Source organism: Stigmatopora nigra, chromosome 4 (assembly GCF_051989575.1).
Source record: "Stigmatopora nigra isolate UIUO_SnigA chromosome 4, RoL_Snig_1.1, whole genome shotgun sequence".
In the NCBI taxonomy this organism is placed as follows: domain Eukaryota; kingdom Metazoa; phylum Chordata; class Actinopteri; order Syngnathiformes; family Syngnathidae; genus Stigmatopora; species Stigmatopora nigra.
Genome location: NC_135511.1, coordinates 11,419,673 through 11,476,190, shown reverse-complemented (window position 1 = coordinate 11,476,190; position 56,518 = coordinate 11,419,673). Strand labels below are relative to the sequence as shown.

General features: G+C 40.2%; 1 protein-coding gene across 1 annotated transcript; it reads left to right on the top strand.

Annotated features, from left to right (window-relative positions):
• The first annotated feature begins 37,201 nt into the window (after positions 1–37,201).
• LOC144195387 (sialate:O-sulfotransferase 2-like) lies at positions 37,202–52,350 on the top strand. Its single transcript, XM_077714986.1, has 8 exons — positions 37,202–37,717; positions 41,068–41,182; positions 42,752–42,936; positions 44,648–44,769; positions 44,829–45,003; positions 46,628–46,792; positions 46,894–47,094; positions 51,543–52,350. Exons 1-8 carry the CDS (start codon positions 37,345–37,347, stop codon positions 51,893–51,895), a joined length of 1,689 nt encoding a protein of 562 aa, XP_077571112.1. The 5' UTR covers positions 37,202–37,344; the 3' UTR covers positions 51,896–52,350.
• Positions 52,351–56,518: the final 4,168 nt, after the last annotated feature.

The window sequence follows — 56,518 nt, the reverse complement described above, 5'->3', positions numbered from 1 at the left end:
AATTGATTTTGGGGACTACAATGTAGTAGATCAATATTGGTTGGTATGCGTCCCCAGCGTTCTTACCCAATTTTACACCCCTAGTCTGAAAAGTTTCTGAAATTGTGCTTTGTGCCTCAGTAAAATAATTGTGTGGTAATGATGAGTGTAGAAGTAACATTTGGTGTTATGCTGGATGACATTGAATGTGGCCCATCTGTAATATGACATTGATCATTGGGGGAAATTTGAATGCCCCAGGCAACAGAAACCCAATAAGCAGGTGGAGTGTGAGAGATAGACAAACCCTCTGCATTGTATTTACAAGTGACGATTTAAAGAAGTGGCTAAGAAAGCCTATTAATGGCCAAAAAGGAGGGGAAAAAAGTCTGGACAAGAACCTGCCCTAAACAGAAGATCAATAGAGATCCTCTCTTCTAAATTGCGATTTGTTAAGAGACTTAAATTATTACAGTTCAGTCTGCTGATTAAAAATACATGGAATACCCATTGTAATCCTCGACACAATCTTCAAATAATTACCGTTTTAATGCAATAGTCTTAAAATGAAGCCCAAGACTTCTTTTCTATCTTGTTTTGTGGTTCATGGTTTAGTTTTTGTTTTTTACACAATGGCAGAATGATAGATTTATAATCAGTTTTCTTGGCGTCAAAGGAAAGTGGTTTCAGATTTAGTAAGGAAAAAAAATGTGGCACATTGAATCAATGTTTAATTTTCTGCAGTTGCTCAGCGGTAGAATGGGATTATGGTTCTCTTTAGTGATGGCAATGCAAATTTGTTTGTCATCTGCATATTAATTAATGTATCATATTTTGTTGTTTTCCATAATCTGAGCGTAGGGGATATCTGCATGACATTTTTGTTCCCTAAAATGAGAGGAAGACAATTTGGACAGAAGACCAAGGATGATATCGCGTCTTCTGCCGAATCTTGACAAATTCCTAAATGATCCTACACTGTGGGCCTGGGTGACTTTGGTCCATGGGACAGTTCTAGTAGTGTTTTCAAAACAAACGCTATCATCTTTTGGAAAAAGCCACACTCACAAACAGCCACAGCACAATCTTGCTTTGTCTCTGTTGTCAGTCATCATTCACACTGCAGGCATTAATAATACAAAAGCAGGCAGAAGAGAAGAGGAGGCGCACTCAGACAGTTTGGCAGCTATAAGGGATTGGGATGAAAGCCACTTGAAAGAATGTGTCTCTTGTCTGTAATTCTTTTAGCCATTTTTAATGCCTCTGGCCTTCACAGCGAGGACAGCTTCATTGTGCTGCGCTGGACAAAGAGGCTACGACTGGACTGCGGGAGAAATATGGATTGAGTCCAGACATCCTAACTTTTCCACTTGTCCCACAACTGCAACTATATGAAACAAGAGTGCAGACCAAAGCATTCCAGAAATGCGCAGGATCAGTCTAATGAGAAACAACATTCAGCAGAGTCAAAAGGATCAAATGAACGCCTCTGAACCAATCATTATTTTTTCATAGTGACCGAAAGGTGTAGGTCTCCGGTAATACTAGCCATGGCAGCAGCAGTGACACTGAGACACTTCCGGAATAACAATTACAGCCTATCTTGAATTCCCTTGTCTCGGTCAGCCAGCGTATACCGCCAAATCCACAAAAGAATGTTTGTCAATCGATTACTAGCGTACAACACGAGGATCTAAGTCCAATGCTTAGGATAATCTCATTAATTATTGATATTTCGAATTAACGCGTTGCACCCGTTAAATTATTGAGGATCTATTTTGTGGTACTTTTCAAAGAGTCTGCTGAATTATTAATACCCGCAGCCATGACGGGATGAGGATTGCTGCTACCTTCTTCAATTCTCTTCCACCTGCTCTTTCCTCATGCTGTCGCTTGGCCTTTACTAGAAGCAGACCCCTCCCCTCACTCTCTTGACCACCGCCGTAAGAGTATCTGAACACATTTCATTACTATTCGTTACACCAGAACCCCATATGTCACGCTGCTGCCATGTGTTGCCTGAAAGAGAACTAATCAGGTTTCACAGTGAAGGCCAGTATTGAAAAGAAGGCCTTTCACATTTAACACGAGGACAAAGCAGAGCTCTGACGCGATGATTTACCTCAGGGGTGTCCAACTCAATTTGGTTCGCGGGCCAAATCCATGCTAACTAGATCTTATGTGGGCCGGACCAGTTTATTATTGGCCATAAAAAGGTAGTAAGTTAATTGCCGTTATTGATGGCGCTAGATGTCCTATCCATTTTAAGTGGGAGGGGCCAATGAACGTTCCTTCGCCTTTTGCCGTCAAATGCTCTGAAAGATGAGCATCCACAGCCAGTTTAGGTGAATTGGACCTCTATCTATGTCAGTGGAAGGCAGTGAGTTAATTTTCTGTCACTTCCTTGTCATTCGAGGGTAGTTGCAGGTTGGTTTCTGTAAATTTTGGATCATTTCTTACTGTTTTGGGGAACTTTCCACATTGGCTGCCATTGATGGCACAGCAGGCGGGTGAAAGAACAAATATAAGAAATTTAGCAAAGTGCAATAGTGCATACATTCAATCACAGAAGTCATAAAGTACTAGTTTTACATCACACACATAAAAAAACATTTAATTCTATAGGTACAGTACAAATTAGCTACAAGTCAGGCGGAACACCACCACGGGCCGGATCGGTCACTCTAGTAGGGCAACGCTGGCCCCTAGGCCGTATGTTTGACACCACTGATTTTGAACATTAACGCAGAACACTGTGTGTGTGCGCTAATGGAGACGAGGGAATCTTATCAGTCCAATACTGGTCCGTCCGCAAAGCTTCTCGGAAGGTCACTGTGAAAATAAGTCAGGGTCACCGGCTGTCACTGGATCTTGATGTACAACACCTTTTAACTCACAGTATTTCCATTTAGCCAGACGGTCCTTATCACCTCTGAAATAAGAATGATGCCACAGTGAATAATAAACTCAATAAATCAGCTCCTAATGTTATTTTTGAGACCATATCTTTAAAAAAAAGACATGACAAATATTCACTACTTTTGGTGACCTGGCGAATGTCTTGTTACATGATAAAGATGAATGAGATGAATGAATACTACCATGATGATGAAATTGCAACTCTAAAGATAACTTTTAGCCGACAGACTGTCTGTAAAGCCTGTGTTTTGAGTAAGTATGACCCGAGCAGATGCATGATTGGAATAATAAATCGACGAGAACTATTGTAATATTTTGCGTGATTATTCCCTGCATAAGTATATGGCCCATATGTATGCTCTTTACATATTTGTGGCAATCAGCTCTGCCAGTGAGCAGATTTGAAGTGGGAGTGATATGATGTCAGAATATCACCTTATTATGCAAGTACCTGCCCACTTCCTGCTTAATACATGCCCACTCACCTCAGAAGTGGTGGTGAGTTTCTAAATGGCTTGAACTCATTTTGACAGAAATCCCTTGGAATTTTGAAACTAGGATTAGACTGTATTCCAACCTATGTTTTGAATATTCTCTTTTGTAAACAGAAACCTCACAAATGGCCTGTGCAGAAACTTCAGCTGTTGGTTAGGTCTTTGGAAAAAAAAAAGGGGGGGTTATCGCAAAACCCTGAAAATCTAATTCAAGTCTCTATAATGGTCTGACTTTTATAATGGCACATTTTCAAACCAACAGAAACCATTCTGCAATAGTTGCAGACTTTTGTCCCGACTAATGAGGTTCCTCCTGAAACGAGCAGCATCTGACTGCAATCAAACGATTGCACCGTTAAAAAAATGGATTGGTGAAAATGTATCCTCTTTATCATTTGGATCGAAAACCTTCACCCACTGCAGTCGTTGAGGACCAGTTTGGACACCCTTAGATCAAACCTTAACCCTGTCCTTGCTGAAACTGAATGTGAGTATCTCTACTGATTTAGATGTATTAATTCACATGTATTAATTCACACAAATATGCCATCCATTTGTTTCTCGCCCAATCCCTCAATCGAATTTTGGCCCTTGGGACAAAATGTTTCTCCGCCTCTAATCAACTCTACCAACGGTAGAAACCAAACTGGTGCAATCTGCAAACGCAACTGTAAGACCGACCTATTAAAGCTTCTCCACAGGCTTATTGATTAACAATCAGTGTTGTTGCCGCAAAGTGCAGTGATGCAACCATCCATGTAAACTACAGTTTCTTCAGGGGGAATAGAAGCCAAGGTTGTATTTTTTCCCCCAGCTGCTAAGTTATTTGTTAAAGCCTTAGCGCATGTGAGCTGTTTTTTTTTTTTTTTGCCTTTTATCCTTGATCTTAAATTGCTCATCACGATTCCATTTTGTTTTGTCACGAAGTAAATATGTGATGATTGGAGAGCATTTCATGGATTTTTTATTTATGTGTTTATGTTTTCAGGAGAGAAAAAATTAAACCCGCAGCAATGCATTTTCCGTCACTGTCGAATAGAGGGTGAAAAAAAGAAAAAGTAGGCAGTACTGGCAGTCAGATTCTATGGCGATAATTGCAAAGCGACATTTGAGTCAAAATACAGGTTGTATCAGTTTGTAGAAAATGAGTTGACATCATAATTAGAAATGGCCTTGATTTCCTTGAGTTGCACAACAGAGAAAAACAAACACTCCAGAGTAAGGGGTATTTTCATCTGCCATTGCTCAATTGATTCCACCTTTTATAGGACCATTACATACCCACCCAAATTGAATAATTCATCTTCGGTGAGAAAAATGAGAATGGTGATTTTTATTGGTCTGGTCTCACATGCATACTGTGATTGCGATACTAAGGATGGGGACTGTGGAGCGGGCAGTTTGAAAAAATAGATCAATACAGAGGTCAATGAACATGACACATGATTATCAACTGTTTGACATGAGAAAGTAACTTGTTGGCAATATCTCAGGAGTTAATGAGAAAGTGAGTTTCAAATTAATTTTGACAGTCGCTTTTGAAAACAGGCCAGTTGTATTGATGCAAATCTACATTGTGCTGATCTGCATGGGAATAGAGTAAGAATAGCACTCCAAAGTGACAATTACGAATGCACATGTTGATCTGTATGTTGGCACATGACATTGGCAGCAGCCTGTAAACTGAAAGTGTCCTTTATTTGGCCATTTTTAATGCAACTACATACAAAATATATCCAGTATACCTTCCCAATTGAGTCTACATAAACAGATATACTGATGCTCAGTTTTCTGCAATGCATACTATAATTTGAAGTAGTGTTTCTAATATTTTGGTTATTATCTAATTTAATAGGAATTGCAGTTAAATTGTACAGTAATACACATCTTGTTAAATAGATGTGTCTCTGCTTCAGGGCAATCATTGATGGGCATTTGCATTTTTACTTGGAAAAGATGTTTTTAATAGTTCTCTTGGTGACTCCCATTATATTGTATGTACTCATGTGAATGTGGGAAATGTTTTGGGTGGATTGTCTGGACCTGATATTTATTTAGCTGACATAGCTCTTCAATTTAGGGTTTTAATAATGAAATGGTAGGAAAAAAATACATGAGATAGTTACCCAGGTGTTGTAGAGTGTGATCCTTGTGCTGCTGATAATCTACACTCCACCATTGACAAAAGATGTTTATGTGTTTAGGTTTTTCTGTTTTCCTGGCTCTTTACTTTAAATTGGTCACATTACAGTTCTGATGTTTCTTCAGTGGTACGCTGTTGGCAAGGTTTTTCTAGTAGCACTTTATTGATTTCAAGTGACAATTAATGCTGGCTTACTACTTCAAACCATGTCTTCAACAGAGACACAAAAGATCCCTGTCACAAGTGTTTTTTAAAAACATAAAATAAAAGCTGGTGGCTGATTGATTTCATGCGCGTTACCTTCAAGAGACCTTAAACCAAACAACAGTCTGCGGCAATATAAAAGTCTGACATCCCTGCAATGTCTTTGTAATTTTACCCTTCAACCGCATCCATTAAGTTGGCATATTGTGTAAAATTGTAAAAAGATTACAACAATTTGCCTCCAAACAAAGAAACTGAATAGACAACAAGAATAAAATAATTTATTTTCAATCTAATCTACTACTTTTGCCCAAAAACTATTTACTCAAATTGAACTTTAATGCCAGCACTGCTTTTCAAAAAATGAAAACTCTGACATGTTTCATTCTTTAAAAAATAAATCATTGGGATCTAGTATACAAAAGCTCTTAAAGTGCTGAATTAGATCTAACTTGCCACATTGTTGTTTCTGACCAACGGAACTTTTCGGCCAAGTTCCTCTCATGCCAATTCATTAGATTGACTTGTTTCCCAATGAGAATGTTCACCCATGGAATGTTCCAGATAACAAAGAAAGTGTTTTGTGCATTTCTTATCATTTCCCAGCCTTTTATTGACCCTTTTTGGGAACTCCTAGCAGGCACCCATTCCAAAAAGACGGACAAAAACAATATAATCTTTAGTATCCTGCTTTTGATTTGAAAGAATGCGAGGCAACCTAATTTCTCAAGAAAAATTGTGCTGTAGAGCATCTCCCCAGATATTGTCCTCGCTGGATTTCTCGAGAGGTTTTTATTTTTTTTCAGCACAGACGCAGAATAAATCCCTTGGGTGGAACAACCTTCAAGAATACAAACAGATGATCTATGGCATTGTGCATACTATTTCCACTGATAGAATGGCTTAATGTATACGTTTAGCAGCATGAATGTTTTACACCAGGTGAGTCCAGTTTTTTTTTTTATGAACGTAGCTTTCATTTAAAAACCAAAGAATCCAGGGGTTAACTTGGAATCCTTGAACTTTTACTTGTTAAATAGATCATGGCAATCAGGTAAAAAAAATATTTAAAACTGTATTTAAGTAGCATTAACTCATTGGCTTGTCTGTATTTTTGTGCCCTGCTATTGTCCCCAACCTGAGCTCCAGCACCCTCCGTATGGGAAAGGAATGAATGAACCCATTGGCTGCCATTGATGGTGGTAAACGTCCAATCCAATTTGTCTCGGGGGATTCGTTTGACGCCCATCGCCATCAATGATAGTTAGACGTAATGAATCAATTGCAGTTTAAATGGATTTAATGGAAGTGAATGGATTAAGGCAGGGTTTTGTTCTAGTAAATGACAGCAAGAGAAAAATACCATGAGACGTGTAGCAGGTCTAATTGTTAGAGATTGTGCACAAAACACAGATATCGACGTGAAACAGACCCATCAGAGGGCTGATTTTACTGGTGGTCACATTCTCAAAGTCACACGCCACCTCCCACCCGTTTCATGCCTCCGCCAACGTGTTCCTCTGAGAGATGAGATTTTGCACAATGAGTCCATTATCATCTATTTACTTGTCTTTGTAGCTGAGTGGTGAATAAACCAGCAGCGATCTCTCAAAGGCCAACACATAATCAAGCTAACTTGTGACGGTGACACACGAGAGGGCGGCAATCGTGGGTCGGCCTACAATTGTATCCCCTATCTGATTGGCATCCTCCACTTTTGCCCTCTCTTAATACACCCGTTTGTCTTGGAGCCAGGCGGAACAAGCGAGGGGATGCTTTGCATTTATTTGCAAATGCTGGTATGCGAGGCTTTCCCGTGTGCTGTCTGTACAAATAAAGCAACAAATCCTTTTGCCCCCCATAAACATATACATTTTAGGATGCTGTTGTTTGGCTGCGGTCCCGTCCTGTCTGCTTTATTCAGTGTGAGTAATATCGCCACTTGCGCACTGGCGATTTTTAAAGTGCCTCTCTAAGTTGGAGACCATCTCTGAGTCACCATGCGGGGAAGAGTAATTGTAGATGACAGCACTACGAGCGACAGCACAGACAACAACCAAACCATGAATTAATGCCGCCGGAATATGCACAGTCATCTCTGTTGTGTCAGCACGAGATCCCTTAAGGACAGGCCAACATTTAATAGCCTACTCAATCTGCTGATGATCCATGAGACATCTACTAACCTCACGGGTAGGGCGACATTTTTTCATTAACTCCCCTTTTGCGTAAAATTGATCGACGAGTATCCTCTTGGAGATCCTGGCGTGCATATCTTGTGTGTGTCCTGCCTGTGCTTGCATGTGAATCACCTCTGCGTGTAAATGCTCTTTAAAGATCTACCCAATACGGTTGCTCGAGGACATTGATTTAATTGCAGCAACTGTCAGGGATGAGAGTGACGGGCCTGATTGAAGAGACGCAGTTTACTCACAAGGAGATTTGTGCTCGCACAGAATGGATGATCACCCCAATCTGACTGTAGAAATCCCTCGCGCAGCAGCAATCGCACAGCGGCCGAACATCTGGAGGTGGGTTTGAGTAGGGTGAAACAGCTGTGGATGTCAGGATTAAAATCGAAATTCACAGCAGGCAAAAAGAAAACTCATCTTAATGTCATTATTTGCACTAAAAGCGTCAGGATTCCTACATGCATTTTTCAAACCCTGCTCGTTTGTTACTTCTATTTCGAGGCTCGACACCAACTATGTTACACTTGGCCGCCATCTGGCCAAGCAAACACGCTTGTTTGTCACTTGGCCTTCACTGAATCTAACTCCAATTCATTAGCATGCACAAACAGACGTACAGAAAAAATGTCTTGACTGAAAAAAAATGCTTGTTATTGAGAAGAATGAAATACTATTTTCCATTGTAATCCAGTTACGCTAAGCACCAGAGCAAACACAATCAAACCAACAAAAAAAAAACACTGAATCAGCTACATTGGATCTCATTAGATTGTGCAAATATACTAAAAGAATCATTACCGAGATAAAATATGTTCTGTAAATATATTAGCATGTATATAAAGACACTCAAATCTCTTATTTTTTTTAGGTTTCAGCATTTTAAAGAAAAACTAGTGCTCAATGCCACTGGTTCTGATGTTATCGCTTCCATTGCTATGTTCCATTTTTACAGTAACGCAGTCATCATCTCCCAAAAGACATTGTCATGTGCGCTGCTGGCAGGGGAGCTTTTTCTTATCACGCTATAATTTCCTTTTCAAATTGGTGAACTCTTAATGTAGAATAATGCTCTATAAACTGCAACTGATTACTCTCGAGCACATATGTATAAACCCCACTTGAGCCCAATTTCTTCTAAATTTCTAGGCTTGGAAACCTTTTTTTAAAATACTAACAATACTTGGAGTGGAATCAAAATGTGAAATTGGTAACCATATAAGCTGATATTTGCCTCATTCCATAATAACCGAAGCTTGCAAGCAAAACAACTCATCCTGATTTGATGTACAAATTCCACCTTGACAACCTCCAAGGCATCGTCCAATCAGCAGCCGTATATATATTTTTGAAGGTTCCTCTCAATTGTGGCAACTTTTGTACTGAGCCCAGTGCTACTTGACAAGGAATTTTATCTTTTTAATTTTTATTATGCGTCCTTTATCCAAAAGCTTCTTTCTAACCTTCAATGTGAAAGTGTTCACCATATTTTGTAAATAAAAGATAAGCTGGTATGCGACCTCAAAAGCAGTATGAAAATAAAAAAAGAAAGCATGTGTACACCAGCAGACTACAAGTGTGATAAATAGACTTGAACCTTTTGTCAGGATAAGCGCATTATTCTGAAATAGAAATAACAAGCATTACTTAGCATATACTTTCCAAGCTGTCATCACTGTGAGCTTGTTTGCAACTTCCTGGTTTGTGTGCAGGATGATGTAATACACACAAAGTTTTGTGACTGCATGGTGTCACCGAAATGTGTGGCGACAGGCTAAAAATGTGGCAATAAATAGTTGGAAGAAGCTCAAAAAACAATTAAAACTTTGCTTCCGTCTCCAACTTTGGGAAGTATTTTTTCTCTAAGGTGACCAAAACTAAATTGACTTTGTATATGTAAACATACACTTTAAATCTGATTGTTTCCCCTTTTATAAAGATGGACATTTTAATAAGCTTGATTTAGTCCTGCCCATAATAGCCTCAATGTCAGTCACAATTTCAGAAACCATCAATACTGTTCAAAAATGCAACAGCATTGCATACAACTGTGCCATATAATTAATCGTTAGAAAATTTGATACCCGTCCATCCGTGATAACACGCAAATTCCGAACAGGAAGCAGTTCTATTACTGGAATGAGTGACATTGGAAATTTTGTGTGCGATACACGAATTGAATCATTAAGTGCAGTTCTTTATTTTGCTCAACTCATAAATCATAGCTAGTCACCTCATACTTTTTTACTGAAGGCTGTCAAACACATTTTTATAGTTTTGTTTTTTCACACTGATTTGATCTGACAGCGTAATTGTGTCGAGTTATCATGTTCTTCTATCAATGAAACAAATTAATAGGCTATTAATTTTTCAATGCAAAAGTCAAGAAAATTTGTTTTGAACTGCTGATGAATTCATGTTATTATTATACAAGGACAATTAGTCAAAAGTTGTCATTTAAGACCTTCAAGCTGCTATAAGGCAAGTGTCAACAATTAAAATCTATATTCTATTTTTACATCATTTAAATAAATATATAACTTCATGTATCACTAATAAATCAATACAATGTTAACAAAAGCTACATGAATTAAATCACAATGAATAAAACTGAAATACAATATGCTGAGGGTTTGAAGTAGCAATCAATGTTTTTTCTTATCAAGTCATTGCATGCCATTGACGGTAGTAGACGTCCAATTTTGATTGATAACATTTGAGAATGTCTTCTATGGTATACTGCATTGTTGGATTTGTAGTTATTTGAACAGAATGGTTGATGGCCCGCGTCAAGTGGTTAGTGCGTCAGTCTCACAGTTGTGGGGTCGAGGGTTCAATCCCATCTCTATTGCAGGGGTCAGCAAACCGGTCCATGAGAGTTGCCGTGGTTGCAGGTTTTTGTTCCAACCGATAGAGCACAGACATTTTGACCAATGAGATTTCTGCAGAAAACAAGAAGCACCTGAATGCAATCCACTGATTGCACTTGCGGGACGCCTAATTGGTGAAAAGGTGTACTCTTTATGGGTTGGAATGAAAACCAGAACCTGTATTGTGGAATAGTTTGCCCACTCCACAATAAGATTTAAAGCTTCACCATAAAGTGTGCATGCAAATAAGTAAAAAAAATGATTCATATTAAATAAAGTAAATTAGTTGAGTTTCATGGTGATCTCCAGATGGAATGGAGTTTATAGAACACTTTTATGTTTTTTGCACATGCTCCCTCTCCCAAAAATTCCAAGAAAGACAGGGAATGGAGTGAAATCAGCAAGAAGTGAGTGTTCCACTGGAGACGCCGTCGTCGCCGCGTGTGTTCTGCAAAATCAGGGAGACTCGGAAAAAGAGTCAGTCCACACTTTGCCCCGGCCCGGCCCGGCACCGGCTTTCTGCCGTTCTGCCGTGTCTCTTTAAGTGCACCAGGCAGTGCTGTCGGTCCGCGGTTGGAGCGATCTGTGCCGCGCTCACGCTGCCTCTTCCAGCAGCGTTCGAGCGCCGTCCTTCAAGCTCCGGACTGCTAAGAAAGCTCATCCCCCGCCTGACGGACTGCACGCCGCCGAGGTGGCCGGAGCAGATGCCAGGGCTCGGACAAGCCGAGGAGGAGGGTGGCTGGGTGGCCTTTGCCAGGAGGAGCGGACGGGTGAACCTGCGGGGTCCCCGTTAGTTAGTGTCGCCCTCTCGGGGGTGCTGGAAGCAAGCGTGTCGCGGCACATCTGCGGCGTTGTAGATTATTGAAGAGCACTCAGACGGACGCACTGGAGAAACTCCGCACAGGCGTTGCGGGCTGCCTTCGCCTGCTTCTCCGAGAACATGCTGACTTCAAGCCCCAGTTGGCGTGGAGATAAAACATTTTGTCACAACAAATCGTCTTCCCAAGACCTTTCCCGGCGGAGGTAAGTAAGAGCTTTTCTAATCTTTATTTCTTTTCTTTTTTGAAGCCGGATCTTAGTGGACAGGACCCGAGTGAGCACTTTTAGAGAGGTTACGGGAGTGTTCTAGTGTTTTAGATTACTGCTGTTTAACAGACCAGAATAATAAATAACCCAGGCGTATTTTATTCTATTTCTCCCCTTCTGTGCTGAAACTTGTGAAACTAGGAATCGCTTTAATTTGGATGATTTCCAGAAAAAAAGAAATTACCTGATCTGTTTTAAAAATATTTATATATACCTTGTTTTGTTTTATCTGTTAGTTTGGGTCATTTTATTCAATTGTTTTATTTTTGTCTATCCCACTGAAAGAACTGTGTGACAGATGTTTGTCTTGTCCTGTCATACGACTGATGGGATAAAACATTTATTCCCAACCAGTTTGTTAGATTACTATGCAGGGGTGCCATTATTATAATTAATACATCTATTTCATCGGTGAATTCATAAAATGTGTGAAATATTATGCTTCCAATAAGGCAGAAGGTAGAATAAACCTGAACATCCACCTGTTGCAAGTCATACAGCAGAATAAGATGACTTCTTTGTTGTATATCAGAATAGTCTTGAATTAAACCAGCCCTGATTCCACACAATTTCCCTTTTGTGAATGGAGAAAGAATTGCCGTTATTATTTCCGTGGTCATTCCTTTTGTTGGATTTCTGTCTGGTAGTGTGCTGTGCAATTTCTCAAATGTAAAATGGGTGCCTCGACTCAATAAGAGTTGGAGAAAAAAATGGATTGAGATGCACACAGGAACTCGGGCTACACTCATTTACAGCCAAGTGAGAAGGAGCTGGACTTTCATTTGAGCCTCCCTGCTAATTTTTAACCAGTGCCAATTATGATGCAGAACACATCCCCCCCCCTCCCCCCCGAATAAACCCACAGCCCTGTCACTTATTCATTTATGTAGGTTTAAAAGATTAGTAAACCCATTAAATATTGGTGTCGCTTGTGTGTGTGTGTACGCGGTCAGATCAGAGATATTCAAATGAGACCCTTTGTAAGAGCCTATTTAAAGATGATGACTGTCATGATAAGTGACATAAATTTCATAATATTTCTGTAAAATTTTCACAACATTAGATTCCTTTAATTCTGCTCTTGGCATTTCATTGATGATGTGATAAACTATCAGAAATTTATCACGCATTGGAATTCGCCATCACCACTGCAAGGTACAACCACAGTTAGAATATAATATAATGTACTACATCTCTGACAACGGAATAGTTCATCTGTTCTAGGCCCGCTTGAGATAAAATCTCCCCCTCAAAAATGATGGCTCGTTATTGGATAGATTCAGTCTGTTTGCTGGCTACTACAGTCGTGCCCTTAAGCAAGGCGCCCATCTATTCCACCCACAGTGGATGGGATACCGCATTTTTTTTTACTCTGAATCTCTCCCTACATGTGTATTTGTCTGTGATCTTTCCACGTTGTTCGCAACACAAACGGCATGTGTATTAAAAAAAGAAATAGGACATATAATATTGAATACGTCTAAAAGTGTATATTCCACCCATTGAACCATTGAAAATAACCTGATGTCAAAATTGCTTATATTTCATGCTTAATTGATGAAGTTATTTTCCAATTATCACCATCTTTTCCAAATGTTGACATGACTTGAAAATCACCTTGGCGTTTAGCAACACCCTTTCATTAAAGTCATGAACAAGATTCCACACAGTCTTGTTAATGATTTTAATGAGTGAACGTCTGCATGCTCAGCATTGTGCCCCCAACCACCACCCCAACCACTGACCCTCCCCCTCCATTGTTTCAAATGGCCTCGGTACACCGTAGATCACCGTATCGAACTATGCACTCAGCGCTTTGCGCAAAATGCAAGAAACAAGAGGTTTACGGTGACTTGAAGAATAATTGCGCCGGTCACAGCTCTGTTGAAATCAGTTGATGAATGCCAACTAATTGGTCACGCGGCTGCTCTCTTAGCATCGGGATGGCAGTAAATAAGAAACGTAGTGCACGACAGAGCCCGAGTTACACCGGCGGCGACACAGCACTCAGTTCATCACTTCAGCGTCCGTCCAGCCCCAGTCGAATTGATCAATAGCAGGAGTGTCACTGTTTAACAGAAATTATAGCTCCCCTCCCTATTGCTCAGTGCGGTTACACCCGCTAATGGAATTTTGAATCCCATTACAGCATTATTAAAGGTGGACAAATGTGTGAGCGCTCATTAGGAGAAAATAAAAATCATGTGATTTGCATTGCTGGCAGTGTCAGTGTACCCCCGCTGACTGCGTCCAGCCCGAGGCAGAGGTGAACAAGCGTCAGAGAAATATGCCAAGTCAATGCAATTCATATTTGTGCACTGAAGAATGAGAGCCTGCTGTTGCCTCTGCCGCTGTGAATAATCGCGGTCAATGTCGCAGCCTTTCACGCCACCAGAAGCGTCCCCTCTTTGCCATGACGGCAAAAAAAGAGCTTCAGCCTCAACAATTATACGCCACATTTGCTGGTCAATTCGAGGGGAGTTCAAGTTGGGCTCCCGCCGCAATGGAGACGCGCTCTTTGCAAGGACTGAAGTCTTGTGTGGTGACGGGGCGGCTGGCAGCAGAGTGTGAAGGCTTTGAATTCCTCCAGAGCTTATCTTTTCATCCTCCCGGCGACCTCTCGGGGACGTGCTGTGGATCATATCCAATGGCCGTGGGCTTTGAAGATGGCCGCGGGGGCTGACAAGAATTAGACTTTGCTCTCTCGTCCTTGCCATTACTGAGACACGACAAAGGTGTCATTCGAGTCGCACCTGTGTGTACACTCGCTCCTGATAGGGTCTATCGGAATTCGCCATCAAGAAAAGAATGTCGAGATCCTCATTAGAGGAAGGACTGAAATAGCCTGGCATTAAATGCTCTACTTTAACAGCTCGTGACGCATGGAACCTCTCAGACTCTTGATAATGTCAAATGTGCAAAAGGCAGAATATCGCATTAGTCGGCCAAATTAGGCATTCTTACATGCTGTTACTTGTTTTCCTCAAAAACACACTGGAGCTTTTTGGAAAGAGGATAATCTTTCAAACACAGTTATCTCTGTACCGATCCAAGGAGAGGGTCAACCTTGCTGAATGCACATCTCAGACAGATTTTCAGCTTATGGAAGGATTATTCTCAACACCAGACATTATTTTCTCTTGGCAAAACACTTCCTTATAATCACTACCTTCAGATGTACTATGAGAATACCAGTGTCTTTTGGTCAGATAATATCTCTTGGTATGTACTTTATGAATCTTTATTGGCTGCTACTGTGCTACTTTAAATGAGTCAATTAGCTACTTTAACAAGGTAAGGTAACATTTAATTCACTCTTTTCAGTTCATTGGCATCCAGCAGGAGACTATTGGTACAGTTTTGCAAACGTTAGGTTTTGAAACAGGCACCGGTGTGATGTTGGTTGGAACTTTTTATGTGTCTGATGATGCAAGACTTGCCCTCGCCGTTCTTTATCCACCCCCACTAATATCCAGAGTACAGCCTGAGCACTGAAAAAAGCCGTCTGGAGGTTTCCACGGGTTCTAAAATATGCCATCTACATCCTATATCCTATCATCGTCACTTCTTTCCCACGACCCGCACCTCCTACCTCTATTCGTCAGCTTCCCAGCCAAGAGGATCTTTTCTCAGCTCGCAACAGCCGGCCGGCCTACTCCCCTGGTTCTATTTTCTTCCCATCTACTGTGCGTTGCCTCGGAACATCTGCAACCTCCAGCCTTGAGGCATCATGTGATTAGCATCAAGCCACTGAATGTTTTATTTGACTTGAAATAAGATTTTGGAGCCTGAAAGTCCCGGCAAATGCTTGACTCTTGACTAAAATACGCTTCTTGAAGTGGAAGTAAGAGAATCATTTAGTTTTGTAAAAAACAAAAACAAAAAAAAGAGCAAATCTTATTTTCCTTGAGGAATAATTGTAGTCCACATACGTGCAAAGTGTCAAATATTAATGAGAAAACTTTGGCAGAAACCCAAGGCAAGAAGACCAAATGAATACCCTGAAAAATGAAATTATGGGTACTGTCAGCTCAATTTGTTGTGCAGTAAAATGACATCCAAGGATATGAAAAATAATGTAAAAAAATTAATAAAACTTTAATCTCATTCCGCACACCTGCAGCAAGTCCATCTGAGAAAAATTAAATTAAAAAAAACATTCTTGGAGTGAGCAGTTAGGTTTTAATAGGCTTAAAATTACATCCTTAGTAGTTAATGAGTTTTTAGCAATAAAACCTATTTAGGGGATGAACATCGATATACCAATGAACTTTAATGATCCAATTGGGGATGAATTAATAGGTAAGGATAGTGGTCAATATGGAATTGATCGTTGATTGTGACATGAGGAAACGGTAAAAAGGAATACAATAACTGACAGATGCTTGTTTGTTGTGTGAATAGGTACCAGATGCGCTATGGGAAGTTGAACTGCGATCTTCACTATAACAGAAAACCTTCAGACAGCAGTATTTTTGCTCAAAATGATATTCGAAGTGAAATAGGAGTTCAAAATAACTATAAAAGCTATTTTACCACTGTGTTCAAAATTATAGTACGGAAAAAATAAAAGAATCCTTTAACTCCTTTAAGTATAGAGTATTAAAAGTACATTTTTAAATGAGAAACAGCAGTGGACACGATAATTAAATGAAACTCCTTGTTCTGTATTTGCATTTTACTTTGGAAATGTTATTGCCGATCTAATTATAAAAGAAAACAACCTTATGTTTTATCTGCATTGTGTTTGTGTAAAAAGGGCCTTAGTCAAATGGCCCAATTTCTGATGGCCTGATATAAACATATAGATTTTTCTTCTCTTGCAATAATCAAGTATAATTTACTTCAAATTTTTGAAACAAATTATATTCCTTGCCGTAAATTGGCACTTGCCTATAAGCTGATTTACGTAAAGTGGGTTAGTATTGAATATGGAGGGGAAAAAAAGCAATTTAAAATCTTATTTTTAATTCGAATAGCTACTTTTGATGACGGGAGAAACTCGAAGGGAGCCAATTTCAAGCGCTGTGTGGGTTTTTACTATTTTGGATCCTTATGTAGATTGGGTTCATATTTAGTTAGCGATAATGGCGGAATGTCTAAATGGCTACCAAAGGTGAAGCTCTCAGGCGTAGAATTGCTTCCTACTGAGGGCACAGATGTTGTCTTATTCTGTCAGGTATGATATGAAGAGAGGATAATGTGATGTGTGTGTAGGACTGAAACGGCATTTTGTTCATCTGCTAGTGCACTGTCTTTGCAAGACATCAAGGGCACAAATATTTCAACAACAGTGCAACGTAATTGCCTTCGGTCTATCAGGAGCCAAAAAGGGAATTCATTGACCTTGCATTTCGCTTTTTATTTCCACTTACCTTTTTGGATAAGAGTCTGGCCCATTTTAAGGCATTCATTTTAACTACAGCATATTGCATCACAGTGAGAGATGTTTTTTTTTTTTACCTCTATTGTCCTGAAAGAGGCCAAATACTAAGAATACTCCTAAGTATGATGGATTGCAGTTATATAATATAGCAATCTACAAGTGCAGTAATGAGCACATTGTTAAATGAATACCCATTTGCAAATCTTGACCCATACTGCAGAGTAGCAAATGTGATATGAAGCATTAACAAATGCAAAAACACACTATGAGGAGATTGCTCTAATGTCTAATCTACTGAAAATATATAAATATATATATAATACAAGCCAAGCAGCTGGTTAAATTTGGACTGTGTTGTCATTGTTATCTTCGTGGAGAGAAAGCGCCTTGTACTGAAATGATTTAATATTACAGGCGTGGGCTTATTGTTGTGTCGGTTGTGTATATAAAAGAAATCTAACATGCTCAAAAGGAAGTCGCTTTCTTAAGTTCCTCTAAAGGTCATTTTAAACCTCAGTCATCAACTCCGTCATGCTCCCATTCTCATTCAGGCAGCAGTCCAGTCCAGCTGAATTTGTCTGTGTTTGTATGAAAGCAAGGTGACAGGAAGAGGTGCGATAGTAATTGAGCAAATGGAAAAATGTGCCAAAGAAAAGCAGGCACCCTGTGCATGTAAAGTGACACAGACGCCGTGTTCAGCAGATGACCTTGAGACCATGCCAGTTGCTCAGATTAGCACATCAGACTGTAATTGCTCACCTCGAGAAGCGGACCCCTCGTCCTTACTTCAATGGGATCCCCCCGCCTCACAAAAAGGCCCTTTGTCGGCGTGAAACAGCTGGGCTCTGCTTTGTGTACCTGCCGCTCCACCGTGGGGAGCCACAAATTCCTTTAATAAAGATTTGGCTAAGCTACTTCCCTGTCGGAATTTTGGGCTCCCGAACGTTGCCGGTTCAAGCCTTGTTTGTTTTTGACTAATGGCTTTCTTGGAAGAACAGTCAAGATGCTAAACAATGTAACACTCCAAATTACAGTTCTGAGTCAGAATGCCAAAGGCAAAGAGGGAGGGAGGAAAATTAAGATGCATAATTTATATGTACTATAATACATCACATTCAATGGCAGTCCCTAGACATCATGTAAACATGCCCCCTATGGGGCTTGTGTAGTGAAAAAATCTACTATTCGAACTGATTATTTACTCCATTCAATGATAACAACGCTTTTCTCAACTTAAAGCATTTACAGAAAAAAAAGTGATACCTAACTTGCTCTGAATCAGCCGCAGACTTGCTTTCATGATTACATTTGAATCCATTGAGAAAGGCTGGTGTTAAGCGTGATGAAAACAGGCAGATGAATTAAGGAAGAATGTTTTTTTTCCAGTCACATTAGAGGAAATGCACATCTGAATATTCATTCAACTGGATGACAGGACAGAAAGATGATATCCAAACTAAATTTGTGCAGAATTTTAAGTGCTTCCAGAGTAGTGTTTGGCAAACATTGTACAGCAAGTACCCTCTCAAAGAATACTTGGCTCTCCATCCAGGAGCATCATTAAAACATGTTAGTGTATTGGGCTAAAATGTTCAGGAAGGGGATTTTAGTTAGTATTTTTTTTTATAAGCCACAGTTTTAGCATTAACACTGCACTTAGATGAAATGGTAATGTACTTACTTAAGGGTTCTATAAATATGAATAAATTGTTGTTAACAACCCTGACACATTTAAATGAATAAAAAATGAGTACATGGATAAAGTTTTTTTAAAGAAAGGAAAATGGTTTGCCCTTTTTAGTACTAGGATTCTGTAGATGTGTCCATGCTGACGTTCAACCACACTTGCCAGAGTTGGTGCTTTTCCTGTTATGTTTTCTTTCAACACAATCGTGCTTGTTTGAACGGTGTTAAAAACAATTTTGTATTGGTCCTAGTTAAAATGGAAAAACGACTGAATCAGTGGTGACAACAACAATTTACCTTTTAAATCAAACAAACCACTAATGATAGCCCTGTGTAAAAAAAAAAAAACATGACAAGTAAATGAAAAATAAATGTATTTCTTGGATCTGGCAGACCCACAGAGTAGATGTGAGGAGCCAAGTGGGGCTTCCTGAGCTTTGAGACCACCACTTGCCCAGGGTGGCGTCAGTTGATCTATAAAAACCACATCCATACTTAAGTTAGACAGCACTGTGAATGAAAAGCCAAGTTTTGCTGTAAAGTGGATGGCAGGCGATGTTGACAAGGCATGTCTTAACAGTGCAGCAAAAGGAGCCCCAGTGTGACAAAGAATCAGACGGCGCAAATCACCCTTCGTCCCTCCCACCCCCCATCCGACAGACCACCACTAACCACCCACCTCTGCGTCTGTCAGTGGCAGCTTCAGATCTCCCTTCAGTCTTCTCGGTCCTAATTGGGCTGTCACAAGCTGGAGAAATTTGTCAGGATGCTGTGAAATGGACAACTTGGCTAAATCAAGATGTGTATATCTGTGCCTTGGATGCCCCACACCACCCACACTGTCAAACAGGAAAAGGAGATTATCATTTTGGCACTTTTTAGTCCTCTATCTGGGGAAGGAACCACTTTTGGGGTGCAAAATGGACTCCTATCTCTGAATATAAGAAGCACATTGCAGTATTTCTCTTTTTAAATTAGAATAGCAAACAAACTGATGGAACATAAAAAGGTTGTCATGGAATGTAATGTCATTTGCTCTTTAAGAGTTAAATCTAAATTGTTCCAGGATCTTGTTGACCTTTTAATTTGTTTAGTTTGAAACACATTATTATCAGTAGACTACAGGGACTATAATTAATCTTTTTTTCTATTTTAGAATTGGAGTTACTATGGCGAACCTTTTCATCATTTATCATTTTTGGAATCAGCAATGAAAAAGTGTTGATTCCGCAGAGGACATTCCTAAATTCTTGGGGAGAGCAATTCTCGATTCAACGGATTAAAAGTAGTTTTTCCACGGGCATTTAAAAGCAAGCTAAAATGACCAGCGTTAAGGCGAATTGCTGCAATAATGATGTAAGAATTTTCCTATGAAATATTTGCAATACCAAAACAATGGAAACATGAGTATAAAATGAATAGACAGCAATATTTTCTTTGTGATATATGGCCAGACTTATTTACATTAAGTATAAATTGGAAAAAGTTGCAATTGAAGGAAAGCTATAAACTGTGCCAACTATCCATTTGATATTTATATTGTAAACATACAGCAGCCCTAAATCATGCATTAGGAAAAATAAAAAAGTACAGAACATAATCGATAAATCTACAACTGAATACAAATTATATAAGCATTTAAAAATCTGCCATTATTTGTTCACTAATAAATAAACAGCAACACACTAATGTACTTAAAGGGAAAAAGAATCACATTTGCATTGCTGATGACAAATTTAGAGGTTGAAATACAAAAAAAATCATCAGTTAAATCAAGCAGCCATTATTAAAACAAGTCTATTCGAACAATGTTTGACTGGAATAGAAACAAGTCTAGGGGAATACTCCACTATAATGCTGATATACTATTGTTTGCAAACCACTCTGTTAACCTTGACAATCTTTTCACCCTCCTAATCCTCACAATGATCACTCATCCCTTTAGCCCTGGCAGGAGTGCTACTGAAATACAAGAGAACACTGGTCACTCTGTGGAGTCGGGCAGGAGTCAGTGGCCCCCTCCGAACAGTCATGGAAAAAAATGCCAGTGAACATTGGACACAAATTGTTTGATAACTCTTAACCGAAGTGACTTGTGAGCAAGGCTGCCACAATCGATTATATGGACAGGCGACTAATTACCAATTATTTTTGTTATTATTCTTTTCATCGGATTGAATATAAAACATGATATTCTACCAGCAAGCAGCTGCTCTTATATAACCGCCATTAGCTTCCAGCTGGAAGTGTTTAAGGTATGCAAACTCTATAAATAGCCGATTATGAGAAAGGTATATTTGACTTTTATCAGTATTTCTTATAGATGCAAAGTGAACAAAGATTGAAGGACATTTTAGCCGTATGTGGCCAAGTTCTTAACTCTTGCAATGGAAGAATCCAAGCTATTTATATCAGTCGAAGAGACAAATTGCAGTCTGGGTGCTAATTTTAACACTGTAGTCGTTTGGAAGCGGAGTGTTAAGTTGAGGGTGGCGCTGCAGTTTTGCCTCTACATGGCCACTGAGAACTTGAGCAGTGAAGTTTCGCATGGATTTCATGCAGTTTTTCGCCAACTGAATGAATTGGAGGTTGATGCTATTCTTGTCTTTTCATTAATTGTCTTTTCTGAAGAATCAGTTTCTCCAAATCTTTTTCTTCTTCTTCCTTACCACTCAAAAATGTAGTTTCATGTCTGCTTCTGCTTTGATATATAGTGAAGGGTGCCCCTTGTACTATTGAAATATGTTTTTTGTTTCAACTTTGATGCAGATTTGTCCTGAAATCTTAATTGGGACATTCTCATTTTTAGACACAACTGCTGTTCATCATTTCCTCCTTTTTTCAGCTCTTGTCTTGAATTTATTATTCCCTTTTTAGTTCATGATCACTCGTTTTTTTTCGTTCAAGTTTGGATTCTTTTGCTACCTTGGCTTCATCAGAAAAAATGTTCTGACATTTTATTATGAATAATATTACTCATTATAAATCATTGTAATGGATGGCAGCGGCTCAATGTTTATATTGCTTGAGGAATTGAGAGTGACATGTTCACAACTCGCATCGGCATAGACAACGGCTCTTGTTGGTGGAGAAGAGCTGATTTACTACCTTCACTAGGCATTTGTCCCCTGATGCGACATGACACCGAGAAGCATCATCTCGAGGATCAGAAAAGTCTTGAAAATGCAATTGAAAGAGGAAATAAAGACGGCATGATTTTGTCGGTCATCGGTGTCGAGTGTTTAAAAGGTATGATGCGATAGTCCGCTGGGATTTCCTGTCCAGAGATGCAACGGTAATCAAGGCAGTTAATATGCACTCAAAGTAAGGGCCCGTTAGCCTCCGTTTTCACATTTGCTCTGATCATTTCCTTTACTAGCAGCATCAAGCAGGCTGAGCGCCTAAAGTCTATCCCTTTATCAGCTACTTTGGTGGATCTGCTTGTAAGCACAGCACACGCATGAGCTCCTCCACCGCCTTAACATTCTCCATCTGTCAGTTAAACTGCTCGGGCTGGTGCTGATGTTTGGAACAAGTGGTAAATGAAGCACACCTGGTCAGCCAAGAGCACATTGCCACATTGTCAGCTCCCATCGCCTCGGCTGTCTGGGTGAGCGAGCACATGTCTTCCCCAGGCTGCCGCCGGAGTGGGCTCGGCTGGGCTCGAGCCGGGCGCTCATCACTTCGCTGACCCCCAACTCAACCTTTTTCCCTCCGTCTGCTGGCGCTTCCACCGAGGCCAAAACGCACTCTGCTATTTGGCCTTAATGTAACGCTTCAGTAGGTGGGCGTTGCGCTTCTTTTGCTGATACATTAACACCGTGGCTCTATGCTGCCGTGGTCCTTTTTCACTCTTTGTTTTCTTTCCATGTCCATCGCCGACGTGAGAGTTATTTCTTGATTCATTTTAGCTCTGGATTTGAGTGTTTTATCTTGGATGCTGCCTGTGATTTCAGCAAGGCCGGCTGGCCTCAAAAAGCAGCCTGCCTCTCACCGATAACAAGCACACTCAAGAACACAGACTTCAGCCAAAGCTTAACCACTAGTCACCCACATGTACATTTTTTGAACTGCTTCAACTCTGGAATTTTTTTTTTAGGTTGCGATGAAAAATATCCAACATGTGGTTGTCTTCTGGCTCTTCACATGAGTTGTCACAAGTGCAACAAATTGCAGTTTGACAGGATGGCATTTCAGAGCATGAGAAATTCCAAATATGTAACTCGGTTTGAAATGAAATCATATAGTAACAGAGTTTAATATCAGCTATAATATAGAAACATAATCTATAAAAATGGGGGTGATTTCAGTGGCATTCACGCTTAATTCTGGTAAAAAAAAAAATCACTGTTATAAAAGACCTGGCAGATACTACATGTTGATCATTTGATGACACAGTGACAGTATCAATGATCAGTAGTGACAACAATCTTCAAGCATAATTGGATTTGATTACGATTTGGAGGGCCGCCTTGGCAAAGTCGATTCCATCCAGGTCTAAGTAAATCCGCAAAGGTTGAGTCAAGGTAACTGGGCTATCAATTAAGTACTTGCTCTTGTTTGTTGCAACAGAAACATCCGGTCTTTGACCCCTGCCAAGTTTGGGACAAAAGGTGGAACATTACCAATTCAATTCAGGCATGGCGGTGACTCTACAAGTCAATATTTGACCGATTACAAATACGAAATGTCCATCTCACAATTCAGTTTGACAACAAGTTGAATTATACTGTAATTAAGAGTCAACTTGCAGACTACATATAAAAATAGACTGTTATCCTTTGTTGATGCAACTTTTTATACACCTCGCAGAATGGTTCCCTGGCTAGCAATAGAATTTTCCAAGCAGATTTTCCTTGGTCATGTCATATTATTGGGATTCAAACATATTGCACGCTCAGGCAGGTTCTGGTTAGCTCGAGCGAGACCCAAAATCTTTATTTGCCAACCTCCCGTCTTTTATAGGCCGCTATCTTGAAAGAACTACCCTTTACCGTCATTGTTTTGGCAGGACCATACCATTCTAGAATGTTGTCTTTGCAGGTCAAACTGACTCTGGTGAGTGTGCACAGGCCTATGCATACTTGATTAATTAGCTCTCATTCCATAATAATACCTCATTTAATCCCCAAATAGCGTAAAATTAATTTCATGCACTTGTTACTTAAATTGTGATTGAATAATGTTCATTGCGTGTATTTAGTTTATATAGATTTAAAATGGCACCATCTTGCTTTTATTTAATTGTGAGAATATACATTGGAAATATTTTCATAAAAATGAATGTAGTGTCTAAGTTTTCAGGAAACTTGGTGAAATATTATAATGATGAGCTATTTGGGGTCAGGGCTACAGTATGGCTGCTTACTGGCACTTTTTCATTGGAGTTTGTTTTCCCGCAGCGAGCTGGTGGTAGTGTAAAAATTGACGAGTCTTACTGGCTTGGAAAAAGAAGCACCTCCAAGTCTGAGGGCACGAATTGGCAGTAGCGAGCTGCATTCTATTTTCAGAGCTTTTATCTTCTTCCCCTTTATAAATATATATAAAATATACATATTTGGAAAAATTCAGCTCTCGCTCAGTCTTCCTGGAAAATTGCACTGAGAAAATCATTTATGGATGTTTTGCTTGAACAACTCAAGTTTTCATTCTTTTGTCATCATCTTTAACAGCTTCTCGATCTGGCAAACACACTCACGTGTTCTCTTTTTGGTGTTTACTTTCGAGATGTTGTTCCATGTTGCATCAGAGCAACGGTGAGCTGCCACTCTGTGTTCTCGTCATATTTTATTCATCATAGCCGGGGCTGCGGCACCGAGACTTGCTCCTTCCTGCCAGCTCAAAGTAGGCAGCTGTCAGAGAGCCCAAATCCCCCGATGCTCTGCCCATTTTACCTCGACATCATACAAAGGCACATTTCATCGCATGTAACTGAGCGCTTTCCGTCATTGCAGAAGTCACCCTTTCTCAATTTCCTTTGGCTCTTTAGCGTCATGTGGTAACACCTTCAGGTCACATTCCACATTCATGGTTCAAAATAGAATTTAATTATTGGAGAATGTCGGAAAATATTACAATGGGGGGGGGATCTTTGATGCCGTATAATTTTATTTTATTATTATCACTAGTTTTTGGCTACCCGTCTTACAAATTGCTCCTTTTAAGAATAACAGATGAAACCAGTTAGCCTCAACCTATGAGGAAAAAGGTACCGTAAATACATATTTGCAACTCTGTTACCTTTGCCAATTATTGCAAAACCAAATGAATCATGCCAGAAAAACATTGAACATTGATTCTAACCTGAATTAATCAAGCTGATATACATTGCCTATTATTGATGAATAGTACGTAACAGTAAATGACAAGCACCTTTTTTTGAAGTCCTCCAACTCTGGCATGAACCAAAGAACATTTCCAGTCCCCCCGCAAAAGCGCTGCCCACTTAGTCATTTCTTATTGCGATGATGGCTACTGATGTGAATGACAGCAACAACTTTGGAACAACAAGTACATCATCAGATGACTAAAAATAGGATGAACATGCAACTGGGGCTTTTAATGATAATCATTTTTAATTGGAGAAGATAAGTTGACAACTGGCCTGTGGTGCTGCTCGACCTTCACAAGCAGATTTGCGTGAGGCTGATGAAGCCACACGCTTCAGTACGCATTTTGCGCCCAATGTGAGCTGCCGTGTGTATGCATATACACGTGCACGCGCACACAGACGTTCCTCAGACAAACACATCCAGACTTTTGCAACGTTCCATGCGCCATCGCGCACAGCGAGCCTCCCAACACTGAGTTGTGCACAGAGCTGAGTGACAGACAAGCTGGCAGCTCTCATGTTCTGTTGTCTTTCTGCTTATTAAAACCAAATCATATCAGTGTGTTTGGTACGCAGATGGTATTTGAGGCTTAGTACTGCTAAACCTTTCCTTCTGTTCCATGTTTTTCAGTTATGGTTATAGTTTTAATGCAGATACCAATCTGCAGGAAGTATGTTTTTTATTTACTTGGGGAAAAAAACCCTTTCTGATAAGAGCTATTTTAAAGCACAATAATAATAGTATGTCACCATTTCTTTATGTATTTATTTATTAGATTTTAAAAGTTCTTATGACAAAAAATATTATTGATGTCGTCTTTGTCATTGTTGGTGGAGGATTGGACATCTATTGGTGTCTAAAGCCCTGAAATTTGAAAAAATTCTGCCAGAATTTACAGTTCAAGTAGATTGATTGATCATCTATCAACGTCTTTGGTTGGCAATGAATTAACTGTTTTATTTTTGCACCATATGTTTGTATTGTGTTGTGATTTATCTAGTTTGGTGGACTCATTTCTATAGAGAATATCAGGACTGTTGCATTGAGTACAGTAGGTTTTCTTATATTATAGATACTCATTGGCTGCTATTGATGGGACTAGATATCTAATTCATTTTTATCTTGAGGCCTGGCAGCGATTAATTTGATCACTGCCCGTCCCAGGGTCTAAAAAGAAGGGTCAATGGTCCATAAAATTGACAATAGTGACGTTAAAAGCTTGTGTTGATGCATTTTGGCTACATTTATTGTTGTATATCTCCAAGTAGTTGTAATACAATTAGTACACGAGACCAAGAGGGCTGGAAAAAACAGGATTATTAACATGTTTAGCCTCTATGATAAGGCTCATCTTGAACCAGGCGGAGATCTGTTGAGCCGTTCACTCTAGTCTGCAAATATTACCTAATCAAACAAGACGAAACCTCCGGCTCCGGCTATTGCATTTATGCATGTGTTAAAAGTGTTTAAATTTTGATTATTGTGTTTTCAGCCTTACTTTGACACCTCTCTCTCTTTCTCTCGCTCTGCTTGTTCAAATATTGCAAACATGGATCACGAACAAAAAGAAATGGAAGATAGCAAGCAGCCTGCAACAGGTCCGCGTCCCATCGACAAAATCGTTATTTACTAGGAAATAAAGATTGCTCAACTGTTTAATTAAAGCCAACTGCTCTGCGTGCTTCACGCAGCGACAACAGCCTGCTGTTTAATGATCTTGCATTGTCTGAAGTGATCCTAGCATGTGGTGCTGGGGATTAGGATCCCCCCCTTCGCCTAGGACATCATCTTTATTAACGATTTGAATCCTATTCTTAATTGATGTGGGCTTATCTGATTCTCCACTGATGCACGTTGGGCAAAAACGCAAAACAAATAAGTGATTGTCAAACAGCGTTAACCCAGCCAAGCAAAAAGGCATTTTACAGCGATTTTTCTCTTTTGTATCTTGTTGGAAATTGATTCGGCTGTTTAAGAAGAGATTCTGCACTCACAGTGGTGCTTACTAAACAGAGAGAAACGACCCTTGCAGGCGGCTAGTGAGGTTTAGTCAATACTGATCACTTCTAATGCATGAAGCCTCATCTCTACACCTTCTCATTTCACCCCGGCTGTCTCTGGAGTTTGCCAACCTTTAACGATAGGAACCACGCTTCTTTTCAAGAATTACAGACGATTCTTTTATTCCATTTCGATGATAGTCACTCAAAATGAAAGGAAAGGGTCTACTGCAAAACAACAGGCCAAGGGATTCAGCTACCTCCTTAAAGACCCCTAGAGACAAGTGGGTGCTCAATTGCTTAGAGGCTGGAGTCCTACAGTGGAGGGCTTGCTGCGAAGAGGCTGTTTTTTTTTGGTGTCTTTTTCTTTTGAGACTGACCGAAATGAGAATGGAGGGGGTTATGTGATACCTCTCCCACTGAGAGTTCTTTTCCCTGCAACACTCGGGCTTCTCGGTCATAACGGGTTGTTTCTCTTTGATGATGTTGACCATGGATGTTTGTTAGCGGTTCTTTGCGAGTACAAAGGAATTCACAGAAATGGGTGCACATACAGATGCTTCTCTGGGGTGGGGAAATGAGTATACAATGCTAGTTGACATTTGTAAATCTATTCTTACTCTCTCACTCTCGTACTCCCTTTTCAATGAGCATTCCTAAGTTGAAAATAATAATGATGAGTTGATTCCCCAAAGCCAAAAACGAAGCATTTTTGGAATTTAATTTTTTTGGATCTGAGATTGTGCACCTTTCAAAGAACAATCTTTGCCTCGTAATATTTCACCAATTCCTGCTGAGACATTGTTGCTTTTTTTCCACTTGGAAAAGAATAGAAACTTTTTGTTGTTGTTTTTTTTTTAAATGCAAATAAATGAAATTGGACAGAAATGAATTTAAAGAACTGAGCCAAGCTTTCACGTTTTCAGTCATCTTTGCTAAACAGTGCATTATTGTAAACAGGCTTAAATTAGGAAGAGAAATGTCCTTGTTTCAACTCTTTCCTCATCCAAACAAACATTTGCTGAGACCCTGTGAAATCTCTTAAATCCACTGAAGCAGAGAGGCCTGCGATTTGCAGCATAACTGAGCTCGGAGAATTTGCTTTTAATTAAAGCCAAGATCCAGCGCGCTTAGTTCAGGTGAGAGAGGAATAAGGGCAAAAGGTCTCCTTGGATAAAACCTCTAATATTCCTCTGGCCATGAATGAGGAGCTTTGTTCATGGTGAATAGTGGGAGACATCATTTGATCTCCCACTGATGGAGCCTCCGCTGCAGAATAATTGCTTCTTTTATAAAGCCGTTTAAGAGGCTCGATTCAAGTGATTGTTTGTCAAATGGGCATCTGTGAGGATCGGGCCGGAAGGTGTGGCAGCCACTCAAGCGGCCACCAAAACCTTTGAGGAATCCATTTTAGCTTTCGTTTACTGCTCTGTGTGCTATTACCTGAATCAATCGGCAATCCTCCCGTGGATGCAGTTTTTAGGGGGAACTGATCACTTCTATTTTGATTGTCTTCTCTCTGCGGTCTAATTGAACTCTGAGCCCATAACCATGATGACGCTTTTGTATTGTCTATGTCGGTTACAAATGACTGTTTAATGGAGAGGCATCCTGAGCGTCAATCACTCTATTACAAAGCCTGGGCTTAATGCTTCTGTGCAGCGGTCAAAGAGGAGGATTACATTATTTTTAGAGCCTTTAACTTACCTCTTTCAGTGTAAAAGGTCAGCACCCATCTTAATGGACCATTGAGTATTATCAGGATTACAATGAGCTCTTCTCCCCGCCAACCCGGGTTTAATTTTTAAGCTTCATAGGCCCAGTTTAAATCGTCTTTCTGTGATTTGTGCAGCCTGTGCGGTGCTGCAGTCGACTGGTATTTGAATTACCCCTCAGGCTTTGGATGACTGCATCGAGGTTTTAACACTGGAATCATTGTGGGACTGCATGAGAATTTATTTTTTATTTTTTTATGAAGAGCTCCTGCATGTTTCTTCTAAAAAAAACCTGCTAAACATTTTTGGAGAACTGTTAGTGGACTTATAGACAGACTGGCAGAAGTTTTGATTAACAGCAAAGAAAAGCCTTTTGTTCGAGGTTTTTCTTCTTGCATTCACACCCAAGTTTCACTGTAAAGCTCAATGTTACACCGGTGTACCACAATACTTCTGTTCAAATACGCTTGTTTAGTTTAGCGTTTTGTTGATTTTTTATTTTTTTTGCCAGTATTTGGACTGAATATAAGCACACCCGTTTTAAGCGGCCTCGACAGGATTGACTCTGAAGGAGTTGCTATCATGATATTTTTAGGTGTTCTCATGTAAGCATTTGGAGCAGAATCATTGTCAAAAACCCATGGGACCAGGAAACGTCAATGGTTTTCAATATGTGTTTCTCTACATTTTGGAGTTCTGTTGGAGAATATATATAAATACTTTTACCTCCCGGATCGGGCCGTTTTCCTTTATTTTCGCTCTAGAGCCGAGCTGTCTGACAGTTCAAATAGAGTGTCACCATTGCAACCTTCATTGGGATTTTTATTGCATTTACGCTCATTGAAGAGGATGGAGGATGTTTAATCTCAAATAAGTCCGAAATGGAGCTGAACACACTTTAAACATTGAGTCATTTAGGAAATCACTTCATTTAGGTAATAACAATGTGACAAACGCAGGTATTTATGCGTTTGTTTGATGAGATGATAGGAACAGTCTCCCGAGTAAACGCTGAAGTGGAGGTGAACGCCGTCTCTAGCAAATGTCTCATTCATCCGTCCTTTGGGAGGCTGTCCCATTTAATAAATACAGGCAAATGCTCTTCAAGCTTCAAAAAGAAAAAGCCTTTGACAACATTTCACGACACAAAAAAATGTTGCAAAAATCAGTGACTGATGTGTTTCCTTTTGAGTGGCCACTAGTAATTAAGCATATCAGGCATCTAGCCAGACACTAATGCAGTCACACACTGAGATCAACCATTTGTTTAATTAAAATGGCTTTGCGTGAAATGGAGAGCCAAAATTCCATTTCCCAAACTCTACCTTGGTCATGTTTGCCAAAATGAATAAAGTACTTTGGCCATGTGAACGTGTTGGTGAGGGGAACAGGCATGTCCACACTCCATTTTCAGGGGGTCATGCACTTTGTTGAGCAACCATCTGTGCTCAGTGAGCCACTCGAGTCTGATGTGCGCACGCTTGGCATCCAGCTGTTTGCTCGCCTTTAGTTTCGACATATGCAACTGCTCTCTTTTCACAATGCAAAGTGCTTTATCTAAATGCAAAGCCGCCTAAGATTTATATTGCTTGGCGGTCGGTGACCACGAGTTAGTGCCGCCAGCTTACATGTCAAAAAATAGTTAACCCTTCATAGGGCACGAATTTAACGCATTGATGGCGCTAGACGTCCAAGTCATAATGACTGGGAGAGGCCATGACATCATGATTGCTGCCTCTAGCGCGTCCATGGCGTTAAAGATGAGCATTCCTAGCTTGTCATCCCAGTTAAATTAATTGGACATCTGATCTTTTTAATGGCATGTATTAAATCAAATGTTAGGCTTTAAAAAAGACATAAATAATATTGATTTGAAAAATGAAGAAATGTCCTTTACATATGTGGACATCATTTAGGTCACATATTACTTTTTAGGTGTAAATTATTTTTATTTTACCATCAAATAGTCCCTTGCGCTATAAAGAGTAACCATTATTTAAAATAATAATAATAATAAATAAATAAAAACTAACCCTCTAATTTGCACTACGGTATGTGTGTGAACGTGAATGATTGTTTGTCTCCTTGGATCCTACGATGTCTATAGTTGGCTGGGATATGCTCCTGCACCCTCTGCGACCCTTCTGACCCCTACAAAAATGAATAATTACTAGCTTTTATTGCATTTGCTGTTGGATTTAATTGATTAAAATGTATTAATGTGAATTGACATAGTGGAAAGACACTTGTTGGGGTGGGAAGAAGGGTCAGGGCTGCCAGGGTGGCTCTATTAACTCTTCTCTTCTTCTACTGGGAGACTGAAGACACCCTATATGACACCATCGTTCATCACCTGCCTGTTTTTGTTTCTATACAGCTGCTATCAATCACCTGAAAAGATTGTCGTCATGCCAGAGTAACCTTTGCTGTGAGCTCAATGATGAATAGAAAAGATGACACGTTATATAAACAGCTTGATTCTAACTATTACTTAAATATCACATTGAGGTGAAATGCTTTTGTGAAGCCATGAGAAAGTGCAAATTTAACTCAGGTCATGTCCAAAACATTAGCCACAGTCTATATTGTGTAAACATCTGTCCTGAAGAATAGGGAACAAACACAGAGGCCAAGAAAAACAAAAGCAGGTAATGACAGAAAGATCTATAGAGCTGTAAAAAATATCTATATATAATAAAATGTGAGAAACAGCATCCTGGAATAAAACCCATCAAGATAAAAAGATGCCAATGTTACACTCAAAAATGTAAGCAGGTCATAATCCAAAAGAAGAAAAAGTCCAGACCATCTGTTCCAATACTTCTGTTTAACATGAGAAATGCTGCTGTTACAAATGTGTATTTGCCAGGGAGTCAAAGATAAAATGTTGATCTTCTCTTTGATGTTTGTGTTTTGATGGTAAACCCAAATGTTTTTAGTCGACAGCAAAATATAAGCAATTGGCCTCAATGTTGAAATAGATTTGGAGGAGAGCGAAGATCCTCTCCTCCCTAGAGGTCTCTCAACTTAAATCAAATCCAAAATGTTTTTATATAAGAAGGATCATCTAGTGTGATCATGTTTGAGGTCCCCGGCGCCTGAGAAAATGATTTCTTTTTGGCAACAAAGATTTTGACGAGTGGAAAATTGATAGCATCTGTGGACAGCGAGATGATAGCTCCATCGCGTACTATCTCACACACTTTTTGTACTGTATTTACAGCATTATTTTGTATCCATTCCCTCTCTGTGCTCAGACGTCAAAATCCCAAACCCCAAATGTACATTTTGATCACTTTTTATTGAGATGTTGTCAGTCATAACGAGTGATATTCCGCTCTGCAGTGAAGGCCGCATGAGGTGTAGATCTGTAGAGCTGTCTTGCTCAACTCCAATCTCAATTCAACAATGAGTCCCAAGACGAAGACGAATAATATTTATGGGCTGACTTGTGGAACCATTTGCCTGCAGCGTGAGCTGAGCTGGCTGTCAGCCCGTTCACCATAGATGAACTTTGACGTTTGCTCCCCTAAATCCTCTATGATTAAATATTTGCTGGCTCATTTAATATGAATGTGAATAAATGGTCAGGCAGTGGGTTCATGTCCGTTCCGCTGCGGTAATTGCTATGATTTGACAAAAAGACCTCCACGGCACCTCGTCTTTTTCATTTCCTCCTCTCTTTCTTCCGCAGTTGTTGTCAAAAATCCCGACTGATTTTTAAGTCGCTACTTTTCTGGACTAATTGAATGGAATTAATATGACATGCACACGGAGGCAATGCATCCAGTAGCACTCTTGAAATATGTGGGCCTGTGGGAAAAAAAAGGGCTGCACATGCACAGGCAGCTAATTCCATGATTGATCATGTCCTTGACGGTTCTCCACTTTCTCTGTCACTGACAAAGCCTAGAAACTATTAGAATACATTAAAGTGTGTCACAGTATTCCTGGAGGATACGGTCTTCTTACTTTTGAGGGACTTTTTCCCTGCTCTGGCAGAGCTATGATGTTCACCTTTCACTCAAAATGTGCTTATCATTTTCCCAAGAGCTTTTGTCTTAGGCGGTGGTAAACATGCTTCCATCAGAAATATTTTTCTCCCCCACTTTTGGCTCTCTGGCAAGATGCATCATCAGCCAAAAAAAAAAAAAAAAAACTGATATTTTTTCAAAGGATAGAAATGTCAAATACCTTGATGTACACAGAATGTTATGACAGTCACCTCCACTATACCTTTAATACACAAGATGCTCAGTATAAGACATGATTGTGGAAATGTCATAGGATTAGAACCACACAAATGCATTATCACTGTTCCCAATTCACCACTGAATATCACTTTCTTTGACTCATACACATAGAATGAGTCCTTATCTTTTATCTTTATTGCTTATCTCTGTTGGATGTTCCAAGGATTGCCTCTTTCCAATTAGTAGCTTGTATGTGAATCCCATTTGCTTTCAGCAGTTCTTCACAGTTTAGTCACAGACTTTGTTAAATATCTAACTTTCTTAAAAGAAAAGAAAACATTTATGCTGCTTTTACAATTATCTCTGAAAGATCAAACATGTCAAAATGCTTTCAGTGCTACTGACAACCATAATATTGCTGGTCACTATAATTATGATGTGAAATTTTCATACCATTTCATCTTTAATTGGGAGTGAGGGAGAGTTAATGTTGAGCATAGAAATTATTATCAATGTCGATCACACGGATGAGGGAATTAAGTCCATAGAGGAACCAGCAAAAAACGATTACTAAATCCTGAGAGACACGAATTGAATGTTGAGGCTGCAAAGTATGTATGGTGATGCAAATATCCCCCTTTGGGAAAAGATGGAGGGAAGATGATTTACTGTACCGAAAGAGCAAATCTTTTGCGAAGGTAACTTTTTGTTACCGATTCTCTATAGCAAGATGGCAAGCATCTCACTGTCAGTATAAATGCACCGTAGCATTGTAAGTCTAAAAAAGAAAAACGCAAACACAGCAGCAGATGGGGCTTAAGGTCGCCAGTAGGCATTGCAGATGTTGGATGATTCCTTTCGTGGATGTTTAGCCTGTTGTCGGCGGCATTTCCAGCTCACAGGCCGCCTTGGGATTGGAGACCCAGGGGCTAAGGCCCATGGGCCCTCCATTGGTTGTTTTTGAGTTGAGTTTGCCTTAGTCCTGCCTTGTTTTGTGTTGAGATGCAGATCATCTTGATATCAAGTCATTTGTTGTCAGTGGATACTTATGCAAGACTGGAAAAACTACCATGGTTACAGAAAGAGTGGAGGCGTTACTTTGAAAAAAAATGCTTACAGATGTATTGCTTCATGTAAATTCATGTCCTCTTCATTGTTTTGGAATCACTGCCTCAAAGGCTGTACACGTACACGGAATTCATAAACCTTTCAGATAAAAACAATTTCCAAGGATGATATACTGTTTTTATTCATTTAGTGGCAGAGTGCAAGATAAGATCAATACTTTGCCTGTCTGCTGACTAATGTCTCCCTCCACCTGCAAGACAAAAGTTTGCAACAGTCCTTCTTGTAAATTGCAATAGTTTTTTTTTATGTATTTTTTTTGTTACCCTCAACCCATGCAAGGATTAACCAATATAGCACAATGATTTAAGAGAGGTGGAAGATCTCTCTCCTTGATCACTGGATAGAAACAGCTTGAAACTAGATAGCCAGCAGTTTTTAGTTCTTTTAGTTATTATTTTTTTAATATACCATTGGTGCATGTTGTGTCTGGAGCTTTCTAGCTTATGTGCTTTTATTATACATTTGAAAACAGACTTGCCCGTTTTTGCAAGTGACAATGGAACTGGTCTCAGTTATTAGAATATTTCTTTGCCGTTTTATTTCTTTGGTATGAACAAATTTATATCCATCTGTATTGAACCCACTAAAGTGATTTAGTAATGCAGTGACCTGTGACTCTCATCATTTTTAAGTTCCACACTTTGAGTGTTTGGCATTTGGGGAATTAATATGACCGACTAAAAGAGATTTGGTCAGACCGAGCCCAGTTAAAATGCTAACCTTAGTGGTGAAAACTCTCATAGGGGTTTGAAAGTCATTCTTAAAGACACGAGTAAAGTTTAGCCATTTAGGAATAACACAGAGTGGATGTCTTTTTGCACATCACTGCCCAATGGACAGCAAAAGACTGTGAGCCATTGCCAGGCAGGTTTCAGGTGACAAAGCGCTGTGCACTTTTGTATTGGTGGCAGACAGGAGTCACAAAGTTGAGTGCCCTCTTGAATACTCTGAGAAATTCTCAGCGGAGGGTTGTGTTACAACTACCAATTATCGCCTCTTGGACTTCTCTCAGAACATAACACTTCTTTGAGGAGACTGCAGGACCACAAATACATGAATACCTCTATAATAGGTATTTAGTTCTGCTATGTGTAAATGTCCAACTTTGAAAAATTAACACAGATTGTACCCTAGTAAAGTCTAACTGCTGCATTCTGATATGCCTAACACAGCACAGAGTGGGAGATACACTAAAGTGCAATGAACAAAACCTCAAGAGACAACATGAAAAACTAGTTAAATTCCCTACTACAGCTGTCCATTGTGAAGGTGTCCTTGGGTCAGACATTGGACTCCAAATTGGTTGGCAGCTCCTTGCATGATAGCAGCAGCATTAGTGTATGAATGTGACATGTCAAGTGTTGTGTGAACCCTGCATTTGAACGGCGCAGGTCAAATTTGCTCTCTATTCTCCACAAACTTCTACATTCATGCCTAAATGGTGAATTCATGTATAATCTGTGAAACCACTTGGAATAAAATTCAGGTGACAGTCGTTCATCTGCAAGATGCTTGGCTTCGGGGTTCCGCGATGCAGAAGAGCTGGTTGGCCTCCTGGCTATTGTCGAGGTGCCCTTGAAGGCGTGCAGTCACCTTTTTCTATGCACAAACCCCCCCCTTGCCATCTCGCCTTGCATACCTGCATGTGTGTGGCCTGGTTCTCTAGGTAGTGCGAACTAAACTATTCAGTATACAGCAAGCAGAAAGTAATGTTCCCCCCTGAAGGGATCATAATAAGTATCCATTCATTTTCTGTAGAGCTTATCCCATTGGGGGCTATGGGTAGCTGGAGTCTAGCCCAGCCTACTTCAGGCATCCCATCCTGTACTGGTTGCCAGTCAATCACGGAGAGGCAAATAACCTTTCATCCTCGCATTCACACCATCAGCAATGATCAGGGTAATAACGTGTCATAATTTTCTTTTAATCCGACATCGATGCTGCTGACCTTTTAATTTGAAATTAATGTGGTGGGCCCTCTCTTTGACCCTGCCTGCTTCATTCTCCTAATTAAAAGTAAATAAAGACTGTATTTTCCGGACTATGAGTCGCACCGGAAAATACATTGTATATAATGAAGAGAAAAACAAATATATTAATCCCACTGGAGTATGAGTTGTGGGAGGGCAAAAAAAACCCCAAAGAAAATACAACTGGCTGTTGCTGTTGAGAGAGATAGAAAAATCTTGTATAAACTGGATTTGACTTCAAATCAGAGGCTCAGCCAAAGTCTGAAAAAGTGCAACTTATTAAGGAAATAAAAAAATGAACAGATTTGAACTAAATGCCTCTTCCGTCTCTGATGTTATCATCACCTCGTCATCTAGACTTGAAATGTTTTTCAATTCTGCGCAGTCCCTTTCCCAAAAGACATTAGTGAAAGTGCTAACGGGTAGAGTTTTGTTTTGTTTTTTTCCCCCTTCCGGCTTAACCCAGTTTATGAAAGGCAAAGTACGTGTACAAAGTAAGCTCGTTGAAGTAAAGCTTTCCACCTTTTGAACAATAACACTGCATCCCATTTTTTTAATTGCTTTTATTTCTTACATTTCGTACTGAGCCGTGTCAGAGGTCGACGGAAATCATTTGTCGTAGCTCATGCGAAAAAAATCCCACTCCGCTCCACTTATTTCTCAATTTTTCTCTCCTTTCTATAGATGGCTAGTCATGTCGTGACTCCCTTGGATCTCTGTGAAGAACTGTCCACTCAAAGGTGAAAAGATATCAAGTGGACCCCTAAATAAAAACGTCTCCTTGTTGCACAGCGTGGGACAGAGTGCTACAACTGTGCCGGTATGGGATTCCTATAGACTGATAACAACCGTGGAAGCCCAAGAAAGGGCGAAGGGATACAGTGTGCTACCCTGAGCGTAAAAAACTTATAGCGAGCAGTCACCTGCAAGCACATCCATCACGCCGAAACACCCCGGACCTGTTTCCATTTCATTGTTTCATTTGGCGAGTCTTCTGCATTGAGCGTTCCCCTACTGGGCCGGCGTGCTCCAGTGGCACCGTGAGCTAGCATGGCCAAACCTCTGCTGAAGATCCAGCGTTATTTCCGCAGGAAACCCATCCGCTTCTTCACCCTCGGCCTGCTCTACCTGACCGCCGGAAGCCTGGTCTTCCTACACGCCGGCATCGTCGGTGACAGCTGTCCCGGAAGGCAAGGGATGCGTGTGTATACCGTGGTGGCCTCGGAGACGGGCGGCCAGATCGCATCTTCAGATAGAGGGGGGCTGGGAATCACACGGGTCTTTAAGGAGGCTCACAGGCTCGGGAGAGGTTACACCCCCATGTGGAAGAAAAAAGGGCAGATAAGAGAGGACAGGGCTGCAGACTATGCCAGGAAATCTGCTGGGAAATCCCGCAGTACGAAAGAGATGGACGACGGAAGAGGTGAGTTCTACTCAAACATGTGACAGTCGAGTGCATAAGCAGTGGCTTTTCACACTAGCAATTTCCCACATTTCACACTCTGTGGATCTTCTCTCATAAGTGAAATTCATTTCAAGAAATCCAACTAATATGCAACAGAGGGCATAAATCACATTTACTCGCTCAATTCCCCACTTTGAAATTAGGATGTGCTCATTTCTCCATGTCAATGATTGAAATCATCAATGTCACTCTAATCATTTTGATAACAATTCTTTGGCCGCACTGTTGGGAAGTTACCATTGGCAGCTCTTTTATTGATTTAATAATCATTGTGCATTTTTCATGTTCTTATTTGTTCAATATATGGTGTTTTTTCGGCTCCAAAAATGGTGGTAATGTGACATCATTTGGAAGTCTTAATTTCTGTTCGTAAAGTACAAAATGATCATGATTGGAGATTTGTAGTTGTGTGCAGCTCAAATCATGATGATTAAGCTCTCGCTTGAGGAAACCTCTCGAGAGTTTTGCTCCGCCTCTCTTCCGCCGTGCCACATGCTGAAGAATCACAACATCTAAATAACTTAATAGCAAGGTTCACAGCGTCTTCATAAAGTTAGTAACGACAAATTTTCCCTCGCAGTCGTGCCTGTGAAATCCTGCGGCGTTCTATGGCACTCGACATCTTTTAAACAGCTTATATTAGGAGGCAAGTGTCCGTTCCGGCTCAATAACCCACATTTAATAACATCAATATCCCGCCAAAGCCTGTTAGTGTGTAATCTAACTTAACTGTAGGGTAACTTAACTGATTATGTTCGTTTATTTGGGACATATTAATATGTCTCTCCTCTTTTCATCTTGTCTGCCAGGTCAAAATTGAATTCTCTACTAACAATAAGCCATTTGTAACTTAGTGCTTTAGGTTACTGGCGGTTGGAACAGTTAGTGTTTTATCACCCTTATAAAGCACGGAGTTTAGTCTTTTTTTTCATTTGAGAAATATCATGCCACAAAATCTTTTTGAATTGTCACTCAATTTTACTTCTAGTGGAAGAGCAGGTCATAAAAATGACTTTGAAAAAATAAATTGAAGAAATAAATAAGAAATGTACTGACCAATTAAGTAGAATTAGATTATTTCTGATGATGAGTGTGAATCACAAAGATAATTGCCTTACATAATGCATGGTTATCATGATTATTTCATCTGCACAAACATTGCTATTTACATACTCATGCAGTCCTCATTAGATAACCTTTTATGTTGCTTTTCTATCTTAAATGGCTAGCAAATTCTAAGAAGTTCCCAAGGAAACAAAAAAAAAAACCGCATAACATTTCTTTCTGACGCTGAGGGAGTCTAAAACAAAGAAATTTTGAAGCAGAGTGTATCAGGTGTAACATTTTTTGGATCACTTGAGTGACAGAAAGAACATAAATAGTGCAGTTGGGAAAAATTGGAATTGAGCTCATCAAATGGGAAAAGAACACTCATGACAAGTGACAACATTTGGAATGAAGCACCTCCGTTCCTTCTTTCACTGCTGTTAAACACCAATGCACTGCGGTGCCATTAGCATTCAGGAACACGACTAACCTCTCAAGTTGAAAGTCATTTTCTGGAGGACAATGGGAAAATGGCTGTATTTGGTATTGTAGAATTCGCATGCTCGTTTTATCACTTTAAGTCACTCCAGACTCTCCTCAACTTCCACTGCAAGGAAGATAACATACTTTCTATGTGCATTTCTATTTATTCATTCACGGTATCCTAAAATAGATATCAAAAGGCGTATATTCCCCCTGAGTCATTGTGATGTGTGGCTTTCACATTTGCACCCATTAACAACGCAGCCAGACAGCAGATCATTATGATTGAATAACAAGGCGGGATTCAAATAGAAAAATGATGGCAGTCTAAATGTGGCTTTGCTTCGGTGAGACTTGCGTGAGACCTTTTGTAGGGCTGGCGAGGATAGGGCGGCTGGGGGACATAAAAATGTTATTCCACTACAAAAGCTCTGCTCAGTTTTGTAAGCCAACACACTGACTATATATCATTTATTTAATATGCCACCAGGGAAGGAAGGTGTTTTTCTTAGCATAAGGCCTTGGAAACCAACATGTTTACACTGTACGCCAAAGCTGCAGGTTATCTGATTAAAGCGAGGTCTTTTTTTACCGTGCACCGCCCTTGTCCTTTCCCTCACAAATTTCAAACCTCCTAGAAATGCAGCAGAATGTGATGGAAGAGTACTTAGTGACTCGAATGCATGGGCCGGCTCGCATCATTTTACATCCAGACCCTCTCATTACCCCGTAACCATCTTCGAAATCCCGTTACGCGCGAGTTAAGAGACTTTTAGCCTCCTCTCACTCAAACTGCAGCCTTTCTCAATGGCTCGGAATCTCATTTGCAGGGGAATATCACAGCTCTGGCTATCGTGGCGACACATGGGAACATATTTGCACTGTGCGGTGCAATCGCGCAGGATCTAGCGCAGAAATGGGAGCGGGGTGACATGGCGAGAGGGTGGAAGAGAAGGCCGAAAATAGCTGAATGATGTTGACATTTGCTGGGGGGTAACAGCTAAGGGAATGCCATTGTGGAGACAATGATAAACTGGATGATGAACTATAATATCAGTTTGCATCCAGACGTCATATGCAATTGGAATATTTGGTTAACAACTGCTTTCTGATCTGCTTTCAGCCTACTGAGCTTGATTTTTTTTTTTCCCCCCACCCGCGATCGGAGCGATCCTCGCTTGGGGGATTACAAAAGCGCGCACAGTCAAACCACATGTGGCTTAAACAAGCCCACAACAATTAAAGTAATGCAGGGAGAAAGGCAGCGGTCGGCCATTTAGCTATTAGAGTCGGCTCAGAGGGGCAATAGCACAGGACAGATGGAAGTCGGGTTGTTTGCGAGATGTGGAGATGAGCTATCTTGCTCTGCTTGTTGACGAAAGAGGCAGAGGTTCAATGAAGCTCGATTTCCCCCAGCGTCCTCCCTGTTTTGCACACACACACACACACACACACACACACACACACACACACACACACATGCGCGCACGCTTTCGTAAAATCCAGAAATGAACAAGTACACGTGCTGGCCACTAGAAGGGGATGTGTGTCTTGATAAATAAATAAAGATTTTGCCCCAGTTTGAACTCGCTTGCTCATACACATGCAAAGTCTAACAAAAAGAGCTGGTGTGCAAAGCTAGAGGCAATTATCAGGACATAAATACCATGTATATTTAGTATATATGTATACTGTTTGAAGACGTGCATTCATCTGGGAGTGTCTTTTTGACTGCAGTTTATTAAGCTTTAACATGTTTTTCATTCTTTCTTTTTCAGCAAAGTACATTGGATGCTATGTCGATTCGACAAAAAAGCGGGCCCTAAAAGGAGTTTCATTCTTTGATTACAAAAAAATGACTGTATTCCGTTGCCAGGACAACTGTGCCGAAAGGTATGAAATACAGCAGCAAACAACACCCATCATTCTGTCCTTCCTTGCCTTCTTGTCAGGTTGAGCTTTAAATTAAAAGTGATTCTCCGGATGAGCTGATGCAAATTCTGAAAGCATGATTAAAAGGCTCTCCCTCATTAGAGGTGCTGGGTATATACTTGTAAATACCACCCACTGATAAACCAGCCCACATATCGAAGGACACTACTTTGTGTCTTCTTTTTTGAATATATATGTGTATGTATGCATGTATGTATATATGTATGTATGAGTGTGTGTGTGTGTGTGTGTATGTATATATGTGTATATATATGTATATAAATGTATATGTACAGGTGCACAAGTGTGGGTGTAAAGGCTTCAGTGCTATATATATATATATATATGGTCAAGCATTTACGCTCACCCTTGTGTACCTGTCTCCGATAGAATTTTGTTTATGAGAGGTCTGAAAGTGAGTCTCACAAAGCTCCACAAAGTAATGCTTTTCTGACTTTTGCCGGCGATGAAATGGACTAGCCGGGGCTGAACTCGACCCTCCATCACCTTCGTGATGATTTAGTCGGCCGACTGTGGATTGGAACTTAACACATCTCTCTGAACTGGAAAAATACCTGCGGCCAGGTTTCGTCAACGTGTGGAATGCCTTTTGCGGAAGGGGAAAGACTTTATATTAAATGTTGACCTATTGCCCGTCTCTATTTTGGTATACTCTACTTCATTCGTATAGGCTTTACAGTGCCGTTGTAAATTCACTTCCAGACTGGAGTAGATGTTACTTTTCACTTTCACAATCTGCATAATTGTCCACTATTAGAAAATCGCTGCCCTTTCCTTCCAGACATTCCAATCAGCTTAATCAGCGCTCATTGTTTCCCTCTGAAATGTGCTGCTCTCCTCTATTCGGCCCCACACTTCCCGTCTTCCTTTCTCCTCCGCCGTCTTCCCCTCGCCTCTTTTCCTCCCCGAGGAATAGCGAGGACGGCTCTATCGAATGCACTGAATTACACCCATCACTGATTCACCGAGTGCACAATGGGTGTAGGGATCCGCTTGTTTTCAGCTGCTTTTTCCTGGGCCCACCTGCTATTTTCAGAACCGGGTTTAATAAAGGAAGACAAACAAATGAGAGGCAGCGGCATGGAATGGCGTAGAGAGCATTGACTTTGATTGGCAGGGCTAGAAGGTTTAGAGGGGGACGTGGAGGCCGTCCTGCGTGAAGGCTCTCTAATTGCATCCGAAAGGCCTCTCGGGACTGGAGTCAACTGAGGGAGGGCCACGCGAGGAAAGACTTATAAAGAGTACTGCAATCAGTTATAATTGGTCGTGCCTCTTTGCGTGTACTACAGAGAGGCGGCGAGATCTTTCGGGGTGGCGTTCGGACGCGTTCTTGCGTGCGCTTCATCAGCGGCCGTGCATTATTTATTTGCTCTTATTGACTACACTTGCACTCAGTGTGAATCAACGTTAGCCAGGGAAGGATTAAGGCGTAATGAACGCTCCGGTCATTAGCGCTGGATTCTTAGACTTGACTAATGATGGTAATCCTTCTTCCCTCTGCACATCCAGGGGGTACATGTACGCAGGTTTGGAGTTTGGAGCCGAGTGCTTCTGCGGACACAAGATTCAGACGGCCAATGCTTCGGAGGGAGAATGCAACATGGAGTGTAAAGGAGAGAAGAGCAGCATGTGCGGAGGAGCCAACAGGCTATCTATCTACAGACTGGCGCTGAGCCAGGAGTCGGCACGACGCCGTGAGAAAATCCCCTTGACTTCATTGTAACCACATGCCGCTCGCGGGGCTATCAAATATCGGCCGAATGGCGCTTTCCAAAACCGAGGCGATGATTTCAACTTCTTCCTTCATTATTATCCGGCCCTTAATATCCGTCTCGCAAGAGAAGGAAGCATTAAAAAAGCCAGCCGTAAGAGATCACATCAGCATTCATCTCAATATTTTTACCCTTAACAACACAAGGCGCCCCAAGGAAGACCTAACAATAATCCGCAGTGACCGCAAAGATGTAATTTGGGCCCTGAAATGTAACACGTTGGCCCGTTATAAGGGGAAATATTTGTTTTATTGAATGCTAATGCCACATTGGGGAGCTGGCTGCCCTGTCGTGTTTACTTCTTCCCTGGGAGAGATGTGCAACCTGCCTCCCCCCCTAAACCCCCCGCACGCCGTGGTCTGCATCCTAAACACTTGCTGCCTGCTGTTTAACAACCGAGGTGATGGCGGTAGAGGCTGATTATCGGAAATAGGGATGGAGCCTTCCTTGCTCCTTGTTTCAGGCTTTTCGTTCACTGCGTTTAAAGCGATTCCGCTTTATACAATTCTCATTCAACATAACACGATTACTCGGCTCCACGTTTGCACGCATTCTGATAAATTGTGGCTATTTTCGCCTTCCTTATAACGTATAAAGTTGTTTGTTTACTATTTTCGTTTCTGCATTCCCTGGCTGCTTTGTCAGCGCAACACGTTGTCACCTCTAACCCTTATCGGTCATGTGAGTCGCAGTAGAAACAAGCCAAAGAGGAAATAATAATGTGTCGAGTTGCTGTTCTTACCAAAGCCGATATACCCTGACATCTTTTTGTGTGTGCGTCGTCGTAAAAGTGCTTACCTTGTTTAGAAAACACGTCGGATAGATTTTCTTAGACTTCCGTTGTTTTGTTTTATAAGGAGTCCCCATCCATGCATTTGCATTATCGGTCTGTTATTCATCCGCAAAGACTGTGTTTATGTGACATTTGGGAATAGTGGCCATTCGCTCAAGGCAATAGTGCACAAAAAATCCATTTCAGTTGAATTCCAAAAGTCTGTAAGGATATAGACGGGTGACAGAGAGAAATAAACTATATGGGGAAAATCGGGAACATGGACATGACATTAAAAATGTAGCTTCAGCTAGATAAAAAAGGTTAAAGATTAATAAAACATTAGATTTTGTCACATGACTGGAGCATACAATACTATTTCCCAGCTATTTTAGACATGGAAAGACAATGCAATTGGAGGTTGTGACTTGGCCTTACATTGAAAAGTCTTTTTCATTGCTATGTGAACAGCCGCCACGACAGCAATTTCGTTCCCACTTTAACGTTTTATTTCCTCTCTTGTTTTTCTGCCCACGTTTTTAAAATCCAGTCCCCACCCGATGAAAGTGAGTGAAGAATGCAATTTAATTTATAGTGATAAAAGAAGTCGCGCTGTGCTGCTGCAGGTTGTCGAGTTCCCCCCGATTAGATCAGAAAGAGGCTGTCGGGTGAAAGGTTATAAACACGCTGTGAAAATGGGACTTGTAATGGAGAAAAGCAGGTCAGGGCCTCAATAGAGTCCAGGCGAAATCCCAAGCTGTACTCTACAGCTGGGGTCAGTAGACTCTGGTCACGAGGGAAGAAACCGTATTGTTTTCTTCCCGCCTTTAAGTCACACTTTGCTCTTTTTGGCTTTTTCAGACGGCAGCGCCATTTTCAAAGGTTGCTTCCACAGTCCGGACAATGTCACGTTGGCCCTCCCTTTCAGCGTCGCCATCCAAAACATGTCCGTCGACAAATGTGTGGACGCGTGCACGGAAAAGGTGAGGTGTTTTCATCCCGGGGCGCGTGACGGGCCGTTTTAACGCCGGCCGTATTTCAGGAGCAATCGCTGGCCGTCCTGGCCGGGGATCGATGCCACTGCGGCTTCCCGACTCCCTTCTTTTCTCTTCACGAGCCGGAGGAAGAGGACATGTGTCTCCACCGCTGCCCGGGCGAGGAGTTTGAAAGCTGCGGGAATGACGAGTACTTTGTGGTGTACCAAACGCAAGTTCAAGGTAAAGGATGTTGTAAAGTTGCCTGGGCCAGCCTTAGCGTGAGGCCCCTTTGTTACAAAGCAAAAAGTGTGACAGCCCCTTCCCGTGTTTTCACTAAATAACAGACAAGCACGGGAGCAGTGGTGCATTAAGGGGGAACAAGTCAAACTGCTGAGTGCACCACTCTCTTTAATGCATGCACCTTCATGTACCAGAAACAAGCGAGGGGATATTTAAAGAAAAAAGGCCCTTTATTGTACTTCACACTAAAAAAGGCTCTGCAAATATTTGCCCAAACTTTGTGAAACAGCCAAGAAAGTGTTGATTTTTTTGGTGGGGTGGAAATCCTTCCTTTTTTTTCTCTGAAAAAATGAAGGAATCCTAAAGACCAGAGCCAAGCAATGTAGGAGGTGGGTGTACAAGTTGGCCCCCATCCTAATTAGATTGGTTCAACCCCGGTGGAGGTCTGTACTCCTCCGAGTGTCTACTTTGTTCTGTTTGCCTATCTTAATGTGCAAGAGATTCATTACGTGTTATTCCCACGTAGCAGTTGGCCTCAAGTGTCAGCCCGTACGCGCCGTGGTGGGCAATGTTTCCTCGGGGCAAAAAGACAGCGGTGGCTTGGCTGGGCAAAAATAAACACGCACGCACGCACTACAATCAAGGCTGCAAAGCACTTGAAGAGGATGTTTAGGAGTGCTTGTATTTGACTTTTGGGATTTTTTTTCTGATGATAGAAGCTCTCAAGTCAACCACCATAACAACACACAAAACATGCATTTTGATGACCTTTTCCTCTGGAGAATTTCTCTTCCTCTTTAATCACTTGAAATGTCTCAACTTTGAACATTTCCATCATTGTGAAAAGTTGTGTGTCAAAAAAGATTCAAACAAATCCTGGCAAAAAATAGGACTTTAACCAAAACCATGAACCACAAGCAAAATAAGTGATCTCTTCTTGGTAATCTACTTGACCACTCGTTAAGTTTGTGTCAAAAAAACAGAAATGCAAAAATTAGGCTCACATTAGAAAAGAGAATTTCGCAAGCAAAAAGACAGCTGACGCAAGTGAGAATATTTCCCATCGAGAGTAAATGTCTGGCTAGCGAGAACGTAAACAAGGGAGTTGTTAATTATAATTCTAGTGTTGAATTATACTTTTCCGATGACTTTGTTTGCTTGGCTAGCAGTGAGTGAATATTCGTTCATTCGTTTCCATTGCTCCCACTTCAAATGGATTGCATGTCGTCTACTAGTGATAAACTCATTTCAATTCACAGGATGTAAAGAGCCACATAATTGGACGCCTATCTCCGTCCAATCAGCCTGAAACAGGAAAATTAATCTTGTATATGAAATAATATAATGCATTTTTAAGATACACTGCCAACCCTACCCCCTTCAAATTGATTGAATGTCTACTACTGATAAAGCAGAAGGATGAAATGAGTCACATAATTGGACACTTACCCTATTCAATTTAAAAAAAAAGAAACATACATCCTAAATGGGAAAATTATCCAGTATATATCCAATAATATAATCATAACGTCTCTCTTTGGGCAAACAAAATTACAAGATAGAATTTCCAATTGCACACTCTTAAGAGGCTAATCAAAACATTTTTTTCTGTCTTGGCTGGTAGACAACCGTTGCATGGACAGACATTTTCTGCCTTCTCGGAAAAATCAGCTGGTCGCTCTCGCCAGTTTCCCAGGATCGGGTAACACCTGGGCTCGTCACCTCATAGAGCTTGGCACCGGCTTCTATACTGGCAGCTACTATTTTGATGCCTCACTCTACAATAAAGGTAGAATAAAACTAAAACGGCAGATCTTTTTACACGCTTCTATGCTTTTGAGGAAGAAATGCATTTATTTATTTGCTCTCTGTGCGCTCATCTTCTGACAGGTTTTAAAGGTGAGCGAGACCACTGGCGGAGTGGAAGAACTGTCTGTATAAAGACGCATGAGAGCGGGAAAAAGGAGATCGAAGCTTTTCACTCCTGCATCCTCATGATCCGAAATCCTTACAAGGCACTCGTGGCGGAATTTAACCGCAAATATGGCGGGCACATTGGATTCGCCTCTCAGGCCAACTGGAAAGGGAAAGGTGAGTCTCGGAAGATGGAGCTAATGTATTTCGCATGTTATGAGCTGCCATGTCGTTGAAATATTCAAGAAAGTAGGAAGACTATGGGGTAAAGAGGCAGGAACCAGAGTGGCTGTGACAAGCAAATGAAAAATGCTAATTGCATAGAAAAGTACCAAAGAAAATTGCCAAATGTTGAAAAAAAAACTACTTTAAGGTGTTTTTTGGAGGCCACGTTCATGCCAGATGGATTTCATGTGAGATAAAGTAGTTTATTTTTGGCCATGTAAAGGTAATTGTCAATGGCATTTAGTCAATTGGACAGCTATCATTGTCAATGGCAGGCAGTGAGCCAATTTTGTGTCATTTTAGGGTAATTTACAGGGTTTTTTTGCATCATTTCCTATTGCTCTTGGGGAATTTCTGGTCCACTTTCTGTGTGTTGGTTGCTTCATACTTATTTTGAGTCATTTCCAGGTTCTTTAATGTTAGTTTTGGGGTATTTTAGAGTTCCTTGTTAAGTCATTGGCAGCCATTGACGGTGCAGTGTTGACTGCAGAGGGTGAAAGAATGAATATGGTTCTCATCCAAAGTACTTCACGCGTATTTTACCTGCTGCAATCTCACGGAAGGCTTTAAAAATGCAAAAAGCTCCACTCTGCGAACATTCTCTCCCCACACACAAAAGAAGCCAAGTGGCAGTAAGACACTGCTTCCCAACTCGCTTGCTGGCCATCACTGTCAAATATTTCACATTCTTTCATGCTTTATTTTTTTATTTCGTATTCCGTTCACATTTGTGTCTCACCGTATTTTACTTGCAAGCATTCTTAGACCGCCTACTATATTTTTGTCTGCTTACTTGCTGTGCCATGATTGCATATATACACATTATCTGAGTCAACCCTAGTATAGAATCCAATGTGATCAACTTGAACTTGAGAAACACCTCCCAAGCATGAGCGCTGAAATCAGGAAGTTGCACTGAAGCAAAAGGAGAAAAAAAAAGAACAACAATCGACCAAAGCGCATCAGAGGGTTTTTCTCTGATTGCCTTCATCAAGACACGCTAAAAATCTTTAGTCGAGAGGCAAATGGTCACTATTTAATGTGACGGATAGGATTTTTTCATCCAATCATTTTCAATTCCCTCGTCTCTGAAAAGAGGCTACGATTTCCGTGACGTTTCTAAAGCGGAATTAATTTCAATAAAAGTCCTTTCTATGAAGCCCGGGGTAAACCGGAATCGCTGTTACGGTGACGGATAGATTCGTAGGCCGAAATGCGGCGGTGGTGGCGATGGCAAGCGCCATCTCTCTTTCAAGTGTCGTCGCTGTGGAATGAAGTCACTTATTTTGTGGGCTGTGGTTATTCTGTCGGTTATTATGATTTGCAATTGTGTTGTGCACTTCACAGCCGACATCTATTGAGTTGCTGCTGGCAAGAACCGCAGAGTAAAGTGTAATTCAAGAACGTGAGTGAGCGGACTTGTGTGTGTACGTTTGTGCTTAGACGATGGCAATGTGGAAAAAAAAAATGAGCTGCACTATGACAAAAACAACACTCTTGCTCAGAATTGGGTAAAATTTGTCACGCAGTTTCAATGTTACAGTATGCCATTTTTTATTTGGTCCAGAAAAAGTACATTGGGGGAAAGAATAAGAGGAAACGACCACCGTGTTGGTGGATTGATGTGCCGGGTGACCTTTCTGACCCCGGTGTCGCAATGTTTTTACAATAGCAAGACAAATAAGCAGGTTGCGGTGACGGCTTCTGTTTTCCCAAATGAGAAGCGAAACAAGGCCTTGGTCACGCTGCTTGATGGCACGATGAGTCACGTCACCACGTCAAAGCGGCTCGTTCCCCGGGCGCCCGTGACAAACTTAATTAGTGCGTGTGTGCGTCTGTCCATATTTTGGACACACATTTGCGATAATTGGATGTTTGTAAGCAGCTGGGAGGGGTTGTGTTTTATTTCTTTATTGCTTTCGGCGAGGGGCCTTTGTGTCAAAGTGCACTGATTGACAAGGAATTGCAATTTCCACAGAAATTGCCTGCTCAAATGTCAAGGACAAGTAAATTACAGTAAATGGCTTACACATTGGTTATTACTCGTCACACATTGGATTGTGATAATGCCTATTAAGTTACAGGTTTCAGACTCGAGGACAAGAGGTTCGATTTGGCGAAAACAATGTACGTGCGCCAAATCCATTTTTTTTGTTGAAATACTCACCTTTTTGGTCATTGTTATCACTTTTGATATGGTTGAAATAGTGAGTTAAATAAGAAGTGCTCATAAATTAATCACTAATCATTCATTTAGCACTCCAAAACCAGTTGTTTAATTCTGTTATTGGCCAAATTAGGTTTAAATGGGAATATCTTTCTGGATGTAAACTGAGCCTTGCTACTTAATGAGCATTTTGCTTTGGGTTAATTATTTATAGTGATACGCTTTTAATTGAATCAAGTCCCTTTCTGATTGTGTTAACTTGATGAGTAAATGGGATTGGTTAAGATGTTTTTTTTCTTTTTACTCTGCACAATGCAAAGGAATTCGTAACCTCACGAGACGAGATAATCTGCCCCTTACAGTCCATTATGTATTTCGTGCATATTCCCCTTCCCCCACTATTTCCATTTAGGTATGTCTTTGTAACTATGGCAACTGGTTTTGTCTGGTCCACGTACCGTATCTCCTCTCTGGAAAAAATCGATTTTCCAGAGGCTGGTGAGTTTGCCGACCCAGCAGTTCTATCTTCTTTTTTTTTTTTGTGAAAACATCAGCACATTCGGTCTGCCATTTTCAATGAACGTCCCCTCTTTGTGTTGGTTGGGGAAATGATGCGATGACATCAGTAAGCGAAAGACCTTTTGACAGCTGCCACTTCGCATACGGGGTGAAGCTGCGACTTTGAGCTTTAGCATGACAGCGTGTTCAGGGAGACTCTTGTACTGGATTATTTGATGCACTCACCTCTGCCATTAATGCTCCTCACACGAATGCCTTTGCATTGAGACCATTCAAGTATGCTTTCTGTAGAATGTTTTTCACTTGGAAGAACGGTCACATCGCAAAGTACTGGCCATTAATTTTGCACTCTTGATACATGTATGCGCCATCGGCAAAACAAGTGCTAAAAATTGACCGGAGATGTGTTCAAAAGTGAGTAAAACGTGTTGACCATAGTTTTTTTCCTATAAGATGCATCACCAATGATTATTTTTTGTAATACGTTTTAATGGAAAAATAGACAAAAGTGTAGATGGTGTGTCAGAACTGCACTTTTGTAAATTTTCACGAGTAGATGCTATGATAACTTTCTAATGTCTTGTATATCAAGATATAAAAAGCTATTGGATCAAAGTTTTTATGGATGGAAAAACCCTCAAATAATAATTAGATCAAGCAAGATTAACTCTTCAGTTTACATAAATCATGTATTGCATGGCTCACTTTTTTTTTTTACAGTTCCCAGTTTTTTGTCCTCTGGAGACGTTAGTCATGCAATGTTTGTTTGTTGTACCAAAAAAAACAACATTTTTTTGCTGATGAAACAAAAGAGACAATTTGCGCTTTCAGTCAACAGACAAATGTTTGTATATAGTCATTTTAAACTCCTGCTCATTATATAATCTGGGATTTATGTTTACACGTTTGATAGTTAATTTTTATTATTGTAGCTATTCCAAGAATTAAAAATGTATTTTTTAATCATAGACTTTTTAGGAAAAGCGCCATACGCAATAAACGTGAAGCAAGGAAAAAAATGCTTTAAAAAAAGAGAATATTATCAAACCAAAGTTCTCTTTATGACATTTATTTCTTTAGCACCCACATCGATTTTTGCTGTCCCGACTCTCGACACTTGAGCATGATTGCTCTTTTACAATTTGGTCATTTAATTTTGGTTGTGCAGTGCAATATGTTTTGTCATATAAAACCTAGCAGTGCAGATTGATAAAAACAAACAGTATTACATACAAATAGGAGGAAAAGAAAGAAAAAACTTTGCAGTCTACCTGAGTTTTTTCGTTTAATTGGGGTTTTATTGGTCTTACCCTTTTTGTGCCTTTTTTATATTTTAAGCCAAAATGAAAATGTGATTGGATTTAGCCTGTTCTTTGAATTCAAAAGATCACACCAGAGAAGCACAAGTGGTCCAGTCTAGCATATTTTTACTTTTGATGAGATTTTTTTTAGCCCTTAATGAGAGCGCTAAATAAGAACGCTGCATTTTATTTGCATTCACTTTTCATACATAATGATGTTGTGAGTTTTGATTTCCCTAATGTACCTGGAGTACCAGCTACCACACTGCTTTCCTGTTTGATATTAATTATTTCCCACATAAAAACAATGAATAACAAACAATGAAAGTTTTACTACACTTGGAAAATGAAGATGATCACATGTTTGCTTGCCTTTCATCATTTTATGCTCCATATGCTTTTGTCTCCTGCAGAATGGCCCGAGTTTGTGAAGACCCACACTCCATGGTGGGGCTCACTGATCTTGGACTGGCTCCATTGCGGGAAGAAAATCCACTTGGTCTACTACGAAGACCTGAAGAAAGACTTGTTCTCCCATCTCAAGGGAATGGTAGAGTTTTTGGGCCTGGAGGTTTCAGAGGAACGTCTACTGTGCATGGAAGGCCAGAAGGATGGTAACTTCAAGAGATCGGGGCTCCGTAAACTCAAATATGACCCTTTCACTCCAGAATTGAAGGCAACCATTAACGAAGTGATAAGAACAGTCGACGCAGCCATAAAGAAATTGAACATGACTGGTGTTCCAGATGAATACATGCCAAGATAATACACGTGGTACCATGGTTTTACTCTTCATTTGAATGGAATGTCTTTGTCCAAAGACAAATTCCTTTCTTCTTGTTATTTCCTCAACTCATCTCTTGTGTATGCTAACCAGATAATAATTCTATTCTTAGGGAGAAGACGGCACCTATGACCTCTGCATAAAAGACCATTACTTTAACTATACATATAACATGCAAATCATGATTCTCTTAAACCTCTTTAGAATCAAGAAAACAGTATTTGATGTTAGTTATGCGGACGTTCAGACAGCGTACAAAAAGGGAATCGTGTTGAAAACAGGTGTATATATCACAGGTGTCAAAGTGGCGGCCCGGGGGCCAAATCTGGCCCGCCGCATCATTTTGTGCTGCCCGAGAAAATAAATCACGAGTGCTGACTTTCTGTTTTAGGATCAAATTAAAATGAAGAGTATAGATGTATATTACATTTTCTAAATTTCCCTTTTTAAATCAATAATTGGAATTTTTTAATCCATATTTTTCAGTTTTTAGTTCAAAAATCATTTTGGAAAATTTAAAAATATATTTAAAAAACCTAAAATAAACATTGTTTCAGATCTATAAAAAACAATATTCTGGGATTTACAATCTAGTTTTTTTTAATCCATTTATTAAAAATAAAATCTAAATATTATCTAAACTTGAGTTTAAACTTTGGTTTGAGCTCAGATGCCATATATGAAAAAGACACCATGCACTAATTATACAGGAAGTATTGGGGACTTAATTGCGGACGATCGTAACTCCAATTCGTTTGGTCAATATAGTCGTGGCATTTAAAAACCAATGACAACAATTACCAAGGCAATTTCCAGGAAATATTGACTTTTGCTTCAATTAACGTTTCTCTCAACGATTGACCATCCAAAAAAATGAAATTTTGTGTCTTGTTCATGAAATAACATTCTTTCCCATTTTATGCAGATGATGCTGGTGCTGTCTTCTCCTTTAAGGAATTGCGTTTAAAGAGCACTTGTTGTCCTCTTCCCGTGCACGTGTCGTATTGCCACGTGTACACGCCTTAACGAAAAGGGGCTACGATAGAGATGTGAACACGCGTTGCGTCTTTCATCCAAACGATTTACTACTCTTTGCTACATCTTTTTTTCCTCTAAAACCACAATTCAAACTCTCCTGCTGCTCCTTTAGCTACGAAATATTTTCCATGAAGTTGTTGGTTAAAATGCTCATAATCAGAGGGATAAATGCAATATGTAGGTTATAGCAACCTAACACCGATACTATGTGATTCCATTTTTTTTTAAGTTTGTGAACATACTCTTGGCAAGAAGAATTTGTTGTCGATGATAAACTTCTGACTTCTTTTTTTTTCCTTTTTAAGAAGGTAACGACATGAAGAGGGACGAGAATGGGTCTTGACAGCATTTATTTATCTCTGGTGTGCAGGGCACACGTGTCTACTTGTGAATATGTTCTCTTGACACTGGATTTTAATGCCGAAACCCAAAAAGCACCCGAGAGTGCAACACTCATCCCAAAGATACCTGAAGAATCACACTCTGTATGCTTTAGCTAAGATTAGTTCACTTTTAGGAGGGGGGGGGGGGGGGGGCTTATTTTATGGCACTAGATTGAAGTTTTTTTTAATTACTTTTTTTCTTTTTTTTTGATGAAATAGTTCAAATCACCAATAATAATCAGACTGCAAAAGGTTTTCTTTTGACATGGGTTGGTCTTAAAAGTGCTTTGCCACATGCTTTTGATGAAACAAGCATGTAAATGAAATAAATATTAAGGTAAGGACATTTTTTTCAAAAAATGCAAGAAGGAAGGAGACAATAAACTGACTTCCGATTTCAAGATGCTACTACACTGTATATTTTTGTAAGGTGTGGTGACACATCCAGATATTTGTACGAGAACCAACAATTGATAGAAAAAGTAACTATTTTTCACATGCTTCAAACTTGATTGGGTCTTGCCATGATTGACAAGCGGGCACTTGAACTAAGGTGTTATGTTTTGAATGTATTGCCACGGAACGAATGTACTGTGATAGAGCCCAATAAAAGAGTCTATTGGATAATATGTTTAAATTCTCCATCTTAAAATCGGTCAAATCTCAACACTTTGTGCCTTTTATTCAAACATTTAATATTTTGTCCCCTCTTTTCAGGACTGTAGTCACTACTGTGGACAATTAGATGTTATTTATCATTAGTTCAACTCATTGCCTGGTGTATGTTGTGGTTGGTAGTAAAACTGGAGAATTAGAACCACCTATTGCCAGAAGAAGACATGATCCACTTCCTAGGTCAAAGGTGAATGTGTGCATGTTTCTCTTTGTGATTGTGTCCATTTCACCTCTTTTGTCCCTCAGGGCTTCCCTTCCCTGATTTGGCCAGGTGTGTGTGATTGGGAAATAGGCCCTTGAATGTGTGCATTTGAACCCTTGTGTTTGACATGGTGGGAGCTTTACATTGTGTCTCGTGTTATTCTCGTCACGTAAGTCATGCTTTTGCCTCTTTGTTGATGTTTGTCATTTTGGTCCCTGTTTTTATTGTTTTTTTGTATGATTATTTAGTCATTAAAATTCCTATTTTGTGCACCAGCACCTCCCACGCCTTTTCCTGCTGGCTTCTTGCCTCCTGGGTTATTGCAGTTCAAGGTGTACTTTGCTTCTGGCCCTAGGTCATGTGGTACACTCAGAACTCATCTGTAATCTTGAACAGAGAAAATGGGTGGATGTCAGAGATGTAATGATGAATGACTATTTTGGCATCCAAGTCAAAATCATTTGTACCTTTTTGATTTTTCCTCATAGATGCTTTTTTGAGTCCCCTTTTGGTTACAGTGCGAAAGTACTAAGAGTAGTGTTTACTTATTGAAACACTTTTGCATTTGTTGTAAACGTGAACACTGACGGAAGCAGCTGTGCAACCCTTTTTTGTCCTCTAGGTTTCATTGAGAAGCCTCTCAGCTTGTCAAAGCAACAATTTCTCTCCCCCGAACTCTTGTATGTTCACCGCAGAGGGCATTTCTGTGTTCTAGGTGATTCAAATGTAAGTCATTTGCATTTAAATGAGACACACTCGCCTTTAGATGTCATAGACCGAGAAGGGCTTCAATATGTGGGCCAAAGGGTGGAGTAAGAACCGCTTGTGTTTCGATCCGGGTTGAATCAACAAGGAAATGATGCTTCACAGTTTCCACTCTTGCTTAGAGATTGTGCAAATATACAATGTATTAACAAATGCACTGATCAGACATTGACAGGAGGGATTTAAGCCTTTTTTACACAATTTTCCACTGTGGATAACAAATGGCTTTTACATTTGATGCGTATGGATACCCTGTGGGTTGTATCAGATGTCAGCGCTATAAAGAATGACCTGGCAAACTGTAATGTCAGCATTTATACCTGGGAAGGACCATGCCTGACATTGGAAATGGTGACATTCACCAGCTGCTCACTTACACTGTAACATTGGGCCTGAAGCAGCAAGGTTGAAGTGATTGGGTAGAGAGAAGGGGGGGTAGCCAGGCTTCCCATGACCTTAAACCGAAATGGGAAACCCAGCAAAGGCAAGGGGTGAGGACATATAAGTCGACATATGGTTGAGGTGGGAACAGGGGCTGGGAATACAAGCCTGCTGTTGAATGTGCATGATATGGAACTTTTCATCTTTGAACCTTTTCAAAGATTGTTGTTGCGTGCTGGGCAATGCTTCCTCATAACAATGTCTTCTTGTTTCTAAATATGGTAAAGGACGCACAATCTGTCGGTTTTAATCATTAATATTCATTCATTCATCTTTCTAACCGCTTATTGTGACAAGGGTCATGAACTGTGAGGCTGATGCACTAACCACTCATCCACTGGGTCAATACACATTTCTGTTTTTATCAATTGAAATGAATGCTTTTAGTGTCATTATATGTATAATGATATGTAAAGCCACCGCGTGAAAATAGAGACATTGTCGTTAAAGTGACAAGCTTGACATACAAACACACAAAAAAACAAATTTTTGGGGCTGCAAATGAAGTGCTTTTCTTACAGAGTCGTTGCACCACTTTCCTTATTGGAATATTGAAATTAGGAGTATTGTAGCCTCTGGTGTGACTCAGTGTGGAAAGTAACCATGCACGGTGGTGCTTGTCTATTTTGACATCAAAAGAAGCAGTTTCTATGGCTCTTTTGATGGAATTGTGCGTAGAAAAATTCATTTTCAAGGTCAGAAGTGCAAATCAAACACATTCATCTCTTTGGTGGGGGTGGAAGATGTATTATTTTCATTATAAAGCATGCTGCATCATTGAAAAAATTGGATCGCCAGTAATCAAGTTTGACATACCTCTTTATTTTCATAATTTCACCAAGGTTTGTAATCAATGAAGTATCCATGCATGGGATTTGACTCAAAATAATCAAGACATCACTTCAATGCCATCTGTGTTTTTTATTTTAATTTCCAACAATAGAAGTAACCAATGTTAAAATTTAATATTTGTTCCATCTTAATCATTTCATTGACAGAAGCACATTATGTGAATATTACAAGTGTGCCAAAGAAGTAATTGTCTTCAATAATCTTCCTGAAAATCAAGACTGTAAGTAAAACACACATACACACACCAGA

Excerpts from the sequence above, each read along its gene's own strand:
- LOC144195387 (XM_077714986.1), top strand. The coding sequence starts at position 37,345 with ATGGCCAAACCTCTGCTGAAGATCCAGCGTTATTTCCGCAGGAAACCC. Across the intron at positions 42,937-44,647 it reads CCAGGAGTCGGCACGACGCC|ACGGCAGCGCCATTTTCAAA; the intron begins GTGAGAAAATCC and ends TGGCTTTTTCAG. Across the intron at positions 47,095-51,542 it reads GGCCAACTGGAAAGGGAAAG|AATGGCCCGAGTTTGTGAAG; the intron begins GTGAGTCTCGGA and ends TGTCTCCTGCAG.